A 71,592-nucleotide genomic window follows, 5' to 3' on the forward strand; every position below is an offset into this window, starting at 1 on the left:
GTAAGTGTGGGTGCACGCGGGTCAGCCAGTGTCTGTGTGTCTCAGCTGTGACCACAGACCACACTGTCCTGCTCTGCTCACAAGAGCAAGGCCAATGAAGGGACGACGGGGGTGGGAACAAAGCCGGGTCATGGTCAGGCTGGGTGAGAAAGGGTCCAAGGAGCGAGAACCGGCTGCCCTTGCCTGGTGAGCCGAGAGCGGACGTCCGCCCTGTGGGCAGCCCCTCTCCCCACATCCCGAGCTAAGGCTGCCTTTCCTGCACCCTGGGGCAGGGTCAAGCCTGTGTATACAGCAGGATGCACAGCAGTGCACGCAGCAGGCCTGATGCCTGCCCCTGCCATGTACTTGGGGGCTTGGTGAGGGTGGAACATCCCAACAGGACGTGGGCCGACCCTGGGGAGGATGTAGGGGTGAAGCATTTGGGAGCCTCTGGAGGGGATCCTCACCTGTCTTCACAGGTGGACTGAGGACACAGACCGAGGGTAGGCAGGCAGGGAGCCCAGTCCCGGGTCATCCCTGAAGCTGGAGGAGGGGTGTGGAGCTGGGCGTGATGGCGGTGAGGACGAGGGGCTGATCACAGGACAGTGCGGAGAGGGACCGTCCGAGGCAGCGGGGAAGGTGAAGACTGTGCCCCACGGGAGGACGGAGAGACCAGCAGGCGGCGCTGCAGGCGCGGGTAGCAGGGTTGCTCCCTGCAGGGCGGCGCCAGAGCCCCGCACCGCTGGAAACCCCACGGTGTCCGGACAGAACCCCAGAGGATGGGGGCCAGATGGGCGGGAAGAGTTTGGAAAAGTCACCCCATCTCCACATGTCCTGGGGGAGGGGTTCCCGCTCCAGCCTCGTTCTTTAGAGTTTCCCCACCTGGGGAGTCAGCACCCTCAACAGCCGGTCGTGCACGGCTTGGAATTTGTCTGGAGGATGAAGGGGGAGGAGGGAAAGGAATGAAAAACAAGCTCTACGTGCTTGGACAGCACATGACACTCTAATTTCCTATCAGGAAGAGGAATTTCCCAAAGGCTCAGGCTGTCCCTGTAACCAGAATGGAGCTTGAAGCAATCCTGCCACCTTGTGGCCGGTTTCAGAAACAAGTTGAAGACAGTTGCTCAGGGGCACTGCAATCCACCACGCCTGCAGGGTTGTAAATGACAACTATGGTGGAAAAATGTCTTGGGGTAAGTAACTGAAAAGGACTTGAAAACAAAGCAGAATTGCAGGAACCGGATTGCAAGAGGTAGATTGGACTCGCCGTTAAAGCACATGAAAGCTGCTCAACATTGCCTATGATTCAGTTGGCCAAAAAGGGCGTACAGGTGTAAATCCATACGCCCTTGTGCCAACCAAACATGCGGGAAATACAGATCAACACTACAAAAATGTATCATTTTGCCCCAGTCAGAATGGCCATCCTCACAAAGTGTAAAAACAAGAAATGGAGGAGAGGACATGGAGAAAAGGGAACCTTACTACGCTGATGGTGGGAATGTCAATTGTTAACAGCCACGCTGGAGAAGGGTATGATGTTTCCTAAAATTTCTAAAAACTACAGCTATAGGGACTTCTCTGGTGGTGCAGTGGTTAAGAATCCAACTGTCAATGCAGAGGACACGGGTTCAAGCCCTGGTGTGGAAAGATAACACATGCCACAGAGCAACTAAGCCCGTGCGCCACAACTACTGAGCCTGTGCTCTAGAGCCCGTGAGCAACAACTACTGAGCCCGTGTGCCACAACTACTGAAGCCCAATGCCTAGGGCCTGTGCTCCACAAGAAGAGAAGCTACTGCAATGAGAAGCCCACACACTTCCAACGAAGAGTAGCCCCAATTTGCTGCAACTAGGGAAACCCCATGCACAATAACAAAGACCCAACACAGGCAAAAAAATTAATTAATTAATGTTTAAAAAAACAGAGCTACAGAGCATATGGCACTTCCACTCCTGGGTATATATCTCGGGTTAACCATAAATCCATAGGACACAGGCACTTCAACTATTAGTGCAGCCCTTTTACAGGAGCCTTGACTTGGAAACAATATAAATGTCCTTGGAAGGAAAAAATGGATAAAGAAGGTATGGTACTTCTGTACAATGGAATATTACTCAGCCATGAAATCAATGAAATAAGGCCAGTTGCAGCAACTCAGATGGACGTAGGTACGATCATTCTAAGTGACATAAGTTAGACACAAAAAGACACTTAGCATACCACTTATAGGTGGAATCTAAAAATGGCTACACATGAACTAAATTACAAAACAGAAACAGAGTCACACATTTAGAAAACAAACTTATGGCTGCTAAAGGGGAAAGGTGGGGCGGGGTGAGGCATAAACCAGAGGGTTGAAATTAGCACAGATGCCTTCCAAAGATCAAATAGGTAATCTACAAGACCTACTCTATATCTCAAAGAACTGGACTCAGCACACTCTAGTCACCAGAAAAGAATATATACAACTGGTAAGAATCTGAAAAAGAATTTATGGATGTCTCTCTGTAAGTGAATCAAGTGGATGGGCAGCAGCAAGAAAGACAGCATTGAAAAACAGATACACCCCATTATAAAAATAAATTACAAAAAAAAACACAGAGAGAAACTGTTACAAAATTAGTTCAGGGGCTGTGATGCACCCTGGATTGACCACATCTAGACCCACAGCTGGATGGGCCCTAAGGCTGGACACTCGTGGGGCTGAGAGGCTTGGTGAGGATGAGTCAGCAAATGCAGCCCATTTAGAGTAATACTTCCTGGTCCCCATTCCATTGATCCCAAATCTCCAGGTGCAGGGGACCCTTCGTACAGCTAAAACATGCATGGGACACCCAGAGGATGGTACACCGTCGGATCGGGAAGAGTTTGGGAAAGGCACCTCATCTCATCTCCTGGTGCTCGGGTTCCCCCCTCCAGCCTCTTTCCTAACAATCTCCCCACTAGGGGAAGTCAGCACCTTCAACATCCTGTTTCTCACAGTTTTGAATTTGTCTGGAGGATGAAGCGGAAGTGGGGGAAACAATGAGACACCAGCCCTAGGTGTTTGGACAGGTAAATGCCACTCTAAATTCCAATTAGGGAGAGGAATTGACCAAAGGCTACCTTGCCCCTGGAACCAGAATAGGGCTTGAAGCAATCCTGCTCTTTTGTGGCCAGTTCCCAAAAAAGCAAGTTGAAAAATGGAGCTCAGGGGCATTGCAATTCACAAACCTGCAGGATTGTAAAAGATTCCTAACGTCGAAAAATGCCTTGAGCTAAGTCATGAAAAAGGACTTGAAAGCAAGGCAGAAGTGCAGGAACGGGATTTCAAGAGGTAGATGGGACTCGCCACTAAAGCACATGGAAAGGGTCAGAACTTCTCCAAGATGCCGTTGGCCAAAAAGGGCGTAAGCATTTTTCTATTCAGGAAAAACGCATACACCCTTTTTGGCCAACCAAACAGTCGCACAGTGCAAATCAACACTACAAAGAGGTATCACTTCACAGCACTCAGAAGGGCCATCCTCACAAAGTGTGAAAACAAGAAATGCAGGATAGTCCGTGGAGAGAAAGGAGCCCTGTTACGCTGACTGTGGGAATACAAATTGCCAAGGGCACTCCGGAGAAGTGTATTGTGTTTCCTAAAAATCGAAGAAACAGAGCTATAGAGCATAAGGCACTTCCACTCATGGGCATATACCTTGGGAAAACCAAAATTCAACATGACATAGACAACCCAATGTTTAGTGCTGCTCTGTTTACAAGAGCCTCGACTTGGATACAATTTAAATGTCCCTGGAAGGAAAAGAGGGATAAAGAAGATGTGGTATTTATGTACAATGGAATATTACTCAACCATGAAATCAATGAAATAAGGCCAGTTGCAGCAACTCAGGTGGACTTAGGTACGATCATTCTAAGTGACCTAAGTCGGGCAGAAAAAGTGACTTATTATAAGATATCACTTATAGTTGGAACCTAAAAATGGCTACACATGAACTAAATGACAAAACAGAAACAGAGTCACACATCTAGAAAACACACTTAGACTGCGAAAGTGGAAAGGTCGGGTAGGGTGAGGCATAAACCAGGAGGTTGAAATGAGCACAGATACCATTCCATACACCAAAGAGGTAATCAACAAGACCTACTCTATAGCTCAAAGAACTGAACTCAGCACACTCTAGTTACCCGAAAAGAATATATACGACTGGTAGGAATCTGAAAAAGAATTTATAGATGTCTTTCTGTAAATGAATTAACTGGATGTACAGCAGCAAGAAAAATAGCATTGAAAATCACCTATACCCCATTATAACAATGCATTCCAAAAACAAACACAAAAACGGAGAGAGAGAGAGAGAAAAATTCTTACAAATTCGTTCAGGGGCTGCGATGAAACCTGCATTGACCCCATCTAGATCTACAGCTACACGGGACATAAGGCTGGACACTCGTGAGGATGAGAGTTTTGGTGAGGATGGGACAGCAAATGCAGCCCCTTTAGAGTAATACTGCCTGGTTCCCAATCCATGGGTTGCAAATCTCCAGGTGCAGGGGAATCTTCCTACAGCTAAAACATGCATGGGACACACAGAGGATGGTACACCGTGTGATCGGGAAGTTTGGGAAAGGTACCTCATCTCCTGGGCTCGGGTTCCCCCCTGCAGCCTCTTTCCTAACAATCTCCCACTTGGGGAAGTCAGCACCTTCAACATCCTGGTTTTTTTGTTTTTTGTTTTTAACATCTTTACTGGTGTATAATTGCTTTACAATGGTGTGTTAGTTTCTGCTTTATAACAAAGTGAATCAGTTATACATATACACACGTTCCCATATCTCTTCCCTCTTGCGTCTCCCTCCCTCCCACCCTCCCTATCCCACCCCTCTAGGCGGTCACAAACCACCAAGCTGATCTCCCTGTGCTACACGGCTGCTTCCCACTAGCTATCCACTTTACGCTTGGTAGTGTATATATGTCCATGCCACTCTCTCACCTCGTCACAGCCTATCCCTCCCCCTCCCCATATCCTCAAGTCCATGCTCTAGCAAGTCTGTGTCTTTATTCCCGTCTTACCCCTAGGTTCTTCATGACCTTTTTTTTCTTAGATTCCATATATATGTGTTAGCATACAGTATTTGTTTTTCTCTTTCTGACTTACTTCGCTCTGTATGACAGACTCTAGGTCCATCCACCTCACCACAAATAACTCAATTTCATTTCTTTTTATGGCTGAGTAATATTCCATTGTATATATGTGCCACATCTTCTTTATCCATTCATCTGTTGATGGATACTTAGGTTGTTTCCATGTCCTGGCTATTTTTTTTTTTCTTTTTGCGGTATGCGGGCCTCTCACTGTTGTGGCCTCTCCCGTTGCGGAGCACAGGCTCCGGATGCGCAGGCCCAGCGGCCATGGCTCACGGGCCCAGCCGCTCCGTGGCATATGGGATCCTCCCAGACCGGGGCACGAACCCGTATCCCCTGCATCGGCAGGTGGACTCTTAACCACTGCGCCACCAGGGAGGCCCGTCCTGGCTATTTTAAATAGAGATGCAATGAACATTTTGGTACATGACTCTTTTTGAATTATGGTTTTCTCAGGGTATATGCCCAGTAGTGGGATTGCTGGGTCATATGGTAATTCTATTTGTAGTTTTTTAAGGAACCTCCATACTGTTCTCCATAGTGGCTGTATCAATTTACATTCTCACCAACAGTGCAAGAGTGTTCCCTTTTCTCTACACCCTCTACAGCATTGTTTCTAGATTTTTTGATGATGGCCATTCTGACTGGTGTGAGATGATATCTCATTGTAGTTTGATTTGCATTTCTCTAATGATTAATGATGTTGAGCATTCTTTCATGTGTTTGTTGGCAATCTGTATATCTTCTTTGGAGAAATGTCTATTTAGGTCTTCTTCGCACAGTTTGGAATTTGTCCAGAGGATGAAGTGGAAGGGAGGGAAACAATAAGAGACAAGCCCGAGGTGTTTGGACAGGCACATGCCACTCTAATTTCCAATTAGGAAGAGGAATTGACCAAATGCTCACCTTGCCCCAGGAACCAGAATAGGGCTTGAAGAAATCCTGCTGTTTTGTGGATAGATCCCAAAGAAACAAGTTGAAAAATGGAGCTCAGGGGCACTGTAATTCACAAAACTTCAGGGTTGTAAATGATACCTATCGTCGAAAAATATCTTGAGGTAAGTCAACGAAAAGGATTTGAAAGCAAGGCAGAATTGCAGGAAAGGGATTTCAACAGGTAGATTGGACTTGCCCTTAAAGCACATGAAAATCGGCTGAACTTCACCAAGGATGCAGTTGGACAAAAAGGGCTTATGCATTTTTCCTGAATATATTCAGGAAAAACACATAAGCCCTTTTTGGCCAAACAAAAAAGCAGGGCCTCCCTGGTGGCGCAGTGGTTGAGAGTCCGCCTGCCGATGCAGGGGATACGGGTTCGTGCCCCGGTCTGGGAGGATCCCATATGCCGCGGAGCGGCTGGGCCCGTGAGCCATGGCCGCTGGGCCTGCGCATCCGGAGCCTGTGCTCCGCAACGGGAGAGGCCACAACAGTGAGAGGCCCACATACCGCAAAAAGAAAAAAAAAAAAAAAAAAAAAAGCAGACAAGGCAAATCAACACTACAAAGAGGTAACACTTCGCAGCAGCCGTGAGAAGGGCCATCCTCACAAAGGGTAAAACCCACCAGTGCAGGACAGGGCGTGGAGAAAAGAGAGCCCTGTTACGCTGATGGGGGGAATGTAAATTGCCAACGGCACTCTGGAGAAGTGTACTGTGTCTCCTAAAACATCTAAAAAACAGAGCTACAGAGCATACGGCACTTCCACTCATGGGCATATATCTTGGAAAAACCAAAACTCCACAGGACGCAGGCACCCCAACATTTACTGCTACTATGTTTACAAAAGCCTCAACTTGGGTACAACTTAAATGTCCTTGGAAGGAAAAAATGAATAAAGAAGATTTGGTACTTATGTACAGGGAAATATTACTCAGCCATGTAAACAGACCAGTTGAAGCAACTTGGGGGACTTAGGTACTTAGGTCCTTGATAGTGAAATGTCAGACACAAAAAGAAACTTATCATGAGATATCACTTATAGGGGGAATCTCAAAATCACTACACATGAACTGAATTACAAAACAGAACAGAGTCACACATTTAGAAAACACACTTATGGCTGCTTAAGGGGAAAGGTGTGGTGTGGTGATGCATAAACCAGGAGGTTGATATTGGCACAGATATCATTCCATAAACCAATAATGTAATCGGCAAGACCTACTCACTACTCAAGGAACTGGACTCAGCACACTCTATTCACAGGAAAAAAATATACCTGACTAGTAGAAACTGGAAAAGAATTTATTGACATCTCTCTGTAAGTGAAACAAGTGGATGTACAGCACCAAGAAACACAGCACTGAAAATCAGCTATACCCCATTATAAAAATAAATTTTTTAAAAAAGACAGTGAGATAGAGAGGAATTATAACAAAATTCGAACAGGGGCTGTGATGCAAACTGGATTGACCACATCTAGACCCACAGCTGGATGGGACCTAAGCTGGACACTCGTGGGGTTAAGAGGATTGGTGAGGATGGGTCAGCAAATGCAGCCCCTATAGAGTAACGCTGCTTGGTCCCCATTCCATGGGTCCCAAATCTCCAGGTGCAGGGGAATCTTCCTACAGCTAAAACATGCATGGGACACCCAGAGAATGGTACACCGTCTGATCAGGAAGAGTTTGGAAAAGGCAGCTCATCTCATCTCCTGGTGCTCAGATTCCCCCACCAGCCTCTTTCCTAACCATCTCCCCACTTGGGGAATCAGCGCCTTCAACATCCTGTTTCAAATAGTATGGAATTTGTCCAGAGGATGAAGATGAAGGGGGGGAACCAATGAGAGACCAGCCCTAGGTGTTTTCACAGGCACATGTCGTTCTAATTTCCAATCAGGAAGATGAATTGCCCAAAGGCTCAGTTTGCCCCCAGAACCAGAATAGGGTTTGAAGCAATCCTGCTCTTTTGTGGCCAGTTCCCAAGAAAGCAAGTTGAAAAATGGAGCTCAGGGGCACTGAAATTCACAAAGCTGCAGGATTGTAAATGATACCTATCGTCGAAAAATATCTTGAGGTAAGTTAACGAAAAGGAGTTGAAAGCAAGGCAGAATTGCAGGAAAGGGATTTCAACAGGTAGACTGGACTCGCCCTTAAAGCACATGAAAAGCAGCTGAACTTCGCCAAGGATGCAGTTGGACAAAAAGGGCGTATGCATTTTTCCTGAATATATTCAGGAAAAAATGCATACGCCCTTTTTGGCCAACCAAAGAAGCGGGCAATGCAAATCAACACTACAAAGAGGTATCACTTTGAATCAGAAAAAAGGGCCATACTCACAAAGAGTAAAAACCAGATATGCAGGACAGGGCGAGGAGAAAAGGGAGCCTGTTACGCTGATGGGGGGAATGTAAATTGCCAACGGCCACTCTGGAGAAGTGTATTGTGTTTCCTAAAACATTTAAAAAACAGAGCTACAAAGCATAGGGCACTTCCACTCATGCGCGTATATCTTGGAAAAACCAAAACTCCACAGGACGCAGGCACCCAAACGTTTACTGCTGCTATGTTTACAAAATCCTAGACTTGGGTATAACTTAAAAGTCTTTGGAAGGAAAAAATGGATAAAGAAGATTTGGTACATATGCACAACGGAATATTACTCAGCCCCGAAATCAATGAAATAAGGACAGTTATAGCAACTCGGGTGGACTTATGTATGGTCATTGAGAGTGAAATAAGTTAGAAAGCAAAAGAAACTTATCGTAAGATATCACTTATAGGGGGAATCTAAAAATCACCACACATGAACTGAATTGCAAACAGAACACCATCACACATTTACAAAACACCCTTATGGCTGCTTAAGGGGAAAGGTGTGGTGTGGTGATGCATAAACCAGGAGGTTGAAATTGGCACAGATACCGTTCCATAAACCGATAATGTAATCGACAAGACTTACTCATTGCTCAAGGAACTGGACTCAGCACACTCTATTCACAGAAATATATATATCTGACTACTAGAAACTAGAAAAGAATTTATTGATGTATCTCTGTAAGTGAATCAAGTGGATGTACAGCAACAAGAAACACAGCATTGAAAATCAGCTACACCCCATTACACAAATAAATTACAAAACAACAAAAAGACAGTGAGAGAGAGAGGAATTCTTACAAAATTCGATCAGGGGCTGTGATGCAACTGGACTGACCACATCTACACCCACAGCTGGATGGGATGTAAGGCTGGACACCCTAAACCTAAACCCTAAACCCTAAGCCCTAAACCTAACCCTAACCCAACCCTAACCCTAACCCTACCCTAACCCTAACCCTAACCCAACACTAACCCTAACCCCAACCCTAACCCTAAACCCTAACCCCAATCCAACCCTAAGCCTAACCCTAACCCCTAGCCCTAGCCCTAACCCTAACCCCTAACCCCTAACCCATAACTCTAACCAAGTTCACAAGTAAACTTCTTGCCCACCTCGAGAGAGTGATTTAATTTTAAAGAGTAAAGACACAATCAGCTCAGTAATTGGCCACGGGGGCTTGAGGAGCCAAGGCTAACCTGAGCTGGAGGAACATGGATGCCTGCCTGGATGCTCAGAGGCCAAGGGCTGTTCTGAGACCTGCTTGTACACTCATGCAGATGGAACAAAGGATCCATCCAGTCCCAGGAGGGCCCCACCAGCCCTCAAGAACACAGCACCGGACCTCCCTGGTGGCGCAGTGGTTAAGAATCTACCTGCCAATGCAGGGGACACAGGTTTGAGCCCTGGTCCAAGGAAGATCCCACATGCCGTGGAGCAACTAAGCCCTTGCACCACAACTACTGAGCCTGAGCTCTAGAACCCGTGAGCCACAACTGCTGAAGCCCACGCACCTAGAGCCTGTGCTCTGCAACAAGAGAAGCCACTGCAATGAGAAGCCCCCACTTGCCACAACTAGAGAAAGCCTCTGCACAGCAATGAAGACCCAACACAGCCAAAAATAAATTAATTAATTAATTTTTTTAAAAAAGGCAGCACCTGGGGCTGGCAGATTGCTGCACCGAGTCTTATATAAACACACACACACAGCTATTTAGTATCATGCATGTCAGGGCCATGCTGGACCTGGGGCTGCCCAGACAGAGTGGGGCCTGCATCACTCTTCCCAAGAGGGAGGGTGGAGGGAAACCCTGCATGACCACTGAGGCCCTAAGAACCCTTGACTAAGGCTGAGCTCAATTTGAAACAGTGAGTGACCAGAGCAGACCTTTCATTCATCCATCAATCAGAATCCAGGGCAGGAGGAGAAGAAAACAACGGCTGAGCTCAACCTTGACGCTAATGCTGACATGGATCCTCACCCTAAACTCTGATCCTGACCCTAAGCCCTGAGCTAACCTTAGCCCTAACCCGTACCCTAAACCTGTACCTTACCCTAATGCATACTCTACCCGTATCCTACCTGTACCCCAATTCTAATCCATACCCTAACACCCACTCTAACACAGAGCGCTAACACCCTGAGACCAAAACCATAAACCTTAACCAATAAGCAAAACCATAACCATAACCAAACCATAAACCATAAAATATATTCATTAACCATACCCATAAATAAGTCATAACCATAAACCATAACCATAAAACGTAAACCCTAACAGCAACCATAAACCATACACAGCCCCAGTCCTCACACCAGTCCCAGCCCTAATGCTAACCCTCCAAACCACTTACACCAAGCCAAATCTAATCAAATTATACAAATACATCTTAAAAAAGAAAACTAGGGAATTCTCTGATGGCCCAGTGGTTAGGACTCTGTGCTTTCACTGACAAGGGCTCGGGTTCAATCCCTGACTGGGGAACTAAGATTCCACAAGCCATGGGATGTGGCCAAAATAAATAAATAAATAAAATGAAATAAAACCACTATTTTAAAAAAAAGAGATTTAAAAATAAAGAAAAAAAAGAAAACTACCCCAATATAACTTATAAATATGAATGTAAAAATCTATCACAAAATAATAGCAACATGAAACCAACAGAACTTTAAATGGATAATATGCCATAAGCAAGTATCTCTACACCAGAAATTTCAGGTTGCTCAACATATTAAAAGTAAGCAATGTATTGAACCACAATAATGGTGGGAAGTAAAAATACATGATCATATCAATTAATGCAAACAAATCTACAATGAAAATCCAGTGTTATTTCATGATAAACACTCAAGAAAGCAGGACTAAAAGGAAATTTGTTCAATATGGAAAAGAGTAGTACAAAAAGCCACAGCAAACTTCATGCTCAATGTTAAAGACTGAAAGATTTACTCCTGAAATCAGGAGCAAGGCCAGGAAGCTGGCCTTCATCACCGTTACTCAATAGTGTACTGGAAGTTCTACCCAGAATCTTGAGGAAAAAATTAAAGGCATCCGTGCGTAAATGGAAAAATTAAAACTGTGTCTCTTCACAGAACATAGGTCACATCATCTTATATATAAAACTACCTACAGGCTTCCCTGGTGGCGCAGTGGTTGAGAGTCTGCCTGCTGATGCAGGGGACACGGGTTCGTGCCCCGGTCCAGGAAGATCCCACGTGCCGCAGAGTGGCTGGGCCCGTGAGCCATGGCCGCTGAGCCTGTGTGTCCAGAGCCTGTGCTCCACAACGGGATAGGCCACAGCAGTGAGAGGCCCACGTACCGCAAAAAAAAAAAAAAAAAAAAAAGCAAAAAAAAAAACTACCTATAATCAGCAAATAAATTATTTGAGCTAATCAACTAATTAAGCAGTTACAGAACAAAATATCAATTCATGAAAATCTATCTTATATGTATATGCTAGCAAAAAATATGAAAAAGAATTTATGAAAACAATTCCATTTTTAATAATGTCAACGTCAATATTTAGGAGTGTATTTAATCAAGGTACAAGACTTGTTTTATGTGTGTAAAGTTGTATGTTTGAAATTACTGGAAAGTAAATTATTTTTCAAAATATCATGTATGTCAATAGCACACCAGAAAAGCAGAGAAAACACCAAACTTCCATATAGAAGCCAAGCTTTACCCAGATCCAGTTCACCCAGAGTCCACATGTCATTTAGAGGCACTGTGGGAAGGTTATATTAGGAGCCACTGTCCTCCTTGTTGTGGACGACCTGGATATGGTAGAAACAGTGGGATTTTGGAATTCCAATTTTCCACTTCATTCCACAAAAAAGCTATTAGAACTAATAAATGAATTCAGTAAAGTTGCAAAATCAATACACAGAAATCAATTGCATTTCTAAACACTAATAATGAACCATCAGAAAGAGAAAGAAAGCAACCCTATTTACAATTGCATCGAAAAGAACAAAATACCTGGGAATAAAGTTAACCAAGGATGTGAAAGACCTGCACACTGAAAACTTTAAGACATTGATGGAGAAATTGAAAAACACACCAATAAATGGAAAGACATCCTGTTCTCAGGGAATGGAACAATTAATATTGTTAAAATACCCATTCTACCCAAAGCAATGGACACAGTGAATGCAATCCCTCCCCAAATTCCACGGTATTTTCCCCCAAAGAGAGCAAATCCTCCTAATATCCGTGTGGAACCACAAAGGACCCCAAATAGCCAAAGCAACCCTGAGAAAAGAGAACAGGCTGGAGGCATCTCCCTCCCTGACTTCACACTACATTACGAAGCTACAGTCACCAAAACAGTGTGGAACGGGCTCAAAACAGGCACAGGGACCAGAGGAACAGAACAGAGAGCCCAGAATTCAGCCCACATGGACGGGGTCAGTTAATTTATGACAAAGGGACCAAGGACACACCACAGAGCACGACAGTCCCCGCAATAAATGGTACTGGGAAACCTGGACACCCCGTAACTCATGCTTGCTACCCTGCACACAAACCTGACCAAAAGCCCAGCTTTGCACACCAAGCCCTGCCTCGGTCACATGAAGACGGACCCCCCTCAGCCGTCAGTCGCCCACAGGAAGCTTCTCCCCACTTTTCCTCACAGTCTCTTCACCTTTCCCTCAGGCATCACCTGGATCCTCAGGAAACCTAGTTCCCTAGTCAGCGTGGACACAGCCCCACTTTGTCCTGAAGCCGAAACCCCAGCGAGTCCTAAGAAGACGGAGACCGAGCTCCTGTCAGCAGAAACGCTGAGCCGGGCGTCCCACCCGAAGACCCCGCCCCCGCGCCTGAGGAGGCACAACTCCCCTCAGCTGCGCTCAGAATCGAGTTCGCAGGGAATGAACATGCGCTGTGGGTCAGAGAGGGGAGCTCGGCGCCACCATGTGGTCAGTGCAGGAAGTGCAGGCCGCGCCTCCCTCACAGGTCACTGGAGACAGCGCCCGTTACTGACAGAACTGCTGAATCCATTAAACTGGAAATTCAAACTGAAATGGAGTCTCTATCCCAAAAGTTTTCTAAAATTAGTTTAGGAACAATTAATTGGAAACCATTTGGAATGAAATGAATGTAGATGCAACCTTTACAACTTATACCAAATTCACTCAAAGTTATTCAGGCGCAAATTTTATTTTATTTTATAATTTACTTTTGGCTACGTTGGGCCTTCGTTGCTGCATGGGGGCTTTCTCTAGTTGCGTCGAGCGGGGCTACTCTTCGTTGCGGTGCACGGGCTTCTCATTGCGGTGGCTTCTCTTGTTGGGGGAGCACGGGCTCTAGGCGCACAGGCTTCAGTAGTTGTGCCGCGCAGGCTTAGTTGCTCTGCAGCATGTGGGATCTTCCCGGACCAGGGCTCAACCCCTTGTCCCGTGCATTGGCAGGTGGACTCTTAACCACTGTGACACCAGGGAAGTCCTCACAGGCAAATTTTAAATACAAAACTATTCAAAATTATAGAAGAAAATTGACATGAGCCTGGGTTTGCCCATGTAAATCATGAGCTTTGGAGTTTTAATACAAAACACAAAAAGGCAATCTAAAAATGAAAACAAGCAATAACATGGACTTAATAAAATTAAAGATTTGCACTCTGTGAATGACCTTACTCAGAAAATCAAAAGGCAAGTCACAAACTAGGAGAAAAATATTTGCAAACACATATCTAATAAACATTTTGTATCAAAACATACAAATAACTCTAACACAAACAACCCCATTTAAATAGGGAAAGATATGAGTGGACACCTGGCCAAAGAAGATACACAGAGAGTACACAAAACTATGCCCAGGACTAGAGGGCAGAAAAACAATGGTCCAGCTCAACTCCCTGAGCCATTTGTAACTGTGGACTAGTCCTGTCCTTCATGGAGGTCTCAGAGACATGGAGAGAGAGGAAGGGGAAGAGGGCCAGTTATGCTTAAACCTAACTCTAACCCTGACCATTCCGGCCACTTTCATTTGACATGGTCTAAGAAGTCCTAGTCATAGTAATTAGATTTTTTTAAAATAAAAATAAAAGAATCTCATGGCAGAAGAAAAAGTAAAACTGTCACTGTTTGTAGATGACATGGTACTCTATACAGAAAATCTTGAAGATGACACCCAAAACCAAATAGAACTCATCAGAAAACACAGTTAAGTTGCAGCATACAAAATTAATCTACAGAAATCGGTTGCATTTCTATACACTCACAACAAAATGTTAGAATGAGAAATTAAGAAAACAACTCCATGGACAATGACATTAACAAAGATAAAATACCTAGGAATACATCTAACCGAGGAGGTAAAAGACCTATACTCAGAAAACTGGAAGACATTGATGAAAGAAATTGAAGATGACACAAACAAATGGAAAGACATACCATGCTCATGGATTAGAAGAATTCGTATTGTTAAAAGTATACCACACCCCAAGGCTATCTAGAGATTCAATGCCATTTCTAGCAAAATACCAATGGAATTTTTAGGAGAACTAGAACAAGACATGAAGCCATAAAACTCTTAGAAGAAAACATAAGCAGTACACTCTTTGACATCAGTCTTAGCAATATTTTTTGGACCTGTCACCTCAAGCAAGGGAAACAAAGGCAAAATAAAGCAGTGGGACTCCATCCAACTGAACAGTTTTTCAATGGCAAAGGAAACCATCCACAAAACAAAAAGGCAGCCTACTGAATGTGAGAAATATTTACAAACAATATGTCTGGTAAGTGGTTCATACACAAAATAGACCAAGAACTCACTCACACAAGTCAGCCTCCAAAAAAGCAAAAACCCAAATAAAAAATTGGCAGAAGACCAAACATGTTTCCAAAGAATATATACAGTTGACCAAAAGGCACATGAAAAGATGGTCAACATCACTCATCATCAGGGAAATGCACATCCAAACCACAGTGATATTATCACCTCACACCTCAAAAAATGGCTATCATCTAAAAGACAACAAATAACAAGTATTGCTTAGGATGTGGAGAAAAGAGAACCCTCATGCACTTTTGTTGGGAATGTTCATTGGTTCAACCACTATGGAAAAGAGTATGGAGGTTCTTCAAGAAATTAAAAATAGATCTACCATATGATGCAGGAATTACACTTGGGGGTATCTTTCTGAAGGAAACCAAAACACAAATTCAGAAAGATACATGCACCCTTATGTTCATGGCAGCTTTATTGGCAATAGTCAAGATGTGGAAGCCACCAAAGTGTCCATCAGTAGACAATTGGATAAAGAATTTTTCATATATATGTATGAAAACTGGACACACACACACACACACACACAGTGGAATATTACTCAGCCATAAAAAGAATGAAATCAGGGCCTCCCTGGTGGCGCAAGTGGTTGAGAGTCCGCCTGCCGATGCAGGGGATACGGGTTCGTGCCCCGGTCTGGGAGGATCCCATATGCCGCGGAGCGGCTGGGCCCGTGAGCCATGGCCGCTGAGCCTGCGCGTCCGGAGCCTGCGCGTCCGGAGCCTGTGCTCCGCAACGGGGGAGGCCACAACAGTGAGAGGCCCGCATACCGCAAAAAAAAAAAACAAAAAACAAACAAAAAGAATGAAATCATATGGCAACGTGAATAGACCTAGAGGGCGTTATGCTAAGTGAGATACAGCAGAGAAAGACAATTACCTTATGATATCACTTATATGTAGAATCTACAAAACAAAATAAATGAACAAACACAACAAAACAGAAATGGACTCATAGATGCCAAGAACACACTGGTGGCTGCCAGATGGGAGGGAGTGGAGGGATGAGTGCAATAGTTGAGAAAGATTGAGAAGTTCCAAATTCCAGTTATAAAACAAATGTCCTGGGGTGTGATTTACAGCATAGGGAATAGAGTCCATAATACTGTAATAACAGTGTATGGTGACAAATTGTAACTAGACTTATCTTGGTGATCATTTTGTAGAGTATAAAAATATCAAGTCACTATGTTGTGTTCCAGAAAACTAATATATAATACTGCCTGTCAAGTATACACCGATTTTTAAAAAGAAGAAAAAATACTATCTTAAAAAGAAGAGGGTGAACTTCCCTGGTGGCGCAGTGGATAAGACTGCGCTGCCAGTGCAGGGGGCCAGAGTTTGATCCCTGGTCAGGGAACTAGAACCCACATGCATGCCACAACTAAGAGCTCACATGCCACAACTAAGAAGCCCACCTGCTGCAACTAAGTAGCCCACCTGCTGCAACTAAGTAGCCCACATGCTGAAACTAAGGAGCCCACGTGCTGCAACTAAGGAGCCCACCTGCTGCAACTAAAACCCGATGCAACCAAATATATAAATAAATATATATTTTTTTAAGTGTTGGGGAATTCCCTGGTGATCCAGTGGTTAGGACTCTGTGCTTTCACTGCTGAGGGAGCAGGTTCAATCCCTGGTCAGGGAACTAACATCCGGCAAGCTGCACACTGCAGGCAAAAAAAAAATTGTTTTTAATTAAAAATGTGTAAAAAAGAGTGTAGTGAGATAAAGAGCAGGCGTTAGATGAAACTTTGAAAGGATGCTGATTGAAAGGCCAAGTGCCTACTGAAGTTTGACTCTCGAGTGACCCAGACAAACTGAGGACTTGAAGAGGAGGAGTCATGTGATGCTACTGGAATGTTCATTTTTTTCTTTGTTTAAATGGGGTTTATTATTTTTTTAAAGAAGTTTTGAATTCACAGCAAAATTGGGCAGAGTACAGAGAGGTGCCACATGGCCCCTGCTCTGCTGTTACTGCTCTCTCCATCCAACCCCTCCCCCCACACACACAGGTGCCCAGAGTTTCCCTCTCCCCAACTATCCTATCAACATTCTGTGTGTTGGTCACTATTGCTGAATCTACATGGACACATCATGATCATCAGAGTCCAGAGTTTACACTAGGGTTCACTCCTGGTGTTGTACATTCTATGGGTTTTGACAAATGTATCTCAATGAATAGTTTCACTGCCTTAAAAGTCCTCTGTGCTTGACCTATTTATCATACCCCACCCCTAAACCCTGCCACAAACCCCTAGCAACCCACCCTTTCTGTGGTTTGCCTTTTCCCAAATGTCATAGGTAGTTGGTGCCCTAAGATATGGCACCTTTCCAGATTGGCTTCTTTCAGTGAGTGACATGCAGTTAAGGTGCCCCACCTGTCACCCTGTGGCTCCCTCTCTCTCTCGTTTTTCTTTTCAGTGCCAAAGAACATTCTGCTGCATGGATGGAGCCCAGTCTATCTGTCCATTTACCTCCTGAAGGACATCTTGGTTGCTTCCAAGTTCTGGCAGTTATGAATAAAGCTGCCGTAAACGTCCAGATGCAAGTTTCTGTGTAGATGGAAGCATTTGACTCATTTAGGTCCATCAATACCAAGGAGTTTGAGGGCTGGATCGTATAGTAAGAATGTGTTTCATTTTGAAAGACACAGCCCATGTTCACAGAGTTTCTGAAGATGGTAGCTGAGAGCATGTCAACATGCTGAGGAATCAAGCCAAGGAAGGAGGTAGAATTCAAAGATGCCAGCAAGGAAGATGTGGCCAAGACAAAACCAGACCTCCACCCTCTTAGAGCTGAAGGCTGGTCCTGAGAATTGAATGGACATGAAACAGACTCACAGGAGGGAACCATACACATTTATTACCCACAAGTTTTACCTGACCCAGGGCACCCTCCTAAGGAAATGAAGAAAGACCCAGAGAAGTGGCAAAACCTAAATTCTTTTCTGTTGGGTTGAACAAAGAGAGGCGATTGTGGAAAAGGAACTACACTATGTGGGGAGGCTAAGGAGGTTGAGAATTATGTTGAACAAGGTCTGTTTGTACAGAATTCTCTCATTCTCCACTCTCTGTCCTTGATGATCACAATGTCACTCTCCTTCCAGCAGAGGGAAGGTGTCTTCCTCTGGGGGTGGGGCAGGGGGACATGTTATCTGCTGCTTCCAGGAAGAAAGAGGAGAAGGCTCAGCACTCCCTTCTGCACCTGCTGTATTGTGGGGGGGGGGGGAGGGGGTTGTTTTTGCTTTGTTTTTTGAAGTGTCCGTAGCTCAAGACAATATTCTGGTTTCCTTTACATCTAAGTCCTTTACCTGGGGTTAGGCTTCTGACAAGAGGAGGGACACATGTTCCTGACATGACGGGCTGGGCAGGCAGGGAGGGATAAGATGGGTGCGGGCCTGGGCCTGTTCTCTTCTCGTGTGTTGGGAAGACGATTCTGCTCTTGCCAGATGGGATCTAACTTCTCCATGAACGATCTAGCAAGATATCAGCTGAAAAGAGGAAGCGTAAAGGTCAGAAAAATACGGAGAAGATCGCTGATAGATGCTGGGGTCTCCTGAGCAATCATTTTATCAGAGGCACATGCACATCTCTGGTCTCTGAACCACCATGTTTAAGGCCGATTTGATGTGTAGGTCATTTTCAATGGACGGTGGTACCATCAGGCCACTTTGGGGTACTGTCTCCGGCTCACCTGAGTGGTGCCGTCATGCCCACATAAGACGGGGCTCACCCAGGGTTGGCATGGTGCCAGAGAAAGGGAGACAGCGTTATGTCATTGAGCTTAAGGTATTTCTAAGAGAGTGGCTCTCTGGAGAGGTTGAGGTAGAAGGAGGCCAGCTGGATGTCTGTCTGCTTGTTTGTTGGGTATTGGTGGGGAGGGGGGTGTGCTGTTTATTTTCTGGATGAGGCCAAAGAACTCTTCAAATGGAGGTGTTTGTACAAGGGGTCTGGCAGGATGGGAGGGTGGGGCTCAGTCCACGTGCCAAGATATCTAGAGAATCTATAGTGGCTCAGACTCAGGCCTTTTCTCATAAACAGGCAGGGAGACGAGTTGGCTTTGTCATCACAAAGCTAACTGGCACCACAGTAGTCACGACAGAAGGTTCCCAGAATGAATTGATTTGCAGGAGCCAACACACACAAACTGGAAAAGCCTTCCTCATAACCAAGGCCAGAGAACACCTGTGGTCCGAAAACCTCTTGAAAATCAATGTTCTAAAAAGAGAGCAAACACATGCAATTCCAGTGAGAGGCCATGCATATGGCCAGTGTGTGTGAGAGATGCTCAGCCTCTCAGATGAGGACACGTGCAAACATAAACACTATGGAGACAGCTTTGGTCACCATCACACTGGCAGTTTTCTAGTCTGGTGACCACCAGCCCAGGGGACAAAGGGAGGAAGAAGAGGCCCCAGCAGATCCCCTAGAGGGAAGAGGGACCAGACACTCCTCTCTGGAAGAACAGTGTGCAGGATACGTCAAAGTCCTACAGGTGCATCCCTTTCCTAACAGTGCTGATCCTTAGACTTGATCCCACTAAAATTCTTACCCAATTTTTCAAAGATGTCATTTCAAGGGTATCCATCCCAGTACCGGTTGAAATAGTAGGGAATTGGCAACAATATGAACGTTCATGGAGAGGGGGTGGGATCCATCATTTCTGGTCCACATGGATGAATGGATGCTGTGCAGCTAGGAAAGTGGGGACAGGGTGTCTACCTCATGAAAGGGGAGACCTCAGGATTCTCTTAGGTGGGAAGCATGAGCACCAACCATCTGCAGCCTGGATCCCATCTGTAAGACCACAAAGAGGTGAAATAAACAGAGATGTCAATGAATCTGCTTGTGTGAGAGACAGAGATAGAAAGAGACAGGAGAGAGACAGAGCCTGAGAGAGATGCACCAAACCATTCATGATGGTCACCTTTGGGGGTGGGATTTGCAAACCTCTTCTCTTCTCCTTTAGGTGGTATTTCAATTCTTTATAATATGTGTATATCACTTTATAATATGTGTATAATTCTAAAAATATTAAAATCATATGTTAAGTGTGATCCATTTATCACTCATCGATGGAATAATTAAAATAACATCATTTCATTTTTTAAAGATTTATTACAAGGACAGTAACCACTTATGAGAGTAAAATAATGAATTTTGAAGGAATTAAGTATCAGGTAGGGCTTCCCTGGTGGCGTAGTGGTTGAGAATGTGCCTGCCAATGCAGGGGACACGGGTTCGAGCCTTGGTCTGGGAAGATCCCACATGCCATGGAGCAACTGGGCCCATGAGCCACAATTACTGAGCCTGCGCGTCTGGAGCCTGTGCTCCGCAACAAGAGAGGCCGCAATAGTGAGGGGCCCGTGCACCGCGATGAAGAGTGGCTCCCGCTCGCCACAACTAGAGAAAGCCCTCGCACAGAAATGAAGACCCAACACAGCCATTAATTAATTAATTAATTAATTAATTTTTTTAAAAAAGAATCAAGTAAAGAGCAAAAGCTATTGGTGGCTCAGTTCCAGGCCAGCTAGGCAGCAGTAAATGGCAGGGTTGGGGCCAGTTTCTCCAGGAGGTTGTATATGTTCTGAATCAGCATCCAGTAGAGGTGAGGGAAATGTGGATAAGACTTGTACACTGAAAACAACAATTGCTTGTTGAAAGAAACTAAGAGAGAGCTAAATTCATGGAAAATAATCCCATATTCATGGATCAGAAGGCTTAATTCTATTAAGACGGCAATACTCCACAAATAAAGATTCAAGTCAATCCCTACTAAAATTCCAGGTGGTGCTTTGCAGAAATTGAGAACCAGTCTAAAATTCATGTGGAAAAAGGGCTAAGAATAGATCAAAGAATCTTGAAGAACAAGGTTGGAGGTATGGAGAGCCAGACAGAACCCCATGGTTGGTATAAAGACAATTTAAGCTGAAGATACTTGAGATTCAATAGATGCAGGAAAAAAAGAGTTTTCTTGGAGCTCCCCTCATCTGAATAAAAGCAGAAACTTCTGAGAAATGACCACTGCTGTAAATTCCCTCTTCACGGTGGCTTCTATTCCCAGGAGAGAGACCAAGAGTAAATCCACCATAAGTCCCTTCTGTGAGGTGTTTTATGACCCTGAAGAAGACGCAAACATTATCACAAACTTTCTCATATCCCATTGTTTTCCAAAGAACCTGTTTGTCTTTCCTGAAGAAACCTCTCTGTTCTTCCCATAGAAGACAATTCTCCCCTCACCCTTTCCCTGTTAAGTTAGGTTATAAGCCTTTGACTCTCATTTAGCATTGAGTGACTTTTTTGGTTGGCTCCTGTATGCATAGAAACAAACCTTTTCTCCTGTTAACCTGTCTTCTGTAAGTTTAATTTACAAGCCCCAGCCACTAATCCTGAGAAGGTCAAGGAAATTGTTTTCTTTTTTCACAGTTTTGGTGAACACAAAGGGAAGGCTGGGGCACACCACTCACTCCTGAGGCTGTGATGGATTCTCAGGATGTCTGAAAGAACTAAGAAAAGGTAATAATTCTGACCAAGTTAGCCCCTCAGATATCTGCTCTGACTGGGTCAAATGAGTGCAGTGACAATCTCTCCTTGTCTTCTCCTTTGCTAATCTAGACTGGCAGGAGGAAACACTTGGGGGAAACATTCCCCTCCTCCCCTCCTCTCCTCTCCCTCCCCTCCCCTCCCTCCCCTCCTCTCCCCTCCCTCCCCTCCCCTCTTCTCTGGGCATTGTGATTTTGCATGGCCCTCAGTTTTGGGTCCTCTCAGTGTCCTTTCCCTCCAGGTACAGCATTCCTTTCCCGTTTGCCCCATTTGGTATCCTGGGAGATTGGCCTGGATCCATTGAGAGTGTTCCTTCTGTGTCTTTCCTCCTGCAAGGAACACTGGTTGTATAGCCTGAGTGTACTGGCAGCCAACTGTCACATTTGGGTCCTTAGAATTTGTAGCTGGTTGTCCAGAAATGTGGGTTGCATCCCACTTGAGGCTGATGTGCTACTTAAGGAGGCTGCCAGCTCTCAGGGGCTCATGTAGTCTTTATTTCTTTGGCTGCCTTTGGGTGTGACTCTGTATCACGGCTGCTCTTTTCTCACCCTCTTTAGTGACATCTTTTTGTCCATGGTTAAGCTATAATAAGGCTTAATGGTTTTGAGGCACGTTTAGGAATAGGTATACCTTTGAAAACTGCCTGGGAGGGGAAAAAAAGGGTTCAATACTGGCAGGAGAATTTACTGGTTGTCCTGGCCAAACACCTGATAAGATATTTGCAAGGATTTTTTTAAAAGGTTCTCACCTCCTAATTGTCCATCGACAGATGAATGGATAAAGAAGATGTGGCACATATATACAATGGACCATTACTCAGCCATAAAAAGGAATGAAACTGAGTTATTTGTAGTGAGGTGGATGGACCTAGAGTCTGTCATATAGAGTGAAGTAAGTCAGAAAGAGAAAAACAAATACCATATGCTAACGCATATGTATGGAATCTAAAAAATTGATGCTGATCAACCTAGTGGCAGGGCAGGAATAAAGACACAGATGTAGAGAATGGACTTGAGGACACAAGGCTGGGAGGAGAAGCTGGGACGAAGTGGGACAGTAGCACTGACATATATCCACTACCAAACGTAAAACAGAGAGCTAGTGGGAAGCTGCTGCATAGCACAGGGAGATCAGCTCGGTGCTTTGTGACGATCTAGAGGGGTGGGATAGGGAGGGTGGGAGGGAGGCTCAAGAGGGAGGGGATATGGGAATATATGTATACATATAGCCGATTCACTTTGTTGTACAGCAGAAAGTAACACACATTGTAAAGCAATTATACTCCAATAAAGACGTAATAAATAAATAAATGTTCTCACCCTAAAACAAATATCCTATTGAAACCTCTCAGATGATCAAATTTTTTAAAAAGACAAAGAAGTATCATAGCGAGCCTAAGAACACTTCCTTAACAAAACAAAAGAATGGAAATCAGATTTAGAGGAAAAAATAAAATCCATGTACACAATCAACCATCACCCCCATATATATACACTCTGCTCATGCCATTTTTCAGATGGCCCCTGGAGAAAACCCTCACGGAGACTGCAAATGGCCAGATCCTTGGCCAGAACCTCCTGCTGATTTTCAGAACTTGGCCCAGTTGGAGGCTGCTCTTCAGGCCTGAGAGGAGCTACCTGTGAGGCCTCCTCTGCTAAGACCACCGGGGCTCAAATGGAAGCACGCGCTCTGAGCGAGACAGAGCACGCCGAGCCTTTGTGGAAGGATTCGTGAAAACATCCAAAAGGCACACAGCTCTAATCCGCACACAAGAATTCTTTGATTTACATCTTTGCTGGAAATCTTCTCCTTGTTAGAAAGAGGCAAATTCAAGATAGTGAAGTTGGATGGGCAGTTCAGCCTCTTGAAATGATCACTGAGCAAGATATGCAATTCCTTGAAAAATTAAAAACAACCATCCTTGCTTTACTAATCTCATCTGCACGAAACAGAAATGCAGCTGTAGGAGGAAGTCAAAGCCCACCCACCCTTCTTATCGATATGAAAGTCTCCACTTTCTTCTCATGTCTGGGCGTTGGGAAGAGAACTGTCCTACACTCCAGAATGAAGTTAAACTTAAATAGTAATTGCCCTACATCTCTGATAACAGGAAATATGCCCCAGAAATTCTTATTTAAAATGCTTCCATCCTTCCTCAGGCTCTTCTGCCAGCAAGAGCTGTGTCTTTAAATGTGAACATCCAAGGAAATAACTCTAACTTGAGGGTGTCTTGCCTTTAATTGTGCTTCTTGCCTCCTGTCATAAAACATGAGACATTTCAAAAATATATCATGGGGCTTCTCTGGTGGCACAGTGGTTGAGGGTCCGCCTGCCGATGTAGGGGACACGGGTTTGTGCCCCGGTCCGGGAAGATCCCACATGCCGTGGAGCGGCTGGGCCCGTAAGCCATGGCCGTTGAGCCTGCGCATCTGGAGCCTGTGCTCCGCAACGGGAGAGGCCACAACAGTGAGAGGCCCGCATACAGCAAAATATATATATATATATATATATATATATATATATATCTCATGGACTTCCCTGGCAGTCCAGTGGTTAAGACTCCGGGCTTCCACTGCAGGGGGCACGAGTTTGACCCCTGGTTGGGGAAACCGCATGCCGCTTGGTGCAGCCAAAAATATATATATATATATTATTATTAAGGATATTTGAACATGATTTACAGTATTCAAGATATTCAGCTAGTCTCAAGGTTGATAATGTTTCTTGCAAAAAAATTATACATTTATTTCTTCACCTCATAAGTGCAATTAACACCCCCTCCCACCCCCAAAAAAAAATCCGCAATGCTTTCTTGCCTATCATCCCCAACCACTGAACAGTAACTTACTCCACTAAAATCACTACCTGAGACCAGAAAGGAAAAAGCTAATTGTAGACACACTAGGTATTTTATCCACTCAGATTGGTTTAAAAAAAAAAAAACCAAGATGGATACATAGTATTTCCAGAAATTCCGTTGTCCAGAATTTAGTCCACAGCCTCCATAAGATTACATATCAGGGCAAATCAAAAATCTTAAAAGCCTTCTCCTCATATATTAGTGAAAAGCTTTAGCTCTCACTAAGCAAGCAATCTTTGTCTTCCCTCTGCCAGAAACACAATTCAGAGTCCACTATTTTACATAAACAGATGATTTTGTATTACTCCATTTTACTGACTCACGGCCAGAATTTTGGAAATTTGTCTGTATGCACTTGTCTGGATGATTATGTATATCTCTTATTATGGGGGGGGTCCTCATCCAAGAACCTAGGAGGGTAGAGGGAAATTTATTCTTCCTCCCATTCACATGTAATGAAATTCTATTCAGAAATAGGAAGGAATAAACCATCAACCCATGCACAAAACATGGGTGAATCTTACATGTATATTGCTAAGTGAAAGAATCCAGTCTGAAGAGGCTGCACACTATATGACCCCATTTGTATGACATTCTGGAACAGGTAAAACAGAGATGGTAAACAAGTTATGGGGTGGGCATTGAAATATTCCATATGATAATTTAATGTTGGATACCTGCCACTATGCATTAGTTTAAACCCATGGATTTTTACAACCCAACAAGTAAATAATATATAATCAAATTTAGTTATATAGGATATGGGAGTTTCACCGGATGGAATAGAGAATGTGACAAGGAATCTAACTGATTTAGAAGTATATGACAAAACTCACTGTTGGTGGGGTGAGGTGTGGGGGGGGCAAAAGGTACTTGTCCTAATTAACTATGGAAAACAATGGAATCTGTAGAACAAAGGCAAAATGTACCATACATAAATACTGGAGTCTAAGTTCTTTCCCATGGTGATAGAAGCTAACAATACTGAAACTACTAAATCTGTAATCTGGACTGGAACAAGCAATGAATTCAATAAATGACAGAGGTGGAAGCCAGTTATCTTACACTTGGAGTGGGAAGTTACAGATAAGCAAAGGAGGATGGTTACAGTATCCATGTAATAATGGACAGATTATACTTCCTCAATTTTAAAAACTTCTGTGTATCAAAAGGTGATATACAGGGCTTCCCTGGTGGTGCAGTGGTTGAGAGTCCACCTGCCGATACAGGGGACATGGGTTCGTGCCCCGGTCCCAGAAGATCCAACATGCCGTGGAGCGGCTGGGCCCATGACCCATGGCCGCTGAGCCTGCGCGTCCGGAGCCTGTGCTCCACAACGGGAGAGGCCACAACAGTGAGAGGCCCGTGTACCAAAAAAAAAAAAAAAAAAAAAAAAAAGGTGATATATAGAGAGGGAAAATACAGCTCACAGAATGGAAGAAAATATTTGCACATCATATATCTGACAAGAGTCTGTTCTTCAGAATATATCAAAAATGTTTACAAATCATCAACAAAAAGACAACCCAATTTTTTTAATGGAAAAGGACTTAAACAGACACTTCTCTAGACAAGAAATACAAATAGTCAATAAATACTTAAAAAGATGTCAAACATCAGTAATCATAATGGAAATGCAAGTTAATACCACAGTGCAATCCCCCTTTATACATACTAGAATGGTTATTTAAAAAAATAGAAAATATCTAATGTTGCCAACAATGTAGAGAAACTGGAACTCTTAAGCATTGCTTGTGGAAATGGAAAATGGTGCAGCCTATGTGTACATTTTTGACATTTCCTCAGAAAGATAAAAATACAGTTACCAGGCTTCCCTGGTGGCATAGTGGTTAAGAATCTGCCTGCCAATGCAGGGGACACGGGTTTGACCCCTGGTCAGGGAAGATCCCACATGCTGCAGAGCAACTAAGCCCGTGCTCCACAACTACTGAGCCTGCGCTCTAGAGCCCTAGAGCCACAACTACTGAAGCCCGCGCACCTAGAGCCCGTGCTCCACAACAAGAGAAGCCACTGCAATGAGAAGCCCGCGCACCGCAACGAAGAGTAGCCCCCACTCGCCGCAACTAGAGAAAGCCCGCGCGCAGCAACGAAGACCCAATGGAGCCAAAAACAAATAAATAAACTTATTTAAAAATATATCTATACAATTACCTTATTACCTTATGGTTCAACAACTCCACTCCGAGATATAGACACCAAACAATTGAATAATAGGTGTTCAAACAAAAAATATATATACACGAATATTCATAGCAGCACTGTTCACAAGAGCCAGAAGGTAGAAATGACTGAAATGTCCATCAAAGGGTGAATGGATAAACAAAATGGGTAGATCCATAAGCTATCCTATTATTCTACCATACAAAGAAATTAAGTAAAATGGCGCAGCCACTGTGGAAAACAATATGGCAGCTCCTCAAACACTTAAGCAGTTAACATATGATCTGTCAATTCCATTTCAGGGCATAGACTCAAGTATTTGAAAGCAGTAAGTAGAACGGTTATTTGTACAACCATATTCATACCAGCATTATTCACAATGGCCAAAAATGTGGAAGTAACCCACGTAACCATCGACTGATGAACAAATAACAAAACGTGGTATATGAAATGATTCAGCCTGTAAAACTAAGGTAATTCCCACATATCGCACATATGATGAAACTTTAAGTCATCATGCTAAAAATAAGTTGGTCACAGGACAAGTATTATATGATTCCACTTATATAAGGTATCCAGATAAGTCAAATTCAGAGACAAAAACAATGTGGTTGCCAGGGGCTGAGTGGAGTTAGTGTTTAATGGATAGAGAGTTTCACTTGGGGAAAATGAAGAAGTCCCAGAGATGGATGGTGAGGATAACTGTACAACAATGAGAAGGTAGCTAGTGCCAGAGGATTGTACACTTAAAACGTTTAAATGATAAATGTCATGTTACACATTTCTAATCACAATGAAAAAAAAAGTTAAGTACTGATATGTATTACAACATGGATGAACACTGAAATCATCCAAAGTCAAAGGTGCCATACAGAAAAGGCCACCCAAACACAAACTCATATTATGTGCTCTAAATCCATGAAGACTGTAAAAATAAGGGAAAATCTCAGTAACGATTCCAGAAAAAGAAAACTGGATCAGGATGCAAAAAGACATTTTCAAACAGCTGGAAAACCTGGTGAAAGTTGAAGTGGGCCTGTGGATTAAATTATAAAGTGGAAACCTTTTGATTTACTCATTTTGGGGTTATATGCTGGTTCCTGGGGAGAATGTCCCTATTTGGGGTAAAATACACTGGAATATTTCATGTGAAGTGGCAAATGTGAGCACTTTTTACTGTCATTGAAAGTGTTCTGTATGTTTGAAATGACTGGGAAGTAAATTACTTTTCAAAACAACCATGACAATACCATGTCAGAAAAGCAGAGAAGATATCAAACCCTAACTCTGACCCCTAACCCTAACCCAACTAATGGTCCAGTTCAACCTTTCATTCATGAGTGACCCTTAGAGAGTGCCGTCCTCCTAGAGGTCTCAGGGAGATGGGAAAAAAAGGAGAGAAATGTGGGCCAGTTACCCTTAATGCTAACACAACCCTCAAACCCTAATCCCTAACCTCTATGCCTAAATTCACTACTCCTAACCCTAACTCTAACCCTAACCCTGTAACCCTCTAACTCTAGCCCCTAGACCCTTTCTCTTGGCCCTAGCCCTAGTCCTAAGCCCTAAATCCTAAAATGTAGCTTTTGCCCTAGCCCTATCCTGTACTCTAACCCATACCCAAACCTATACCCTAACTAACCCGTACTCCAACCCAAACCTGAACCCTAGTCCCTGACTCCTAACCCTTGAACCCTATCTCTAACTTCTGATCCCTGAACCCTACCCTAGATCTTGGACCCCCGACCACTGTCTCAAACCCTGATCCTGACCCTAACTACTAAACCCTAACTTCTCACCATAATCCTAATCTAAGATAATTAAAGAGAATAAGAAACAGCCAGAAAAGCAAGAAGGAAACCAAGAGAATGTGGTATCAAAAAAAGCAGTTGAGGGCTTCCCTGGTGGCGCAGTGGTTGAGAGTCCGCCTGGCGATGCAGGGGACGTGGGTTCGTGCCCCGGTCTGGGAAGATCCCACATGCCGCGGAGCGGCTAGGCCCGTGAGCCATGGCCGCTGAGCCTGCGCGTCCGGAGCCTGTGCTCCGCAACGGAAGAAGGCCACAACAGTGAGAGGCCCACGTATCGCAAAAAAAAAAAAAAAAGCAGTTGAATGCTGTTGAGAGTCTGGTATAACTAACCCTGGAATGTACTCACTATATTTGGCACCAGAGAGGTCACTGATGACATTGGCATGTGCAATTTCTGTCGTGTTGGGCATTCAAAGTAGGTTGGAGTGGGCTAGAATGAATGGGGGCGACCAAAGAAGACAAAGGCTCAGCTATGAGGACAGGCAACTTCAAAGAGTAGCAAAAAAAATAATAATAATCTGTTCTGGAGGAAAGGGAGCAAAGATGTTGGTACCAAAGTCCAAAGTGTCTGGCTGTGAACTCCACCGGCCACCAATGAAAATACACCCCCAAAAGAGAGTACCTGGTAGCCTTCCAGTTTACGGTCCAGCATGCAAGGAGTTCAGAAGTTGACACTCTGTCCTAACAAGTAAGAAGCTAAACTGAAAAATCACCAGCTATTCTTAGAGAGATGAGGTCACAGAGCAAACCACTGCCCCCCAAAATGAAGAGAAAGACAGGCAGAGCAGAAACCCACAAGTAGAAACACATCGCAGAAACAAGCATCAGGAAAGGAAAACCTACCTACTGTAATTGACAAGTCACTGGACACTCAGTGTGGACAAATCTGAGAGCTAAAAACTCCAGGGTGGGCCCAGTCTTAGGGGAGCTCCCACACTTTTGTGAGTTTTACCTCCAGGAGAGCTCCAGGTCTTCACAGTGAATATTGGAGAAAAATCCCTCATGCTTCCAGCAGAAGGAAAGGAAAAATAACCATTTTAAAATACACAAGGGCATTCTGTTCTTAACAAGGCCTGCCCTCAGGAGAAACCATTTTACCAGAGACTGACCTGTTAGGGTTTTATCAGAGCTCAACCAAACTGACAGAAGAGAAATACTCAACTCCAGCTATCTCTAACCATCCTGTCCCACCTTAGGAGGGAAAAAACTGGTGAAGTTCACAGTCCAGGGACACAGGCTCACCAAAGACTGAGGCCTAGTCACAGGACTACAGAACACTTCTGTTCTCCCACATCTAACATCACATTACTAAGGCCTATTTACTGCAGTTCCTTTTACATAGTACATGTCCACCTTCCAACAAAAAATTACAAGGCATACTCAAAAGCAAAAAACATAGTTTGAAGAGACTGAACAAGCAACAGAACCAGAGTCAGATATGGCAAGAATTTGGAATTATCAGATTGGGAATTTAAAACAACTTTTATTAATATGCTAAGGGATTTAATAGAAAAAATAAATAACATGGATTATGTAAGAACAGAAATGGAATTTTTTTTTTTTTTTTTTTTTTTTTGCAATACACGGGCCTCTCACTGTTGTGGCCTCTCCCATTGCGGAGCACAGGCTCCAGACGCGCAGGCTCAGCGGCCATGGCTCACAGGCCCAGCCGCTCCGCAGCATGTGGGATCTTCCCAGATCGGGCACGAACCCATGTCCCCTGCATCGCCAGGCGGACTCTCAACCACTGCGCCACCAGGGAAGCCCAGGAGTATTTCATTATTATAAGGCACCTGCACTACCTGTGAAGTGATATAGTGTTATTAACTGGACTTGAATATTTTATAAATGTACATTTCAAACTCTAGGGCAACCATCAAAAATGTAAAAACAAAATAAGCATAATTGATATGACAGTAGGGGGGGAAAATGGAATCATATAAAATTAAAATGCTCAATTAAAACCCCAAAAGGCAAAAAAAAAAAAGTAGGAAAGACAAAATAGGAAAAAAAGAACAAGGGCAACAAATAGAAACTAGGAACAAATAGGTAGATATTAATCAAACAATATCAATAATCACTTTGAATATCAATTGCCTAAATATACCAATTACAAGACAGATTGTTGGAGTGAATCAAACAACAAGACCCAGCTATCTGCTGTCTAAAGTAAATGCATGGAGAAAGATATATCATACTAACACCAATTAAAAGAAATCAGGAGTAGCTATCTTAATTTCAGATAGAGAGGACTTCAGACCAAGGAAAGTTATCAGAGATAAAGAGAGGTATTACATAATGATGAAGGGGTCAATATTTCAAGAATACATGCAATCCTTAATGTATGTACCGAACAACAGGGTGTCAAACTACTTGAGGCAAAAAGAAAAACAGCAATGAGAAACAGATGATTCCAGTATTATTTTGAGACTTCAACACCCCTCTCTCAGAAATGGACAGAGCCAGCAGGCAGAAAATCAGTGAGGACATAGCTGAACTCAATAGCACATTCAATCAACTGGATATAATGGACATCTATACACTACTTCATCCAACAACAGCAGACTACACATTCTTCTCAAGCTCACATGGAACATATACCAAAATAGACCACATTCTGGGCCATGAAACACAACTTAACAAATTTAAAAGAATACAAATCATACAATGACTACTCTAATTCCGTTCCAAAAGGCTCTTTTGCCAGACAGCCTTTGAGTGGGGCCTTTCCCTAGGTTAGTGACTAATTACCCTCTGAAGCCCAGCTCACTTCCCCTGTTGCTTTCTCCTGGCTCCCTGCGCACTTTCTTCAGAGGATCTGTCTGTAATTTTATTACAACAGCTAGTTGATTTACACGTCTGCCCCACTGGAAGGTCAGCTCCAAGATGGCAGCTCTGTTGCTCTCGGCTGTACCCTCAGTCCCCAGGAGGAATGCCTGTCTTAGCCCACAGCTGCCCTCAACAGGTACTTCTTGAATAAATCAATGAATGCCCCTGAGGCAGCATCTCACTGCCGAGCTGTGTGGAGGGAGAACTAGGCTCCCTGATAAACCTGGCTCAGTCGTGGCTGTCCCAGTTCTCGGTTAACAACAATGGAGTAGAAAAATATGCTCATGGGGCTTCCCTGGTGGCGCAGTGGTTAAGAGTCCGCCTGCCAATGCAGGGGACACGGGTTCCATCCCTGGTCCAGGAAGATCCCACATGCCGCAGAGCAACTAAGCCCGTGCGCCACAACTACTGAGCCTGCGCTCTAGAACCCGCGAGCCACAGCTACTGAGCCCTCATGCCACAACCACTCAAGCCCGTGGGCCTAGAGCCCGTGCTCCGCAACAAGAGAAGCCACCGCAATGAGAAGCCCGCGCACCGCAACGAGAAGCCCGCGCACCGCAACGAAGAGTAACCCCCTCTCGCTGCAACTAGAGAAAGCACGCGCGCAGCAACAAAGACCATAAATAAATAAATAAATAAATAAATATTTTTTTAAAAGAAAGAAAAATATGCTCAGAATCGCCCCAAGAATTACAAACTTTAGAAATCACCTAGTCTTCTGCCTCCCACACATGAGGCCCCACGCCTCCACTTTCCCCAGCGCTGCCCTGCGCCCCTTCCATCACCCCCAAAGAAGCCCCCGCACTTGGGCACCAACTCCCACACAAGACTCCCGCCCCACACCTATGGTCCACCCACCGCACCTGAGCACCCTGCCCCCATGCCTGCACCCCGCCCCACACGCCACAGGCCCCGCCCCCACGCCTCAGGAACGCTTCCCCAGTCTTTCCCCCGGTCGCCCAGTCACTCCCCAAGGCCTACAGCCGCTTGAACCCTGGCTCAGTCCCGGGGCCAAAGCCCTGCCAGACTCCGGATATTGGGAACCCCAGGCCGGCCTGGTCTGGATACTCATTGACCGGCAGTACTCTCGCCCGGCACTGCTCTAGCCAGCCAGCCCCCGGCGAGGTCCTTCAGGCCTTTGTCCGGGCAGCCCTCCTAGGGTCCTTGCGCGGTTGCGTAGCATCTGCGAGGACGCGGGCAGCGCTGGAAGCTGAGTGAGCCGCGGTGGGACCTGGGCTGACTCGCGGGGTCCGAGACAGGGCAGGGTCCGGGACGGGGCGGGATCCGAGGGGGACTCGGGGCCCTGAGGGCGGCTGGCCGTGGGCGGACCGACCTGCGGCGCTCCTGGTCTCCAGCCCTCGCCCGGGAACGGCCTCGCATGTGGGAACCACCCCTCCAAGGCCGTCCTCGGGCCCTTGGCCAGTGGGGGGAAGAACGGGACAGTGGGTTCTGGCAACAGTGTGGGGGGGGGGGGCGAAGGCAGCCCAGCCTGGCTGCGGGGGTAAAGTGGTTCTCAGACCTGTTTGGTGCCCGAAAACTACTTGAGTGAAAGAGAACTTATCCACTGGGTGGCGAGGACATCGACAACCATTGAAGGTCTTTGAGAACGGGTTTGGCTGCGTTTGGCTTCCGAACAGGTCGCTCCAGCTACAGGGTGGAGGTGGAAGGGACAGCCCCTCATTATGCTTATCAAGCATCTGCCACTTCCCAGTCACTGCTTTTGAGGCTCAGGGCACCTTGGTAAAGAAGGCTGAGTCCCTACCTGAGCAGAAACAATAGCATTGCAGTTAGGGAAACTCATGGGTCCTGTCGGTATTTTCCACCCTTGTGTGCACGTCTGTCATAGCTCTTACCACAGTAGACTTTGCCATCGTGTCTCCTATCCGGGTGCAAGATGTACCCGTGATGAACCCTCAGTAAGTGCGACCACTGATGCTGCGTTGTCGTTGCATCATTTCTGTGTGCCGAGTTAACTCAGAGTGTGGACTATGGCACATTCCCAGTAATGTTTGTGAAGTTATATTTGGGCTTAAGGACATGAGGATAGTGGAATAGAGCTAGAGATTGTTACGCCTCGATGTTGGCATTGGGTGGCTGGTGATGTATTGTACAGACAGGGAACGTGAGGAGCGACTTTGGGGTGGGCAGGGCTTAGGTTTCACAGGTAATTTTTGCCTGTGTGGAATAGTTCGCTATTCAAAATCTGGTAGGCAATTGCATACCTGAGTCTGACCCTGAGGGAAGCGATCTCTGTGGAGATACAGATTTGTCATCATCAGCATTTAGGAGATACCTGAAACTAGTAGAGGTTGAAATAACCCTAGAGAAGAGGGTCTGGGAAATGCCTAGTTTGAGAGAGGAAAAGGCAGCTACTGATGGCAATATGATGGAAAATGAAGTGGAAGTGAGAAGCATGAGGTAGAGGATCAGGAATACAGGTTAGCGTTCTTTGGCTGTGTGATCTGTCATTCAGTGATGAGAATTCAGGCTTACAGAGCCCTGTCTCTTTGTCAGACAGTGTCTCAACTCAATCATGTGATGTGGGCATTGATTTTTGTCCCTGCTTTACAAGTGAGAAAACGCTTGTAGGTAAAACTTGTAAAGCTTCAACATGGCTTTAGAGTAGTCTCTCCAGGTGGGAGTGGGAATTGTGGTTCTCAGCATAGCTGAAGTAAAGAGATGACATGGGGTAAACCACTCTCAGAAGATCTGGGTGGAGACAAGATTACAGCCCCATGATTCAGCAAGTGCTAGCCAGGTTGGTGGTGAATAGAGAAGGATGTAAGTGTTTCCTTGGGCCCCTCTCTTGTCAGCTCATTGTCTCCCCTGTCCAGGAAGAGGAAGTGGATTTAGTGGAGGGGACTTCTCATCTCTTTAACAACAGCCTCTTCTTGATCTTCCCAGACGGTGACAAGACCCCCCTCCCCTGAGCTGATCCCCTTTCTACAGCCAGGAGCCAATGGCCGGGGACAGAGCCAAACCCTGTGAGCTGGACCAAGAGAAATACGATGCCGATCACAATGTGAAAATCATCTGCCTGGGGGACAGCGCTGTGGGCAAGTCCAAGTATGTTGGGAGATTAGGGAAGAAATGCCAGGCCCAGAGTGGGTCTGTGTTATTAGAAAAACCCTCCAGAGGCATAGAGGAGCATGGCTTCTATGGGAGTGGTGAGAGAGTAGTCTTGGCTGGAGCCCAAGTCTGCATGGGGGAACAAGGGAGCGTCACATCAGCAGCTGTGTGTGTTTGGGGAGGAGGGCATCCCCAGGGACAAGTCACAGGACTGAGGAAATTGAGCTTTATCCATGAGTCCTGGCAGAAAGTATGGGATGGGTCACCCTAGAGACTACTGAAGCAGTCCTGGTGAGGTGAGAGCTGGGGTATTCCTGTGTGTGGTGTGGGGCTGAGAGATTGCAAGATGCAGACAGTGGGAATGGGGAGAGGAAAGTGTGAGAAGTGTGACTGGCACAACCAGCAACAGGTCGAAGAAAGGTGGTGAAGATACTGTCTTGAAAGAACTCAGAGTTGAGAAGAGTGGTTAGAAATGATGCCTGACTAATCAGCGTAAAGATTTTTTTTTCTTAAGATTAAATTTTTATTTATTTTTGGCTGTGTTGGCTCTTGGTTGCTGCACGCGGGCTTTCTCTAGTTGCAGTGAGCGGGGGCTACTCTGTTGAGGTGAGTGGGCTTCTCATTGCAGTGGCTTCTCTTGTTGCGGAGCATGGGCTTTATGCGCGCGGGCTTCAGTAGTTGTGGCACACGGGCTCAGTAGTTGTGGCTCGTGGGCTGTAGAGCACAGGCTCAGTAGTTGTGGCGCATGGGCTTAGTTGCTCTGCGGCATGTGGGATCTTCCTGGACCAGGGATGGAACCCGTGTCCCCTGCATTGGGAGGCAGATTCCCATCCACTGCACCACCAGGGAAGTCCCAGTGTAAAGACTGACTCACTCTTTTAACTGACTTCAGTGCTTCTGTGCACAGGCGTGGAACTCCCCCTGAAGGGAGGCTCTGCAGTGCTGGCAGCTTGTCTCCACAGGGTGTGAGCCTGTTTCTCAGCTGTCTTGGACCAGTGGGGCACACATCCATTTCTGCCTTCGCAGGATAAGGGTAAATTTACCCCTAACCAGATACCTGGTTTAGTCTTATACCCCAGGTGCCTCAGTTCCACCTTGGTTTCCACTTTTATCTGTTATTAATATATCCTTAGACCCAGGTAGCTGTCAGTAATTCCCTAGGGGCTTTGCTGATTGGGGCAGAGGTCACTAACTTTTCTCAGCCTCAAGTCTGTTTAAAAGGTGCCTTGGGAAAAGCAAAGCAGGAACTTGCGGCGGGAATCCTAAACTCAGGTCCTCATCTAAATGTCCAGACTTTAGGTGTGAGCAGGATTGTCATACTGTAAAATGTCTAGGAAGCAACTCAAAATAACTATTTTCTCATCACAGTGCTCTGGCTAGAACTTCCAGTACTATGTTGAATAGAAGTGGCAAAAGTAGGCATCCTCTTGCTTCTCATTATAAGGGAAAGCTTTCAGTCTTTTGCAATTGAGTATTAACTGTGGGGTTTTCATACCTTTATCCTAGAGGTAATTACCTTCTATTCCTAGTTTTTGTCATGAGATGGTGTTGGTTTTTGTCAAATGCTTTTTCTGCATTTATTGAGATGAATATGTAGGATTTTTCCTTTGCTCTATTAACATGATATGTTTGATTAATTTTCTTATATTGAACCATCCTTATACTCTGAGAATAAATCTCCCTTGGTCCTTTTGATGATGTATAATCCTTTTAATATGATTTGGTTTGCCAGTGGATTTTTTGAGGATTTTTACAACTAAATTCATGAGGAATATTGGCCTGTAGGTTTCTTTTCTAGTAGTGTCATTGTCTGGCTTTGGAATCAGGGTACCACTGGCCTCATAGAAAGAATTATGAAGTGTTCCCTCCTCCCCAGTTTTTGGGAAGAGTTTGAGAAGCATTGGTGTTTGTTCATGAAATGATTGGTAGAATTCACCAGTGAAGCCATCCAGTCCCGGACTTTTCCTTATGGGAGGTTTTTGAATACTGATATAATCTCCTTACTTGGTATAGGTCTACTCAGATTTTCTATTTCATCTTGAATCTGTTTGGTAGTTTGTGTGTTTCTAGGAATCTGTGAACTTCATCTCGGTTATCCAGCTTGTTCGTTCATCGTATTCTCTTGTAATTCTTTTTGTTTCTGTAAAATTGATGTTACTGTCCCCAGTTTCAGTTCTGATTTTGATCATTTGTGTCCTCTCTCTTTTCTTAGTCTAGCTAAGGTTTGTTGATTTTGTTGATCTTTTCAAAGAACTAATTTCTGGTTACATTGATTTTTGTCTGTTGTCTTTCTATTCTGTATTTTGTTAATCTCCACTCTAATCTTTACTATTTCCTTCCTTCTGCTAGCTTTGAGTTTAGTTTGCTCTTTCATGTCTACTACCTAAAGATGTACAGTTATGTTATTGATTTAATTTGACTAAATCTTCCCTATTTGATTTAATTTCCACCTTTTTGTGAATTTTCTTTTTTTTCTTCTGTTATTAATTTCTAGTTTCATTCCATTTTGTTTGAAAAGATACTTTGTATGATCTAAGTCTTTTAAATTTTATTATGACTTTTTTTGTGGCCTAGCTCATGTTCACTTGAGAAGAATATGTATACTACTATTGTTGGGTGGAGTATTCTGTGTATGTCTGTTAGGTCTAATTGGTGGTTAGACCTAGTTAGTATGGTTCAGGTCCTCTGTTTCATTGTTCTACTCATTATTGAAAGTGGGGTATTGAAATCTCAATATATTATTGTGCAACTGTCTATTTCTCCCTTTAGTTGTGTCAGTGTTAGCTTCATATATTTTGGGACTCTGTTGTGCGGTGCATATATGTTTATAACTTTTATATCTTTTTGATAGATTGAACTTTTTATCAATATATAATGTCCTTTGTCTCTTGTAACATTTGTCACTTAAAAGTTTATTTTGTCTGACTGTAGTATAGTCACCCCATTTCTCTTTTGAATACTGTTTGCATGCAATATCTTTATCATACTTTTGTTTTCCAAGTTCTTTGTGACCTTGTATCTAAAGCAAGTGTCTTACAGTTAGGACGTACCTGGATCATGTTTTTTTAATATACTCTGCCCATCTCTCACTTTTAATTGGAGAGTTTTATCTGTTCTCATTTGCAACAACAATAATTAAAGCTATTACTGCTCAAGTACTCCATTACTCTTTTTCTTTTTTTTTTTTTTTTTGATTTTTTTGTAGTGTACTATTTTGAGTCCCTTCCTGTCTTGTATAATTTTTTTAGTTGTTTATTAATGGTTGCCTTGAAGATTATAATTAATATCTAAAATTTATCACAGCCTATTTGAATACCAATTTAGTTATAATAGTATACCAACACTCTGCTCCTATATATTTCTATCCCTCCCCTTGATACTGTTTTGTCACAAATTACAACTTTATACATTGTGATCATTAACATAGATTTACAATTATAGTTTTACATATTTGTCTTTGAAATCATGGGGAAAAAGAGGAGTTACAAACCAAAAATATGAGAATACTGGGTTTGTTTTTTTTTTTTTTTTTTTTTTTTGGCTGTGTTGGGTCTTTGTTGCTGCGCACAGGCTTTCTTCTAGTTTCTGCGAATGGGGACTACTCTTCATTGTGGTGCACGGGCTTCTCATCACGGTGGCTTCTCTTGCTGCAGAGCACGGGCTCTAGGTGCGTGGGCCTCAGTAATTGTGACACACAGGCTCAGTAGTTATGGCTCGTGGGCTCTAGAGCGCAGGCTCAGTACTTGTGGTGCACGGGCTTAGTTGCTCTGCAGCATGTGGGATCTTCCTGGACCAGGGTTCGAACCCATGTCCCCTGCATTGGCAGGTGGATTCTTAACCAGTGCACCACCAGGGAAGCCCAAGAATACTGGTTATTATATTTACCTGTGTAGCTACCTTTACTGAAGATCTTTATTTCTTCATACGGCTTCAAGTTACTGTCTAGTGTCCTTTCATTTCAACCTAAAGGACTTATTGTACCATTTCTTATAGGACAGGTCTACTGGTAATAAGCCACATCAGCTTATGTTTATCTGGGAATGTCTTAATTTCTCCTTCATCCTTGAAGGATAGTTTGCTGAACATAGAATTCTTTGTTGACAGTTTTTTTTTCAGGACTTTAAATATATCATTCCACGGCCTTCTGATCTCAGTGGTGTCTGATGAGAAATTGGCTGTTTATCTTATTGAGGATTTTGTCTTTGAGTTTTGACAATTTGCCTATAATATGGATCTCTGTGAGTTTATCCTGTTTGGAGTTTGTTGAGCTTCCTGGGTGTGTACATTCATGTCTTGCATCAGGTTTGGGAAGTTTTTAGCCATTATTTCTTCAAATAGTCTCTCTGCCCCCACCCCTCTTCTATTTATGATGCATGTGTTAGGATGATTTATGTTGTCTGATAGGCTCCTTAGGCACTGGTCATTTTTACTCGTTTTTCTTTCTGCTTCTCAGACTGGATAATTCCAGTTGCCTTATCTTCAAGTTTGCTGATCCTTTCTTCTGCCTTCTCAAGTATGCTGCTGAAACTGTCTAGGTAGTTTTTCACTTAAATTATTGTACTTTTCAGCTCCAGAATATCCGTTCGGTTTCTTTTCATAATTTCTATCTCTTTATTAATACTCTCATTCTGTTTATATATTGCTTTCTAATTTCCTTTAGTTCTTTGTCCATGGTTTTGAGCATATTTAAGATAATTGATTTAACTTCTTTGACTAGTAATTCCAGGGTCTGGATTTCTTCAGGTATTGTTTCTGTTAAATTCTTTTTATCATGAGAATAGGCTATACCTTCCTGTTTCTTTGTATGCTTTGTAATTTTCTGGTTGATAATTAGACATTCTGAGTATTTTGATGTGGTGACTTTGGAACTCAGATATTCCCACTCCTTAGGTATGGCTGATTTCTGCTTGTTTAGAGCTGGAGTATCCACTTGTAACTTTTCCATACTATTTTTGCAAAGTGTATATTCCTTCTTGTGTGTGGTCACTGATATTTCTATTCCATCATCTGTGATCAGACAGTGACCTGATAAAGATTTCTTTAAATATTTGGCTCCAAAAGGGGAAAGAAACAAAGAGGTATTCCTATCCCTTTAAATTTCCAATAGATGCCAGCAGGGGAAGACTCTGAATCCTGAGAGAGCTGAGATCCGGCTCCTCGGCCAAACTTTTTGAGGAAAGTATCTCTACTGGAGCCAGACATTTGGAACACGGGTCAGTGCCTAGCTGCAGTGGGCCTGAGGAGTGGGTGACCATTGCTGGTTTGTGCGTGTTGTTCTTTTGCACAAGTCCAGCACTCTCCTTTTATCCAGTACTCTACTGGTCATTGTGTCCAGTCAGGTTCCAGAGTTCTGAAATAGTTGATTCTGATCATTTTTTCCAGTTATTGGTTGTTTCAGTTGAGGGAGTGACCATAGAACTTCATACTCCACCATTTTAAGTAATGTCCTCAAGGTTCATTTTTTTCCTACACAGATATCCAGTTGTTTCCACACCATTCCTTGATAAAACAATCCTTTACCCCGTTGAATTGCGGTTATCCTTTTGTTCTAAATCCAGTGACCATACACATGGCTATATATATTTTAAGTGTGCGTTTACTGTCTGTCTTCACCCACTAGACTATAAGCTCCATGAAGACAGGAATTTTCCTCTGTTTTGTTAAATGTTATATCATGGCACCTAGCATAGTATCTGGCAAATGGCAAGCACTCAGTAATTTTTTTTTAATTTTTTTTGTACTAAAATATATTTGTCCATTCTTCTGTTGAAGAACAGTTAGGAAATTATTATTTTTATGGTATTAGACACAATACTGCAGTGAATATTTTTATGCCTATCATCTTGGGCACACAGTCGATTAGACTTGGGGTGAAATTGCCCAGTTTTAGGATTAGCTCAAACTTTGACTTATCCCAGTTGCTCTGCAAAGTAGTAGTATATTAAGTTCGCACTCCTACCGGCACAGCACAAGAGTTTCCACAAAATCTGCAACATTTGGTATCATGTGACTTTTTCAACTTTGCTAATCTGAAGGATGTGTGTGCTACTTCATTTTATTTTAATTTGCATGAAAATCATTAATTTACATTAAAATCATTCAAGATTGAGCATCTTTTCATATGTTTTTTAGCCATTCTTCTGAATTGCCTGTTCATATTCTTAGGACCCAGGTGTGTGTGTTCTCTTTTTCACGTATCAGAGCTGTTCATAATCTCTGTATATTAATTCTTTGTCAGTGATTGGCATTGCACGTATCTTCTCCCAGTCTGTGTTTAGTTTAGTTTTGTTTTTTTCTCAACTTTTCATTTTGAAATAACAGATTTACAGGATGTTACAAAGAGAATCCAGAGAGGGCCTGTGTACCCTTCGCCCAGTTTCCCCAGTGGTTATATCTTACATAACTGTAGTACAAGATCAAATTCAGGAAACTGGCATTAGTTCAATGCATATGTATAATTCTGTGTCATTTTGTCACATGTGTAGGTTTGTGTAAGCATCACTGGACTCAAGATACAAAACTGTTCCATCACTGCAGAGGCCTTGGTCGTGCTGTCCATTTATAGTCACACCCACCCCACTTCACCTCCTACCACCCCTAACCCCTGTAACCACTAATATACTCCATCTCTATAATTGTGTCATCTTGGCAACATGGTATAAAAGGAATTATACAACATGTGACCTTTTTCACTCAGCACAATACCCTTAAGATTTGTTCAAATTGTTGGGTATATCAGTAATTTGTTCCTTGCTATTGCTGAGTAGTAGTCCATATTATAGATGTACCACAGTTTGTTTATTCCCTAAAAGGAGTAAGCTAGGGTCCCTGCCCACAGGGAAAGCATCTGTGGGTGCTGGGTCAGCGTTATAGCCGAAGGGTGTCAGGAACTTAAGGGGAGTCAGGAAGAGGGTGGGTGGGTGGTTCCTGGGCATTGTCTTTAAAAGGAAACTGTGTAGCTGTGGAAGGAGTGGGAGGGGGGAAGCCACAGCTGGCTTCCAAGTTTTCAACCCTTGGGTGGTGCAACAGGGGCAAGCAGGAGCGTTGAGGGATGCACCTGACCGCCTTGCACATTCTCCTTACAGACTTATGGAGAGATTTCTCATGGATGGATTGTATCCTTCAAGTTTTGAAATGCTCCTTGTTCCTGTGGCCCTTTCCACCCTCATGCCAACTCAGCCCCACTGCCCACCCGTTTGCTCCAGCGGTCCAGGGAGGAGGGATAAGTGAGTAAATTCACAGGTTTCATTTCATGCTGGTTTCTCACCAGCTGACCCACATGGCATCACATGTAATTGGTGCTGCATATTTTGAAGCTTACTCACATTTGGATTTGCTTTATATCAGGAAAGCAGTGGAATGGCTAACAGTAAGTACCTCGTCAAATGCCTGGACTCAAACCCCACCTCTTCCTTCTTAGTAGCTCTGGCGCTGGGCAAGTCACTTAACATCTCTGACCTCAGAGCTTGGGCTCTCTAACGTTTAAACATTCTCTGGTATGAATCAACTTTGTAAAATAGGAACCGCCAGCCCCACCCCTGCTTCCATGAATCGTTGCATTGTGCGGGTTTGGAATGAGACAATTGGGATGGTTTTTAAAAGCTTCCCGAGTGAATCCGTTGAGAACTGGGCGTGAGAAGAGCCCTAGAGCCCCCTGCCCGGGGCCCCAGCCCCCCATGGTAGACTCTAAGTGTATCTTACTTCGCCTTCTACCGAGTTCTCCTTTGCACCCACCCACCTGCATCATCCCAGCTCCAATGGTTAAACCACACAGCATCTTGCAGCTTCAGGAAATGTTATTCCCCAAGCTTTTTGATAGGGTTGCAAAAAGCAAACTACAGTTCATAAACAGTTTGTCGCCTGTCCGGCTTATGAAGACTTTTTTTCCCTGGACCTGTCATGTTGCTTCTTGTGGCTGGGTTTCCTCTCTGGCCTGCAAGAGCCCCATCCATGAGGAGCTCGGGCATCCCCACAGTCTCATTTGCCAACTACGTGATGCTGTTTCAGACAGCTCCTCTGTAAAATTCCATTCCATGTTTTCCCTTGGACTTAGATGGCCAGGACATAATCCCAACTTCTCCCACCCCTCACCTTTCCATGGAGCTTGTGCCTGTGATATTTGAAGTTGATCCTCTGTCTGCAACACTCACTCAATTTAAAATCTAAATAACTTCTTAAAAAGGAGAGAGAGGGCCCATTCCATCCCCCCAGCACCTTGCTTACGTCTCTTTTCATTCATCTTTGCTCCTTAACCTATGTGCAGTCAGCCCCAGCAGCTGTCCACATACGCCCTGACCCTGTACAAGCACACGGCCACAGTGGACGGCAAGACCGTCCTTGTGGGTGAGCAGCGCAGTGCCGAGCCACACCACCTCTCTGGAGGGAGAAGTAGTGGGGGAGAGAGTCAGGCAGGGGGGAGTGAGACTCCAGGCATGGATGAAGGGTGATAGGTACAGCCCAGAGAGCCAGGAAGCCAGGGAGGGTGGGAGGAAGCACGCAGGGTTCTGTTCCCGCGCTCTTCAGCCAGTGTAAAGAAATAACAGGGCTGGTCTGAATGTCGTCTGCCACAAAGGGTTTGGCTTTAAGTGGGGTCACAACCTTCCCCTTGGCCAGGCCACACGTCCGGCCTGACTGTGTGCACCCACTGTGATCAGCACACATGGGAATTGGGCCTAGTTTTGACCCTGGAGCGTCCTGCATCTTACAGGTGGGGGAAGGAGGGCACTGACCCTCTCCCTCTTGGGGCCTCCTGTCTGCGTTCTCCTTCCTCCTGGCCCTGTGTCTCCCTCTCAGCCACCCCCGTGCACACCCAGGTGTGTTACATCCTGGCAGCACACCTGCAAGCTGTGGGGTCTCTGTTGCGCCCCATCCTCCCACGTGGGCCTGTGTTTCCAAACACAGACTCTGCGCAGAGCTGCTCAGTGTCTGGGGCTCTCTGCCCTTCGTCCCCCATCAGGCAGTCAGAGCTGTGTTCACATTGCAGACTTTTGGGACACAGCAGGCCAAGAGCGGTTCCAGAGCCTCCACGCCTCCTACTACCACGGGGCCCACGCCTGCATCATGGTAGGAAACCACCTGGAGGGCAAAGGCTCTGGGCAGGTCTGGCCTGAGGGGTGAAGGGATGAAGGGCCCAGCAGGACTGAGCCCTCCTCACTGGGGCTGGGTGCTGGAGGGAGGGATCAAGGCAGGCTTCAGACTGCACGTGCTTCCCAGGGGCTCTGAGTGAGAACATGCCAGGGCCTGCTTCTCTTCCAGGGGTGGGGGGTGAGGGGCATGTGTGGAGCCACCATCCCAGCGGGAGGAGCAGGTTCAGGGCCTCATCAGCAGGCAGAGCATCTAAGCGTCAAGCACAGTCCCTCCCCAGTGGAGGCCTCCCTCCTCAGGCAAGCTCCTAAGGCCTCCCTCATCCGCCACTCTCTAGGGGCAGATGCTGGGGCCGAGCGGGCTCTGGTTCCCAGGGAACTTTCCCCTCCAAAGCGCCCCCTCCTCCCTCTCAGCCTCTCACTTTGCTGTCTAGAACACAGCCCTCAGAGGTCCACCCCGGTAGCCAGCGGGTAACAAGTGCCGCAGGAGAGCCTGACTCTCAGCTATGGCAAGGGCCACGAATAGAGAGAGGAACTGTAAACCTGTGTCCTTTAGGACCTCCTGCCCACAAACTCACTGGCTCCTTTCTCAGGCTCTTCTGTCCCTTAAGCACAAGATCTCTTGAAATTTTCCAAAATTTAATGCTAGTACCTATAATGGGACAAATAAAGAGGGTAACAGGGTAAGGCAAATGGGGGCAGACCAGTGCCATCAGTCGTGACCTCTTACCTCTGACACATCTCCATTAGCTCCTTTTGGGCTCTCTTCTGAGACCTGGGGCGTTTGTCCTGCCAGCATCCCTGCATACCTGTATGTGCAGGTGCCTACCGCCAGCCCCAGCCTGCTGTTTGGGGCCTTTGCCGGCAGAAAGCACTCGGCCTCTCGTGACCACATGGGGACCTGATAGTCCCAGAGGGAGCTGGGGTTCCGCCCTCCACCTTGAAACCCCAAAGGGTATGCTTCTCAGCCTAACCAGCGCCTCCTCAGCTCTCAAAACAAGGAAAGGAAGCTCAGGAAACCAGACCTGGACGAAGTGTGACTGACAGTGATCATGGCAGGCAGCCACGGGAGGTGTGAAGCAGATTCTGGAAGTTTCATCACAAGCGTATTTTAAAAGAAGTCTTTATTGGGAATTCAAGACAAAGTAGTCATTTATTGAAATTGGGCCTGGGAGTAAGTACCAAAGAAGAGCCTCTCAGGTGGACCTCCTGCTGCCTCAGGTGTGACAGCTGCTGACCAGAGCCCACTGTCGTGCAGGGGGAATCCCTGGCCCTGGACATGGTTACTCCCATGAAGGGCTGGGTTGTTTAGAAGTAAGATCTGCCATTCCAGCAGGTTAGAGGGTTGTGCATCTCAAGCCACTGTTGTGCTGGGGCAGTTTGGACATGTGAGTCTATTCTGGAGGGTGGCTTGGCAACAGAAAGCTGGCCTTTGAGGAGCTCCTGTAAGAGGCTTGAAGGATCCCTGTAGCAGCAACTTGAAGCATCTTAGGACTTTTGTCCTCCCTGCCCTTAGAGCCAGTCACAGTGCTCATGCTTCTTGCGGACACTTTTAAATAGGTAAAAACTATAAATTATAGAAAGTTAATAAAATTATGATAAGCTACAAAATAGTAAAAGACAAAAGTACTTCTACAAAGTTTAAAATACAAAATTAAAAGTTTATAATTAAAAGTAAATCAAAATAACTGAAAGGAAATTCTAGAAACATTTAAGATTATCATAGAGGAGGTGTTTTGTTGGGGTTTTTTTGGCCACACCACGCGTGGCATGTGGGATCTTGGTTCCCCAACCAGGGATCGAACCCACGCTCCCTGCATTGGAAGTGTGGAGTCTTAACCACTGGACCAGCAGGGAAGTCCCATTATAAAGGAGTTTTTAAACAAAGTTTAAGCAGTAGTTAGACTAAGAAAAAAACAAAAAGCTTACCATTTGTAATGGACTTATCAATAAGTAATGATACAATAAGTAAAATGATAAAATCTGGTTAAAATAGGTAAATAAGGTTAGGTGACAAGATGAAGGTTCTAGAGGGTGAGAAGGGTGGGCAAGGCATAGCGTTTGTGGTTAGAGGGGATGCAGCTCAGAGTGGTACATGGTCCGAGTTGCCAAGCCCATGTTTGCCTGCTTGTGTGTGTGTCACCTGGGGGTGGCATGCAGAGACATTGATGCACTTGGGCTGTCTTCTTTCCTCTGCTAATTGCAGGTATTTGATGTGCAGAGGAAAATCACCTACAAGAACCTGAGCACCTGGTATACAGAGCTTCGGGAGTTCAGGCCAGAGATTCCATGCATTGTGGTGGCCAATAAAATCGATGGTGAGGCCACCCTACATCTGGGTGCCAGCAATTCATGGCGGGACCCACCATCACACGTTTCCTCTTCCTTTCCTGGGCCAACGAACCATCAATGGTCCATTCTTTTTCCCAACATACAGCCCTTGGTTGCTTGCCATCACTCCCCTCCCAGTAAGGATCCGAGTGAGCCAACCTGCCTTCTCGAGACACAAATCCCAGTGAAATGAACTCTTTCTAAGACATGTCCCCTGCTTGTCCCTGCTCATCCCTCTTCCTAGAATGGGGACCTCCAGTGACCCACCCTGCAAAATTCTCTCCCTTTGCCTTTGTAGACAGACCCATGTCCTACCTTCTCTCTACAGCAGACATAAAGATGACCCAAAAAAGCTTCAGTTTTGCCAGGAAGTTCTCCCTGCCCCTGTACTTTGTCTCAGCTGCTGATGGTACCAACGTTGTGAAGGTAATGGGAGACAGCAGAGACAGTCTCGTAAGGCCGGGGAAGGCCTGGTGCTGAAGTTACCAGGGAAGCCATGGAGAGAAGGGCTGGCTGCAGGGATGGTGGAGAGGACGTGCACTGTTGTGGGGGCTGTGCTGAGCATGTGGTGACAGGAAGGGGTCGGGTGAGCATTGACAGTAGGGGCGGTGGTGGGTTGGGCTTGGTGAAGAAAAGGTACATTGACCATGCATGGGGTCAGGGTGACAGGGAAAAGGTGAACGGAGGAGTGACCTTGCTGATTTTAGGGTGGAGTACTGTGTGGACATATGATGGGGACGGGGCCAGTGGGTACAGGGCAGGCAGAGTCCAGGCCACTGGCCCCACGGCCTTGTTTTCCTTCCCACCTCCTTCACCTTACCTCCAGCTCTTCAGCGATGCAATTCGATTAGCTGTGTCTTACAAACAGAACTCCCGGGACTTCATGGATGAGGTTTTGCAGGAGCTTGAGGTAGGTCAGGCCCGGATGTCAGGTGGCGTAGAGGAAGCGGCTTCCCTTCATAGGGGTGCAGAGCATAACCCAACAGACCGACTTTGCAGACAACATGTGCTCCTCGAGGGCACTGCCCCTAGAGGTGTCAGAGCTACAGTTGGGCAAATGCAAGGCCAGGCCTCACCTGCAACCTTGTCCACAGAGCATCAGCTTGGAGCAGGAGGAGGAGGATATGCTGGACAAAGAGCAACGTGGCCGCGTCGAGAGCCCACCTCCCTCCTGAGCTGCAGAAGGAGGCCTCTCCATGGCCGACTTGGTGGGAGCGGGGGGAGTTCGGAATACTCCCCTTGGCAGTCCTTCAGCTCTCACTTGAGACATTCTTCCAGGCCATCCCCTGCTATGCCTCCTACAGACCCAACCATCCCATTTGCTCCCCCACTTCCATGGCCCGTGAGACCTGACCCTTCACAGTTGTTCCCTCCCCTGTAGTCAGGGGCAGGGAAGGGATCAACACCAGCAAGTGCCATCAACAGGTGTAAGAGGTCCACACCAGACCCTGAGGCAGAATTAAGGATGGACCCTCCAGGTTATGTGGGACAGTGAAGAAAATCGGGGAACACTCTGTGTGTGTCTCTTAAATAAAAGGAAATTTAGGTGGTTTTTTTTTCCCCTCCCAGAACTGACCTCAGGGCCTATTCGTTGCATTTCTACCAAGGGAATGATTTCTAATTCCTGACTATCCTTTTTCCTCTTTAGTCTCCCAACGAAACCAACCATTTTAAGAAAATGGTTTTGAGCAGAGAGCTGTTCATTCCATAAGTTTTCGCAGAGTTTTAGGTACAGCCAGTACATTGATGAGCCGCGAAGCCAAGATCACAGGCCCAGGTTTGTTGTTAACATCACGTGAAAGCAGCTGACTGGTCTGGCCATACTTAGTAATACACAAACATCGTAGTTGTAAACATCAAGGGTCAATACAGCCACACCACAAGGCACACCTGTTTGCATTGTAAGAAATTGACTTTAGGAAAGCTTCCTTTAAAACCCCTGTTTCAACAAGGGAGGATTTCCTTCATTTTTTTTGAGGACTAGTGTGGACATTGTAACTCCTTGGGTGGCAAGGGCTGCTGAGAACTGTCATGCTGCCTTTTCCATTTATCTCCAGTACTTGTGGTTCACTAGGATGTTTTTATGATCATCTTGTACATCATTTCCATTTTTTTATTTTTATTTACATTGAATAGATGTGCATGCTTTGTGGGTATGGATTTCTCTGAGCAAAAAGTCACGAGAACGAGCGGATCATCAGCCACATTAATAAGGGGAGACTGCCGTGATCTGTCATGTTACCTCTTGATTTATTGTCACAGAGACCATTTCAGTGGAATTTAGTGTTTTTAAAAGAATGGGTATTTGGGAGTCAAGAACAAGCATTTTTACCCTTTAGATTACTGATGCTTACAATTTCAACTTCACAGATTTAACCCGACCAGGAAATTTTAGGAATGCGTTACCCTGGTGAGATGTACTTCTAAAAACAACAACAAAAACAACCCTTTAGTTATTATAAATGATTAATAAGTCTTTTTTAAATATAATGGCTTCACTGAGATATAATTCAAAAACCATATAATTCACCATCAGTATTGGCTTTACGTAACCATTTTGCATCAGGTTCCCTAGAAGCAAAGCCTGAGAAGGCAACTCTTGTTCAGATGGCTTATTGTGACAGTTTTCTGTCTCTGCTGGGGACCAGCTTCAGTCTCCCCCTCCCTAGGGAAGCTCTGGAGGACAAACTGCCCCACAAGGATGGTCCCACTTTGAGACCAGGGGCCTTTTTGTGCCAGTTGGCCAAGTGTGTGAGGAGGAGGAGGTGGAAGGGCTGACTCGTAGTGTCCAGGGCAAAGTGGCTGCTGTTTTAGCAAGGATAGTTCTCTGGGAAAAGGGCAGCTGTTAGTTTCAACACTCAAAGCATGTAGGGGATAAGTGCTCGGGCAGGGTGCCAGCAATATCCATGGCCACCTGCCCATACATTGCTCAAATCCACCTGCTTCTTAAAGATCATTTCATCCTGACATACAGGAACACCACCCCTGAGTCTTTTTTAAATAATTTATTGAGGTGAAATTACATAACATAAAATTAAAGTACACAATGCAGTGCCATTTAGTACAGTTACAGTGTTGTGCAACTATCACCTCTATCTAGTTCTAAAACATTTCCATCACTCTGAAGTAAAACACCTTACTCATTAAGTAGTTTCTCTCCAACACTCCCTCCCCTCAGCCCCTTTCAAATACTGATCTACATTCTTTCTGTTTCTATGGATTTATCTTCTGGATATTTCATATAAATGAAATAAAACAACATGTGACCTGTGTCTTTCACTCAGCATGTTTTCAAGATTCACGCATATATCATGTACTTCATTCCTTTCTATGGCTAAATAATGTTCCATTGTATTAAATACCACAAGTTGTCTATCCATTCATCCATTGATGGATGTTTGGATCCATCTTTCAGCTATTGCAAATAGTGCTGCTATGAACACGCTTATACATGTGCTTATATGAGCAGTTTTCAATTCTTTTCGGTGTCAGAGCCTGCTCAGTCTGCTGTAACAAAATACCATTGACTGGGTGGCTTACAACAGGTATTTATTTCTCACAGTTCTGGAGGCCGGGAAGTCTAAGATCAAGGTGCTGGCAAGGTACGTTTCATTCTGAAGCCTCTTCTCTCGGCTTGTAGGCAGCTGCCATCTCGCTGTGTGTCCACGTGACCTCTTTGTGTTCAGGTAGATTCCTCTTAAAAGACTATATCCTGGGACTTACCTGGTGGCGCAGTGGTTAAGAATCCACTTGCCAGTGCCGGGGCCCGGGTTCGAGCCCGGGTCCAGGAAGATCCCAAGTGCCACGGAGCAACTAAGCCTGTGCTCCACGACTACTGAGCCTGTGCTCTAGAGCCTGTGCCCTGCAATGAGAAGCCAACGCAATGAGAAACCCACGCACTGCAACAAAGAGTAGCCCCCACTCGCCACACCTAGAGAAAGCCCACGCACAGCAACAAAGACTCAATGCAGCCAAAAAATAAATACTTTTTTTTAAAAAGACTATATCTTGTGACCCCCATCATGACATCCTAATTAGGGCCCCACCCTTATGACCTCATTTAACCTTAATTACTTCCTGAATACCGTGTCTCCAAATACAATCACATGAGGGTAAGGGCTTCAACATTTAAATTGGGGGATGGGGAAGGAGGGCATAGCACAGTGTATCTAGGAGTGGAATTACAAGATCATATAGTGGGACTTTCCTGGTGGCGCAGTGGTTAAGAATCCACCTGCCAATGCAGGGGACACAGGCTCCATCCCTGGTCCAGGAAGATCCCGCATGCCATGGAGCAACTAAGCCCATGTGCCCCAACTACTGAGCCTGTGCTCTAGAGCCTGTGAGCCACAACTACTGAGCCCACGTGCCACAACTACTGAGCCCGTGCACCTAGAGCCTGTGCTCCACAAGCGAAGCCACCACAATGAGAAGCCCACACACCCCAATGCAGAGTAGCCCCCGCTCACCACAACTAGAGAAAACCCATGTGCAGCTTTCAACACAGCCAAAAAGTAATTTTTTTTTTTTTTGCGTTACACGGGCCTCTCACTGCTGTGACCTCTCCCGTTGCAGAGCACAGGCTCCAGGTGTGTAGGCTCAGCGTCCATGGCTCACAGGCCTAGCTACTCCGCAGCATGTGGGATCCTCCCGGACTGGGGCACGAACCCGTGTCCCCTACATCGGCAGGCGGACTCTCACCCACTGCGCCACCAGGGAAGCCCCTATTTTGCTTATTTTTAAATTGAGTTGTTTGACTTTTTGCTGTTGAGTTATAAGAATTCTTTACATATTCTGGATATTAAATTCTTATTTATGACTTTTACAAATATTTTTCCCATTCTACAGGTTTTATTTACACTTTCTTGATAATGTCCTTAATGAACAAAAGTATTTAATTTTTTTTTTTTTTTTGGCCGTGCCTCGTGACTTTCGGGATCTTAGTTCCCCAAACAGGGGTCGAATCCAGGCCCTTGGCAGTGAAAGCACCGAGTCCTAACCACTGGACATCCAGGGAATTCCCTGAAAAGTATTTAATTTTGATCAAGTCCAATTTATCTTTTTTTTTCTTTTATTGCTCATGCTCTTGGTGTCATATCTAAGAATCCATTGCCAAGTCCAAGGTCATGAAGACTTACCCTTATGTTCTCTTTTAAGAGTTTTATGGTTTTAGCTCTTATATGTAAGTCATTGATCCATTTTGAGTTAATTTTTATATATAGTATAACGTAGGGATCTAGCTTCATACCTTTGCATGTGGATATCCAATTGTCCTAGAAATGTTTGTCAAGAACACTATTCTTTTCTGTCTGAATGGTCTTGCCACCTTTGTCAAAAATCAATTGGTCATAGTTGTATGAGTTTATTTCTGGACTCTCAATTCTATTCCATTGGTCTAGATGTCTATCCTTATGCCAATACCACACTATTTCAATTACTGTAGCTTTGTAGTACAGTTTTGAACTTGGGAAGTATGAGTCCTTCAACTTCTTTCTAAAGATTGTTTTGACATCTTAGCAATATTAAGTCTTCCAATCCATGAACACTGGATGTCTTTCCCTTTTTTTTCCATTTATTTATATCTTTAACTTCTTTCAGCAATGTTTGTACTTTTCACGTATGAATTTCTCACTTCTTGGTTAAACTTATTTCCAGATTTTTTTAGATGTTATTTACTTTTTTATTTGTCCATTGCTGTTTATAGAAACAGCTGACTTTTGTGTGTAGATCTTGTACCCTAAAACTTTGCTGAATTCTTTTATTAATTCTAATAGTTTTCCTGCGCATACTTTGGGGTTTTTCTATAAATAGAATCATATCATGTGCATATTGAAAAGGTTTTACTTCTCCCTTTCCAATGTGGGTGACTTTTATTTCCTTTTCTTGCCTAATTCCTCTGACTGGAATTTCCAGTACTATGTTGAATTAAGTAGTAAAAGCAGGCATCCTTGTTTTGTTCCTGATCTTAGGGGGAAATTTTTCAGTTTTTCACCACTGAATGTGATGTTAGCTATGGATTTTTCATGTGGCCTTTATCATGTTGTAGAAGTTTCCTTCTATTCCTGATTTTCCGAGTGCTTTCATCACCTCACTTCTATCAATGTAGTGAATTACATTGATTGATTTTTTTATATTGAACCACCCTTTTCAAACCAGTAAACAATGCCAAAACAATAAGAGCAATTTGAAAATCTGTTACTGAATGGGACAAACAAGGAGTTTCTTTGTTGCTGGATGACTTTTGGAGCTGCAGGACTTGGTTCTGCTGTGGTGGCAGGGTTTTGCTATATTAATGACCTTACAGTAATCCAATCAACACAGAAGATGCACAAATACCTTGAGAGTGGTTGAGAAACTTTGTCTTGGGTATGACAGCTGGGGTCAAGTAACTAGCAGCTGCAGCATCCAAAGACTTCCTAAACTCACTATTTCAGTCTTGCTAAAGATGCTTCTGTGTACCTTTTTCCAAAATAAGTTTCTACATCATATGCAGTCCAGGAGCTCAAAGCAGTTGGAGGTGTGATGATTACTGCCTCTCACAACTGCAAGGAAGAGAACAGACAAAGGGTTTATTGGGAAACTGGTGTTTAGATCACATCTCCTCATGATGAAGAAAGTCCAAAACATATAGAGGACTGTGTGGAACCCTGGAATGCTTCCTGGAATAATGATTTAGTGAATGACAGCCTACTGGGGAGAGACTCTCTGCAGGACCTTACAGGAGACACATGGAAGATCTGAAAAAGATTGATTTTCACAGGGAATCAAACTCAAAGACCACCTTGAAATTTGTACGTATATCTTTTCATGGGGTCGGACATGACTATGTGCAGTTGACTCTGCATGTGTTTGGTTTTAAGCCTCCAATTCCATTACCAGAACAAAAAGATCCTGATCCAGACATTTCTACCATTAAATGCCCAAATACAAAGGAGAATCTATGCTGGAAATTTCCCTGAGACTGGCAGAGAAAGAAAACGCTCGGATAGTGCTATCTACAGATCCCAATGCAGACCAGCTGGCTGTGGCAGAACTCCAGGAGGATGGTCAATGGAAAGTTTTCACGGGGAATGAGTTGGCAACTTTGTTTGGTGGGGGGGCGGGGGAGGGGGGTGGATATTTGATTGCCGGAAAAATAAATCAAGAAATTCTGATGTGAATAATGTTTATATGTTAGCCTCCACAGTCTCTCTTCCAAAATTTTGTATCCAGTTGCACTTTAAGAATGATTTTAGGGAATTCCCTGGTGGTGCAGTGGTTAAGAATCTGCCGGCCAATGCAGGGGACACGGGTTCGAGCCCTGCTCCAGGAAGATCCCACACACCATGGAGCAACTAAGCCTGTGCGCCTCAACTACTGAGCCTGCGCTCTAGAGCCTACAAGCCACAACTACTGAGCCCACGTACCACAACTACTGAAGCTCATGCGCCTAGAGCCCATGCTCTACAATAAGAGAAGCCACCAAAATGAGAAGCCCTCACACCACAACAAAGAGTAGCCCCTGCTTGCCGCAACTAGAGAAAGCCCATGTGCAGCAATGAAGACCCAACACAGCCGAAAATAAAATACATAAATAGATAAATTAATTTTTTTTAAAAAGAAGGATTTTATTTTGAAGAAATATTACCAGACTTTAAATGGCTAGGAAGTAGGATAAAAGACCTGGAAAATGGGAAAGAAGTCATTATTGCATTTTAAAAGTCCATTGCTTTTCTGTGTGGAACTTCAATTTTGAATAAAGATGAAGTGAGTACAGCCATTGTTGTGGCTGAGGTGTTATCTTAACTGGAAACCATAAGCATAACACTGAGCCAGTAACCGATTAAGGTTTGTGAAAAATATGATTATCATATTTCAAAAACTTCATATTTCTTGTGTTTTGATCTGACTACCAACAAATGCATATTTGAAAGTCTTCACAATTTTGATTCTCCAAAAGAATCTCCATCATATTGAATACATAGGACATTACCTGTGAATATGACAGCAGCCAGCCTAATAAGAAGTCAATGCTGGACTTCCCTGGTGGTGCAGTGGTTAAGAATCCCCCTGCCAATGCAGGGGACACGGGTTCAAGCCCTGGTCCAGGAAGATCCCACATGCCACTGAGCAACTAAGCCCGTGCACCACAACTAGTGAGCCTGAGCTCTAGAGCCCGTGAACCACAACTACTGAGCCCACATGACACAACTATTGAAGCCTGCACACCTAGAGCGTGTGCTCCACAACAAGAGAAGCCACTGCAATGAGGAAACTGCGCACCACAACGAAGAGTAGCACCCCAACCCCGCTCGCCGCAACTAGAGAAAGCCCACGTGCAGCAACAAAGACCCAATGCAGCCAAAGATAAATAAATTTATAAAAAAGAAAGAAATCAATGCTGCCTGTGAATAAAAATAACCAAATGATTACATTTGTTACCAAACTCAGGTTCAGCTGTTCACCACTCAAAAGCCAATAATCGAGAGGCAAGTGTCAGTAGACAGGAAAGATGTTTCAATCAGAAAAGCCGGCAATCTGGGGAAAAGGCAGACTCATATCCCCAGACCAAATCCAAAGATTCTACTCAGCCATGACAGTTTTTAAAGGGAAAAGCGAGAGGGGGGAGAATCTCAGTGAATCATCGAGGCAGGAGGCTGTGTTCTGCATCCTTCCCTATTGCGTGCAGGCTGGCTGACTCTCCCTCCTGACGCCATCTTGCCCGTGTGATCTGCCTGCAGGGTTGCTAAGGGGGTTGTTGGGGATAGAGAGCTGGTCATTCTTTACTCAGTTCTTTATTCTTACTTCTTTTTATCTTGGAAAAGAATAAACAGGTTAATTAGGTTCTTTCAAGTTTAGAGGGGAACAGAAATGGGCAAAAGAGCTACTTTCACACTTGCTTTTCAAAATGCTGTGTTGCTATTCTTCAGACAAGCAGGACAAAACCAAAGATAAAGTATTATGCAGAGAAGCACACATCACCCAACCAGAGTGTCGCTGCCTTACTGAAAGAAGAATCGAAGAAATTCATTGAGGCTCTTCAATTAATTAATCAATTAATCAATAGTTAATCAATAGTTGATCTAAGGAAGAAATGGAAAATTTTACTTGAACCAATTTGAGGATTATTACCGAGGAGACAGTCTTTCAGAAAGCCCTGAGGACTGTTGTGCCCATTTTTGGTCAAAGAACAGTTATATACATTTTTGAGACAAAGTGTTACATATTGATAGTTTACACAATCCAGATCTGCGTGTACAAAGGCAGTAGTGGGTCGTCTTTGCTCCTTACAAGATTAGGAAGGAAGGTTCTCACCTAAGGAGGTCTGGTTAATGCAGGTGCACAGCACACGCTAAAGGGTCTGAAGAGGCCCAGACCGGGAGAGAGAAATTTTAAGTTTAATTGTTTCTTGTCTTGCCACAAAATGTGAATTTTATTTCATCACTCTGATTAAAAATTTTCTTGAGCCCAGTAAAAATGGACTGACCTGGGCTTCCCTGGTGGCGCAGTGGTTGAGAGTCTGCCTGCCGATGCAGGGGACACAGGTTCGTGCCCCGGTCCGGGAAGATCCCACATGCCGCAGAGCGGCTGGGCCCGTGAGCCATGGCCGCTGGGCCTGTGCGTCTGGAGCCTGTGCTCCGCAACGGGAGAGGCCACAACACTGAGAGGCCCGCGTACCGCAAAAAAATAATAATAATAATTTTTTTTTAAATGGACTGACCTGGCACTCTGTTTAGGTGTACGCCCGTCCATCGTTGCTTTTGCTGGCATTTTGGATAGAAAAACCAAGCTGCACCTGGACCTTGTGTTAGCATTCTTTATCTCATCTGGCTGAATGTCTTTTTTCCTTTTATTTTCTTCTGTTTTGGTCAAGTAACTAAACAAACTGTATAAATTTGAAATGAACTAGTCTGGAGGGAAATTATTCAAACTTTTCATAATCTTGAACAAAAGTCATTACATTAGAAGTATCATAGCAACACATTGTTCTTCCTTTAACAAAAACATAACAAAAGTGAGTTTACTAATTAAAGTGTAATTAAGCTTAGTTCCAGTGTCTTGTAATTGTGTACAGCACATTTTATTTATTTATTTGGCTGCACCGGGTCTTAGTTGCCACACATGGGATCTTCGTTGCTGGGTGCCAGATCTTCGTTGCGGCACGCGGTACCTTTTTAGGTGCAGCATGCAGGCTCTTTTAGTTGCGGCATGTGGGATCTAGTTCCCTGACCAGGGATCAAACCCAGGCCCCTGCATTAGGAGCATGGAGTCTTAACAAGTGGGCCACCAGGGAAGTCCCTATAGCACATTTTTAAAAGAAGCATGTGTTATGTATTTAATTGTAGAGTTAGTTAAGGAAATTAATCCATTAAATTGGCAAGAAAATGGCACTGTTCCCAGATCACTGTGGAAACATGTTATTGTTACATCACAAGTATTTATTTACAAATTAGAATATCTGAAATAGGGCATTTAGCACTTCTATATGTGGTTTCAGCACCTCTGTTGAAGATACTCTTGGTGCAGTATACATTTATTGTATATTTTAAAAATCCTGATGTTTACTGAACATAAAACAATAGGCAACACTCCTGGCGGCTTTGTTCTTGTCGAATTTCTTGGAACCTTCTCAGGGTCTGGTGTGAACTGAAATGATGTTCCTGCATTGAATATGATTTAATCAGTTACTTTTTAGGCAGCTAGAGAAAAATCTTTTGAACTATTTAGGTGCTTCACCTCTATATCAAATGGGTTTGCTGATTTAAGTAAAGAAAAAAAAATCAGAGCTGAGAAAGGAGCTGGAATTTATTTAGAAGTCTAACTTTTGAATTATATTTTTGTAAGTAGATTTATGCTAATGTTACTTAGAAATAAAACGAACAGATTTTTTAGGTATTATGAAACACTAAAACTCCAGTTTATTGTAACATTTTTCTGACCTGAACAAAATTTCTGATCATATAAGAACCATTTATCATTTTTAACGTGGAAAAAAATTTGGGGAAGGTCATTTTTGGTTGATTCTGCAGTCTTCTGAAAAAAGACTTAATAAAGAAGTGCTATTTAATCTTAAAGTATATTCTGTCCTACATAGTTCACAGAATACTTAAACACACGTGGTATAGTTTAAGAGGTAACAATCATAAGGCCTTGAATGTAATCATACTAAACAAATTACCTACAGGAGATAGCAGTGGTATAAGAGAATTTATTTCCTAAAATAATAATAATATAAAGTTTGAACTGATTAGAATGTTCATTAAATCATGGTTTGGTTTGTTGCAGCTATCAGCTAACATTTGGTTGAATGAATATAATCCAAATATAATTTTCAAATTATTATATTGCCACTATTGTTAATTTTTTCCTTCTTTACTTTCTCATAGCTGTGTCTTGTCTGATTTAGGTAATAGACAGCTAGCCAAACGTAAAGCACCACTTTTCTGAATGAGTTTGTTTTCAAAGGCTTTGCACTGAAGAAGAAATATGTAGAATTTTTTATTTGCTTTTAAGAATATAGATTGTCATTTAGGAAATGGCCTCTATTTTACAAAGTGGTATAATACTGTATATGTGAAAAATATGTATATTTGGCTTGATATCCGTGTTTCAGTGACTGAAGAACAAAGCGGAGCTGAAATGATACAACAGCCCGTTCATCGTCACTAAGCCATGTCCTGATGGTTACTCTCTATGCAGAGCATAGTTTTATTTGAGTGCTTTAATATAACGCAAGATTTAAGTCATCTTAATCAAGGTGAAAAGTTAGAAGCTTGGATTCTTATCTCAAAAATTTAAAAATCCAAAATTAAAATGAACAGAAATCTTACAAATTCCCAAAGTATATAGACTGAGGAATCATCTGCTTCCAGCCAAGCTCTGGAGTCTGTCGAGTATGATGTTTAGCATGAGCTTAGCATAGAGCTCAGCACTTGGCTAACAGGATAAATTCAGTGCCCAGGCCAGCCCGGAGAAACACAGATGGTAGCCAGCAAGTCCCAGCCTTGGGCTCTGCATTGTTTATCTTTCTCTCTAGGAATAATATCACGGGAATGAATGAATTCTCCTTGATTGCACATATCAAAACTCAATTTTCTAGAGTTTGGGGAAAAAGAAATAATGAGTGGGGCAAGATCAAAGCATATGTTGGAAATTAGCAGTAAAAACAAACAACAGAAAGGTCAGTAAGGCCGCACAGGAAATGCTTCTTGGGAAGGGCAAACCTACTTACCATCCAAAAGTAGGAACAAACTGACTGTGGGCAAGTTGTTGACTTGTGCTTATCTGTTATTATATGAGCAGATAATGAGTCAATTGTTTTCCTTTATTAGCAAACACTAAAAAGAGACCTAGTTTTACGAGGTGAGAAAAAGTATCCCTTTCACTAATTCAGTCCCTGCTAGCATGTTGTGTCTTAGGGGCCTATGGGAACTCGGAAGGAGATACAGGAGAAATAAAAAGAAATGAAATACAGATTGTAAAATAAGACCTCTGAGAAAAAGTTCAAAAAGATAAGACCGGGGCTTCCCTGGTGGCGCAGTGGTTGAGAGTCTGCCTGCCAATGCAGGGGACACGGGTTCGTGCCCCAGTCCGGGAAGATCCCACATGCTGCAGAGCGGCTGGGCCCGTGAGCCATAGCCATTGAGCTTGCACATCCAGAGCCTGTGCTCTGCAACGGGAGAGGCCACAACAGTGAGAGGCCCACATACCGCAAAAAAAAAAAAAAAAAAAAAAAGATAAGACCATTTTGCTCTGGAGAGGAAAAAGCTGTTGACATGGTTTAATGTCTTGTTATTGTGACTTTTACTAAAGGACTCAAAGTAAGAAGTAATATGATAAGCTGTTCTCCATCCCCAGTGAGGACAGAAAAGGAGGGAATAAGGATCTTTTTTATTTAAAAAAAAAAAAAAAAACGCAGTGTGAAAAGTTTGAGATCTAAGAACTTCTTGAGCAGGAATCGTCATGAAGTCTTCTATTTGAAATCTTTTGGGTTTTTTTTAATATATTTATTTATTTATTTACTTTATTTATTTTTGGCTGCGTTTCGGGTCTTTGTTGCTGCGCGCGGGCTTTCTCTAGTTGCGGCAAGCGGGGGCTACTCTTCATTGCGGTGCGCAGGCTTCTCATTGTGGTGGCTTCTCTTGTTGCGGAGCACGGGCTCTAGGCGCACGGGCTTCAGTAGTTGTGGTACACGGGCTCAGTACTTGTGGCTCGCGGGCTCTAGAGCGCAGGCTCGGTAGTTGTGGTGCATTGACATCATTGCTCTGCGGCATGTGGGATCTTCCTGGTCCAGGGTTCGAATCTGTGTCCCCTGCATTGGCAGGCGGCTTCTTAACTACTGTGCCACCAGGGAAGCCCCTGAAATCTTTATTTTTAAGAAAATAAAAAATTTAAAATTTAAGGGATATACTGAATGGCTTTTGAAGCTTCCTTTCAACACTTCTTTTTTTAAAAAACTCACGTTGGAACAAAGAAGATGTCATAAAGAGCACCAAATGTAACCTATGAGTTTAGCTCCATATCTAGAAGAATTTAGCTCACAAAATAGTTTTTGTATATTTTGTGTAGTAGATGCATGAGTGTAATGAATTAAGACCTGCTTGGATGTTATTTTTAATTTAACCTGGCAAATTAATTGAGACTTGAACACACTTTTGTTCACCTTGAAGAATGTATAGCATTATAGAACATCTGAGGATTTTGTTTTAAATATATTGTTATTTGGATGTAGTAACATCAGCAGCCAGAGAGGTTCTGAGAGGTTGGATACTTCGGAACATCTTTATATAGGAAATAGACCTCCCATTTCTTAAGCAGATTGCTTCTGGAATTAGTGCAACAGAAATATTAGCTGGAGTTTAATGGAGAAGTTGTGCCATGCATGAACTGCTCCTATTGGTATATCTTTCAGTTTTCCACCGATGTTTGTGATGCTTGAAAAATCCAAATTCTGCTTGGATAAATTGATTTTATGCCTTTTTTTTCTCTACCTACCTCTTTGCCTAGGAGTCCTTCCACGTTTGTTACTATCAAGAGTTATTGCCCTATTGCATTACTGGTAAGAACTCTTAGCTGTATTCATTCAGAATGCTTTAAACTTATTCATAAACTACATTTGTTTATGGAAAAAATTCCACAAATGAAATATTACCACACACCTATCAGAATGGCTAAAATTAGAAGGCTGACCATAGCAGGTGCTGGTGAGATGCCTGAGAACTGGAACTCTCCTCACTGCTGGTGGAACGTGAAATGTTTCCACCATTTTGAGAAGACACTTTGGCAGTTATTAAAAATGCTAAACATCGGGGCTTCCCTGGTGGCGCAGTGGTTGAGAGTCCTCCTGCCAATGCAGGGGACACAGGTTCGGGCCCCGGTCCGGGAGGATCCCACATGCCGCGGAGCGGCTGGGCCCGTGAGCCATGGCTGCTGAGCCTGCGCGTCCGGAGCCTGTGCTCCGCAACGGGAGAGGCCACAGCAGTGAGAGGCCCACGTACCACACACACAAAAAAAAGCTAAACATGCACCTACCATATGATCCAGCCATTCCACACATACTCAGCCAAGAGGTATGAAAGCATGTGTCCATACAAAGACTTGTATGTGAATGCTCATCGCTGCTTTATTTACATAACCAAACATCCATCAACAGTGAATAGAAAAAGAAATTGTAGTATAGCCGTATGATGAAATATTCAGCAATAAAAAAGGAATAAACTGCTGAACACACTACCATAAAGATGAATCTCAAAATGATTCTGCTGAGTGAAGAAGCTAGACAAAAAAAGTACTTGATGTGTGATTCCATTTGTATAAACTCCTTAGAAATGTAACTTTATAGTGAGAAAAAGCAGATGAGAGATTGCCTGGAGCCGGGGAGGAAAGGGCTGGAGGGATTACAAAGTGCCACAAGGAAACTTTGGGGAGTGATGGATATGCTCACTGTACTGATTGTGCTGCTGGTTCTGCGGTTGTAGTCATAGGACAAAACTTACACCCACCGAAGCTTACAACCCAGCCATTCCACTTGTGAAAGCACGTGTCCATACAAAGACTCATCTGTAGTGACCAGAGCAGGTCATTGATGATTCTTTACCAAGAACGTAGTTTCTGCAGAAAACCCCAATAAGCTAACTTCTGTTTCTTGATCAGTTTTCTACACATTAAAAATGAATTACCTCCATTTTTTTTCCACTTCCATTTACAATTTACTGCAATTATATTCATTGCGATCAGTTTTTTCCTTGAAAATATGTTTAGATTTCATATACTGATCAAATTCACAACTAGAACTTCTGCCCCTTTAAGAGTCATCATTGTACATCTTTTATTCCTGACATACCCGGTTTTCTAAGAGTCAGTTTTACCACGTGCAGGTTTAGCCACTGTTTAATCGTTTTCTGTTATTCTTCCTCGCAATAAGATTCATTATGAATTTTATTTTATTTTTTATTTTTATTTTTATTTTTTATTTTTTTTGTGGTACGTGGGCCTCTTACTGTTGTGGCCTCTCCCACTGCGGAGCACAGGCTCCGGACGCGCAGGCTCAGCGGCCATGGCTCACGGGCCCAGCCACTCCGCAGCATGTGGGATCTTCCCGGACCGGGGCACAAACCCGTGTTCCCTGCATCAGCAGCAGGCAGACGCTCAACCACTGCGCCACCAGGGAAGCCCTGAATTTTATTTTTTTGAGAATACTTATCATTTGCCTAACGATCCCACAGGGAAAGAGTGAACATATTCCTCGGATGCCTGGATGCCCTTCGGTGTTGGTTCAACGTACTGCTTATCCATTTCTTCCCTGCTCCTCCTGTCCCTGCGGGCAGGGGCTTCTGCTCCAGGATCTGTGAGCCATTTTCAGGGCTAGAGTATCCACAGGGACATGAAGGCCGATCAAAGAGTCTTGCTTCACTTATAAACAGCTTCATTCATAATTTTTTAAATGAAGATTAAAACATCCATTAGATTGGCAAGGCTCGATGAATTTGTTATGAACCAGATGTGGGGAAATGTGCACATTGAGGGGGGAGCTAAAATAGAAGACTGGAAATTCCCTCCTAGGAAGGAAACGTGACACTGCGGCTCATAAATGCCCATACTGTGGAGCGTAGTTAGAGAAGGGGTCCATATGTGCTAATATGGAAATGTCTGTATTCGATAAATGAAAAAAAGGAAGTCAAAGAGTAATATGAACAGTGAAAATATAAGAAGGGGATTAGGTTATAGTCACGTGCATGGGAAGTTTGCAGAAGGTATACAAGAACCCGCCACCTAGGCTCTGCAGGCTCCCATCAGAGTGTTCCTTGAGCTCAGCTCTGTCTCTCCAGGAAGGAGACCCAAGTGTCAGCTACAGATCACAGGCCCAGGGCAGAATTTTCCACCTCAAGGAGGAGAGAAGAAACAAACGAAGGACAGATTCCTCTCGTGGGTCTGTCTCTTCACACCACCAGGAGAGCATGGCCTCCAGCAGACTTGGACGCACACCCTTCATTTCTAGTCAGCTCACCTCACGGGAGCTGGGAGGCCCATTGATTTAATATTCAGAGACACTGAGCGCTAAATGACTACCTGGACCACAGCCCCAGGTCACCTTGTTCTAGTTTTTAAAATCAAGATTTTAAAAGAACCACAATTGACATCATTAATACAAGCAATTCCAACTTGTCGGGCGGTGAGCAGAGGCGGCAAGGTAGATGAGATGAGGGATTGAGTTAGGGAGGGCAGATAGGAAGAAGTCCAGAAAGCATCTCTTTATGTACATATATTTATATTTATATTTATAATCATTTATTTCGACTTTTTTTCCTCAGGAGTGAGGGGTTCACTGGGTCCGTTGAGAAGGGGGTCAGATCAGAAGGAGGCAGGCTGCTCTGGAATGTCTGTGGTCTCCATTTCATAAGTGCCCTTTCTGTCAAAAAAAGGTCTTCCCCTTCAAGGCCTCTATGAGCTGCTGTAGTCGCATGGCAAAAGAAAGTGCTTGGGGAGGTTTAGTGGAAGGTGGCGGTGGGGGAGGAGGAGGTGGGGGCGGTGGGGCAGTGGGGGGCGGTGGAGCTGCGGGTTGGGGTCGGGCCACTGCAGTGGGGCTCTGGGAGGGAGGTGGTCGAGGAGGGTGTTGGAAGTACCAAGGTGGCCAAATAGAAGGCTGAGTGGAGGCGGATTTAGCGGGGGGTGCTGGAGTAGAAGGAGGGGGAGGGGTGGGCAACTGAATCATGTGCAAAGCGTTAGAACCAATCTTGGAAGCAATCCAGTTCAGGTAGGACCAGGTAGACGTGTAGACTCCGGGGCGCTTAGCTCGGGCACAGCCTACCCCCCAGCTTGTGATTCCCACGACCACGTAGCTGTTTTCCACGCTGTCTCTGCACATGAGAGGCCCACCGCTGTCCCCCTGCCCAGAAGGACACAGAAGTCACTCTCTGCCGGAGCCACTTTCCCTGCCCAGAAGGGTCATAGACTCTGGGAGGCAATTTTGCAGTCGTATGTTTCCCTGCTGCCATAAACACAGGAGATTGTGGTAAAGTTGAGGTGCACCAACAGCTTCTCTGGGATGTGAGAAGGGTGTGGATTGTCCTGGGTTTCCTCGCAGTGAGGGGGCAAGGTGACAAACCCATGTGCCTGTGCATGTGGTTTTACGTGCGTATGTGAGCATGTGTGTTCAAGTGGATTTGACTGTTCTGCATTCTGGTGAAGAGAGGTAAGCATCCTCTTTGGAGCTGTGTTTGGACGATATGATCTCTGCGTTAGGGTGGGATAAAGTTCTACAAATGGTGATTGATTCTTTGTAGGGGCAGCTGGTGGGTGTCACCTCCCAAGCTCATTGTGACTGCAGATGCTGGAAGACGGGACCAGGGAAATTTGCTCAGGGATCCAAAAAAGAGGTGTCCGCAAGGGCCTGGGTACCCAAAGGAAAGTTACCTGGCAGGTGTCAATCTTGCCTTCAGGATACCCTGCGCACACATTGGTTGAACAAATGCGCCCATTATACCACCTGGTCGAGTTGCATAAGTCGAGGTCGATGATGTCCACACGTGCCTCCTGCAGTATAGGTGATGTCCTGGGGACTACAGCCAGGCGACTCAGTGGTCAGTGATCACAGAAGACATGTTCTGGGAAAGCCCTGCCTTCCTCCCTCCACTAAAACCCCATCGTTCTGAAATGCTCTGTTTAAACCTAAGATCCATGCAAGTCAATGCCCCCGGCCTCTCCTTACCCACTCCAGAAGGGAAGAAAACACATGGCTGGAAGAGCAGAGGAGAGACGGGAGATGGAGGTGGGGGAGAGAGGAAGAGAGGAAGGAGGTGCCCAGTGGGCAGACGGCAGGTGGAGGATGGATGGATACAGCTGGAGAGTCGTGGACATGAATGGTAGGCGATGGCTTACAGAGGGCATGTTAACAATTATACTGGGGTGCGCTGAGCGCTCACTGTGAATCACACAGGCTTCGTCCATTCACTCCTCATGCCCGCCTCATGAGTTAGGAACGGTTATTCCCCTTTTCTCCCATCAGGAGGTTGGAGCACCAATTGCCAAGGTCACAGCAGGGACCTGGTGTGGCTTGGATTCACACCCAGGTTTTCCTCTCTGTACTCAAGTCCAGGCCACACCTTTCGCTCTGGCTCTAGGTCACCCCCTGCTTTTCGTCCTCCCCCCGTTGTGCACAGGACCCGCTGGACCTGGTCTCATGAGTCCCTCCCCACGCGCCTCGTATCTGTTTAGAGATGTGGACAGAGCAGAGCTACGGCAGGGCCTCCACACACAGGCAGACCTGTCAGGGGCACGGGTGGTTGAAACGACCCCTGAGGCCACGTCAGAACTTCCTTTATTGCCTCAGATGCTCAGCCATGACCAGGGGTCATGGAGCAGCCAGCTCCATTGCATCTGGCTTGGAGCCCAAGAGCCAACGCGACCGTCCCCTCTGCATCACGTGGTCCCACAGACAGGAGGGTTCCACTGGCCCTGCCACAGCAGCACCCACAGCCCAGCCACAGCCCAGTGGGCTTGAATGTCATCTGCAGTACAGATGGGGAGTTGCCGGATCAGACCTGTCGGAGGGGCAGACCCGGAGCATGGCTCTGAAGCCCGAGACGGAAGGCAGGAGCCCCATGGAGCGCTGTGGGTGGGGCAGGCACAGGAAGCGTTCAGTAGATGGCTGCTGAATGCACGTTTGCGTGGCTTTGGTTATGCTTCCAATCTCCTTAGCCCCACCTTTCCTTCCCATCCAAGCAGCAATGAGGGTTTTGTACATGCACTGCCCTTTGGGTAGGGGTAACACGGAAATAACAATGGCAAGCCTGGCTTGTTGGCCATTAAGGTGACCTTTTAAATCTATGGCAGAGCCCACAGTCTTGAAAGCCATGAGATTCATTGTTAACAGCCAGGTGTCCTGAAACACAGAAGAGTTTTCTCAGTCCCAGCACCTTGGCTTTAAACATCAAATGCCAAAAAAGCCTGCAGGAGCTAAAAATTCAATGGAAAAAGAGGGCGATTCCCAAAAGCGCTCTTCCAGCCCCAAAGCATCTGAGTTCAAGGAACAGGTAGGTCAAGGAAAAGAAAGGTCGGAAGGAATATCACAAGAGGCTGGGGGTTTCTTTAAGACTTGTCCTTAAAGGTGGGGGATGTGCTTGCAAAAAAAAAGATAGAAATCTCATTAAATTTAAGGTGATTCTAGAACAAAATAGGTCTTGCGTGACGTCCAGGGTATAGGTGGGAGCCCACAGTTCTCCTGAGCAAAAGGACAGCAGAGGTGGGGTTGGCGGGCGGCGGGTGGGGGGGCGAGTCACCGGATGGAAATCCTGAGATCAGCCTCCCAGGGACTGCAAGAACCCCCAAAAGAGCCCCCGTCGGACGGGTGGGCAGAGCAGGGCAGGCCAGGGGGTGAGACAAGAAGAAAGTGTGTACTTGCTCTAGAGATCATGGCAGAGCCACGGACACCAACAGCCGGACAGGGATTGACACCCCAGGCCAGGGAGGAAAGGTTGTGAGTCAGCAAAGGCCAGTGAAAGCAAAGGCGGCTGGGAGGAGATGCCCTTCCCTGAGGGACAGCATAGGTGGCAATCCTATCAGAAACTAAGATCAAACTTTGAGAGAGGAGAAGACGAGTTAAGGGAAGAATCCAAAATTACTGATTTTTGTTACCAAAAAAAGAAAAAAATACTGAGTTTTAAACCCCAAATAATTGAACTGCCTTGAATTAGGAATCCCAGATTTTCCATTATCAATGAACAAAAGAGATTGAAAGCTAAGTTAATTTCAATCATATCTTCACATCCCTAATGTGACTGGGTGAAGACTCACGCACCCACCTACGGAAAGCTGAACGGGCAGCTCACGAGCAGAGGCCTGTCCTACTCCGTCCTGCCCCTCTAGCAGAACCTTGCTGCCCGTTGCTGACCCGCAGAAAGCCACACCCACCACCGGCCCCTCTCCCAGTCTCCAGAGGACACGCGCAGTTACGGCTGGGCAGGAGGGGCTGCCGGGAAGCATGGGGAGCAGAGGTGGCACTAGGACAGAAGGGCCGGGCTCGGGAGTCGCAGAGCTTGGAGACCACGTGACCTGGCCCTTCCATATACAGATGGGGAAACTGAGGCACAGAGAGGGAAACTCGGTCTAAAACCCTTCTCCAAGTGCTGCTTTGGGGCGCGTCCCCCACTTCCAGAACTCACCCCGGGGCTCCAGGCACAGCCTCGACCCCATGCTAAAGACACCAAGGTTCTCCTTGCGCGTGCCATCTGCCTCTCCCCAGGGGGGCACACCAGCCGCCGGTGAGGGGCCCTGGACAGGGAACTCTACTCTGTTGCTCTGGCTGTGAAGGGGGACAGTGACAGGACCCACTCACAGCACCGCGCTGGGGACTGGGTGGGGCTAGGGCAGGCGTCCACATATTTCCCCTTCACCTCAAGGACCACCAAGGGGATGAGCAGCACTTCTCCCTGCAGGTACTCACCATTGTCTTTTAACAATCCCCAGCCAGCCACCCAGCATGTCTGGGGAATTCTGGGTGGGCCTGCCCGAAACTGGGGCAGGCAGCCTGGTCCAATGAAGTGCCCACAGGGAACAGGAGGGGTGATCTTCATGAGAGCGATGTCGTTTGCCTCTGAGCCCGGGGAGTATTTCTCGTGAATGATGATTTTCTCAGCATATCTCTCCTGCAGAGGCGGCTTCACTGGCTTATTGCTTCCCCACACGACTTCGTTTGCTCCGAAAATCAGCCTCCAGTCGGTAACTTTGCTGTGGGCACAGAGGTAAGCCAGGTCACCCTCGCTGTGGACTGGCTGGTGACCGTGACCCTTGGAGCACCCCATCCCCAGCAGGTGCGGCTCAACCACACTGGGCCCAAGGCCTCAGGTTTCCCCGGCACACAGGCCCTTGGAGAACACCCAGTTCTGAGAAGAGCCTTTCTGAAGACCCCCTCTGCGTGTCCCCGCACATACTTTTTGCTCTGGAAGCAGTGAGCAGCAGTGAGCAGCCAGTGGGCGTTCAGCAGGGTGCCCCCGCACGCATGATACCGCCGGTTGTTGTGGTACGTGAAGATCTGGAGGCTGACCATCCAGGGCCAGGCCCCGTGCGCTGCGGCCTGCCCGCCGATGATACGCATGCCCCCTTGCTGGTTCTGCCTGAACCGTAACCCGCAGGGGCCACTGAGGAGAGACCATGGGCACAGTTCGAATCAAGAATAGGCCAGCCTGTCCTCGTGCTTCCACAACTGGGGGAGGGGGCATGGGGCCGGTCATGGTGGGGAAGAGCCGTGGGGTCCTGGGAAAGCAGGGGCCGCTCGCGGGTGTGGGATCCAGGGGGACGGCTGAGCAGCGGTGCTGTGGCGGCTGTGATGGGACAGGAAGCCACGGGCTCCAGGAAATATTCCAGGGGTGGCATTTCTTGGGTCTTGTGAGTGTGGTCACAAGGTGGGGATAGAGGGGGCCATGGGTAGCTAGGACAGACTGTGAGGGCCCTAGAAGTATGGGAGATCCCTGATCAGAGGGGGAGGCTAAAGGTGGGAGCGGAGGGGGGTAATCTTGTGTGGGAGACTCCGGGAAGAGCCAGCGGGTCCTGGGGCTGCAGGGCTGGGTTGGACAGTGGTAGGAGGAGAGCAGCTGCAGGTAGATAAAGTGACCCCCAGGGGAGGGGGCACACTGAGGCGGGAGCGGCCCAGAGGGGGAAGGTCAGGGCTCTGTGTCTCTGGTGGGAGTTTGGCAGTCATTGGCATTGCGGGGTACCTTGGGGGCTTGGGATTCTACACGTGGAGTGGAGGTCCCAGAGGTACCACCTGACGATACCCTGGGGCCTTTGGGATCACCCTCAGTGGCTGCGTGGCGGGGGGGGTGGGTTCCAGTATCTGCGGGAGGACAGGAGCTCCTAAGAATCAAGACTCCCGTTCAAGAGACAGTGAAGTCAGTCGCTGGGCGGGGAGGGAGCACAGGCCTGTGTGCTGCAGGGCCCGAGGAGTCAATCTCTGGCGGAAACCACGGACGTCTGGGGCCCTGGGGGCTCTGGGCTGAGGATGCTGGGAGCAGGGCTGGTCTGGGTTGGGGATATGGGTAACAGGCGCTGTGAGACCCGGGGGACTGCTGAGGCCCCAGCTTGGCTTCCTCCAGAGCCCTGGACAGAGGGAGTCTGGGTGGGGTCTGTTACTCAGAAGACACCCTCCCCACCCCAGGTGTCTCTGACACTTACTCACACATGGTGTTATCTCTAGCGACCACAGACACTGCCAAGACCAGCATAACGGCAGTTGGCAGCATCTCTACCAAACTCCTGCCCCAGCCTGGCCTGGAAGCCCAGTGACCTCACAAAGCTCCATGGCCTTCTGGCCAATCAGCAGAGTGACCTCCCACCCCCCAACCCTCCAAGCAGTTGGGCCAGGCAGGAGGAGCCCTTTAGCTCAACCGGTTCACGCTGAAGTGACTTCCCAACTTCCTGCACAGGTTTCCCCCACCCCAGGGTGACGCGGGTTCACATGCAGCCCCCTCCCTCTGTCCCAGGGCCAGGATCTTCAGTCCCAGTTATCTTCCAAGGTCCCACACCATCTGAGGTTCCAGCTTTGTGCAGGTTCAGGGTCTGACCGTCATGCAAGCTGTAGCCACAGTCCCATTCCAACTCACTGACTGAGGGGCAGCTCAGCCACTCTGTGACAAGATGGTGCAATGTGTCAACGGTTCGAGGCAGGCTCCACAGGTTGACAGACCCTTACCACTGCGGGGGGGGAATTGTCTTTCCCTCTTCCAAGTGTGTGCTATCAGCACGCTTTCTGAAGACCATTTTGAACTTACCCACCTTAAGACTACATAGCCCACATTTCTCTCCACAGGGTCTCGGTCGGTATCTTCTACCTGAGTGTCTCCAGGTCTCCTCCCTGGGGCCATGTGCAGCAGGGTGTTGTCTCCTATACCTGAGTGTCAGGAATTCTCAGCACAGTTACCTGAATGTCATGAAGTAATGTTTCTTCTGATTGTCAGAAGACAGCATCTCACCTCCCAGAGTAGGAGAATGCTCACCTCACCTACCTGGATGTTAAAAAGTTTTACCTCCCCTGTAAGAGTGTGGGGAGGTCGCATCTCTACCTACTGGAGGAGCAGTCTTAGCTCCTGTACCTGAGTATATGGTCTCAGCTGGCCTATCTGAATGTCAGGGAGTTGCACCCCACCTATATGAGTGTCACAAGGTCCCACCTCTCCTACCCGAGTGTCAGGACACCTCATGTCCTCTTTCCAGGTATGAAGAGTTTTCAGATTGTCAGACGATCTCGATTCCTTTACCCGAGCATCTTCTCTGACTAAATGTCCTACCTTCTCATTTCATGTAAACTTCAGGAGGTCACATCCCCCTCAACTGAACATCCAGCAGGCCGCATATATCTTAGCTGAGTATCAGGGGGCTGCCGTCTCCTCTCCCTGACTGTGACGATGCCTCTCTTCTTCCATCTCAGGGCCAAAGGCCTCAACTCCACCACCTGAGTGTCGCTTTGTCCCATCTTCTCTGCCTGAGAACAAAAAGGTCTCACATTCTCTATCTGAGTGTCAAGAGGTTGCATCTCACCTGTATGAATGAGTACTCTGAGACTTCAACTGCCACACTGGAGTGTCAGGGATTCTCGCATCGCCACTTGACTGCCAGGAAGTCTCCCAGCCCCTGCTTGAGGAGACCGTCGTCTCCCTTCTGGAATGTCGTGAGCTTACATCTTCTCTACCTGAGCACCACAAGGTCTCCTCTCCTCTACATAAGTGTCCAAAGCTCTCCTCCCAACCCCCTGACTGTCTGAAGTCTTTCTCTCCCCTTCCTGGGTGTCTGGAGGTCTCATCTCCCCTACCAGAGGGTCATGAAATCTCTATCTCCCATTTGAGTGCAAGGAGGTCTTACAGGCCCTGAGTGTCGGGAGGTCTTGTCTCTACCTGACAGGCCTCATCTCTTCTGCTCTGTGTCTGGAGGTCCTGCCTCTTCTCTCTAAGTGACCGATGGGTCTCCTCTCCCTTACTTTAGTACAAGCATGTCTCATCTTCCTTATTTGAGTGTCACGAGGCTTCAGTGTCCCTGGGTATCAGGCATTTCCATCTATTCTACCTAATTGTCAGGGCATCTCACTTCCTCTCCAATGTCCAGAGACATCCTCTCACACACCTCATTGTCAGGAAGTTATTTTCTCCACATGACTGGCCCCAAATATACTCTCCCTGCAGGTCAGAAGGTCTTGTTCTCTCCTATTACAAAGCCAGAACATGTCATCTCTATTTACTAGGGGATGACAAGGCCTTATCACCCCAGTGACAAGCAGGATGATCTAACTTCCTTACTTGAGTTTGAGATTCATTATTTCCCTTCCTGCCAAGCAGGAGGTTTTATTTCCCTTATATAAATGCAATCGGGTCTCAAAGATATCAACTGTTGGAGTGTCACGAGATTTTTCTCTCTGCTACTGCATGTCGGGAGGTCCCCCTCTCCGCTCCCTGAGTGTAAGGAGGATTCATCTCCCCTCCGTCCGTTTCAGGGCTCTTAGATACTTTATCTGTTAGGATCTCTTACTTCCCATACCTGAGTGTCACAGGACTTGTTTCTTCTACTTGACTTTCAGGAGGACTCTTCTGCCTTACGTAAGTGTCCAAGGTGTCTCTCTCTCTCTCTCTCTCTCTCTCTCATCTCAGGTGGTCTCACCTCCTCTATCTGAAGGTTTCGAGGTCCTATTTCACCAACCTGAGGCCTTGCTTATTTTAACTCAGTGTCAGACTGTGCCTGATAAAGTAACCAAAAAAGGCTTTGGAAATATAGTTCAAGAAATGGCAATAGGAACTCTATAAGTGATATTAAAGGTTTGTTTGTTAAAGAAAAGGTTATTCAGGTGTCTTTACAGGATTTTGATGGGCATAAAATTGGTACGGTATTTAGATCCATGAGAATCATTTAAAAGAATGATGTAACCATTTATTTTAAACGTTAATATGTACAATTTTCTGGAAATCATAACTTTTGCAAGTTTTTCAAAATATAAGATGAAAATGTAACATATAAACTTCAAGATGAAAAGTGGTACCCAGTTTCTCAAAACATTTAGGGGTTATGCAGTAACAAAGATTGAAGACCCAATGTCTAGATTCTAGGAGACGATTATTGTTTGACTCTTCCGAGTAGCGCCCACTCCTGATTCTTGGAGGGGTTAGAGTACCTGCTCCCAGCCACAGTCATGGGTTGGGCGATAGGCACATG

General features: G+C 45.3%; 2 protein-coding genes and 1 pseudogene across 8 annotated transcripts; 2 read left to right on the forward strand and 1 right to left on the reverse strand.

The window, feature by feature from the left end:
* Nucleotides 1-32,548: 32,548 nt before the first annotated feature.
* Nucleotides 32,549-49,203, forward strand: RABL2B (RAB, member of RAS oncogene family like 2B). Of its 7 annotated transcripts, none has more exons than XM_060112620.1 (9): nt 32,549-32,655; nt 34,346-34,507; nt 41,596-41,625; nt 42,774-42,853; nt 43,494-43,573; nt 45,800-45,911; nt 46,253-46,350; nt 46,751-46,834; nt 47,019-49,203. In XM_060112620.1, exons 2-9 carry the CDS (start codon nt 34,401-34,403, stop codon nt 47,097-47,099), a joined length of 672 nt encoding a protein of 223 aa, XP_059968603.1. In that variant the 5' UTR covers nt 32,549-32,655; nt 34,346-34,400; the 3' UTR covers nt 47,100-49,203. The 7 variants fall into 7 exon arrangements, with proteins under 7 accessions (XP_059968603.1, XP_059968606.1, XP_059968607.1 ...); XM_060112623.1 differs by having other exon boundaries at nt 32,593-32,689; nt 46,256-46,350; XM_060112619.1 differs by having other exon boundaries at nt 32,594-32,689.
* LOC132499546 (glucose 1,6-bisphosphate synthase-like) lies at nt 48,322-57,325 on the forward strand (annotated as a pseudogene).
* A 5,490-nt stretch (nt 57,326-62,815) lies between these two features.
* ACR (acrosin) lies at nt 62,816-68,639 on the reverse strand. Its single transcript, XM_060113666.1, has 5 exons — nt 68,572-68,639; nt 67,332-67,538; nt 66,845-67,128; nt 63,817-63,962; nt 62,816-63,289 (listed from the first exon to the last, which is right to left on the reverse strand). The coding sequence occupies exons 1-5, from the start codon at nt 68,637-68,639 to the stop codon at nt 62,816-62,818; spliced, it is 1,179 nt and encodes a 392-aa protein (XP_059969649.1).
* Nucleotides 68,640-71,592: the final 2,953 nt, after the last annotated feature.

Source organism: Mesoplodon densirostris, chromosome 11 (genome assembly GCF_025265405.1).
Source record: "Mesoplodon densirostris isolate mMesDen1 chromosome 11, mMesDen1 primary haplotype, whole genome shotgun sequence".
NCBI classification, from domain to species: Eukaryota; Metazoa; Chordata; class Mammalia; order Artiodactyla; family Ziphiidae; genus Mesoplodon; species Mesoplodon densirostris.

Coding starts and splice junctions, on each gene's coding strand:
- RABL2B (XM_060112620.1), top strand. CDS start 34,401: ATGGCCGGGGACAGAGCCAAACCCTGTGAGCTGGACCAAGAGAAATAC. Junction 41,626..42,773: donor AGATTTCTCATGGATGGATT/GTATCCTTCAAG, acceptor ACCTATGTGCAG/TCAGCCCCAGCAGCTGTCCA. Junction 46,351..46,750: donor ATGGTACCAACGTTGTGAAG/GTAATGGGAGAC, acceptor CCTTACCTCCAG/CTCTTCAGCGATGCAATTCG.
- ACR (XM_060113666.1), bottom strand. CDS start 68,639: ATGCTGCCAACTGCCGTTATGCTGGTCTTGGCAGTGTCTGTGGTCGCT. Junction 63,963..66,844: donor GGGATTGTTAAAAGACAATG/GTGAGTACCTGC, acceptor GCCTGGCTGTAG/TCCCCAGGACATCACCTATA. Junction 63,290..63,816: donor GCAAGATTGACACCTGCCAG/GTAACTTTCCTT, acceptor CCTTCTGGGCAG/GGGGACAGCGGTGGGCCTCT.